At 37.2% G+C, this 72,089-nt stretch overlaps 1 protein-coding gene across 2 annotated transcripts; it reads left to right on the top strand.

Annotated features, from left to right (window-relative positions):
* Positions 1 to 23,658: 23,658 nt before the first annotated feature.
* On the top strand, positions 23,659 to 59,575 carry LOC131053731 (uncharacterized). 2 transcript variants are annotated; one of them, XM_057988357.2, is made up of 4 exons: positions 23,659 to 24,649; positions 56,832 to 57,263; positions 58,130 to 58,430; positions 58,739 to 59,575. In XM_057988357.2, the coding sequence occupies exons 1-4, from the start codon at positions 24,200 to 24,202 to the stop codon at positions 58,879 to 58,881; spliced, it is 1,326 nt and encodes a 441-aa protein (XP_057844340.2). In that variant the 5' UTR covers positions 23,659 to 24,199; the 3' UTR covers positions 58,882 to 59,575. The 2 variants fall into 2 exon arrangements, with proteins under 2 accessions (XP_057844340.2, XP_057844339.2); XM_057988356.2 differs by lacking the exon at positions 23,659 to 24,649 and adding an exon at positions 43,879 to 44,892.
* The last annotated feature ends 12,514 nt before the right edge of the window (positions 59,576 to 72,089 follow it).

Genomic DNA, 72,089 nt, shown 5'->3' on the forward strand with positions numbered 1-72,089 from the left:
AAGCGGGGAGGAGGTTCCTTGGTGGAAGTATGCTTGGAACAAATTCTCTTGGCCAAAGTGTAATTGCTTTGTGTGGACTCTTGCTTTGAATATGTGTTTTACTTGGGATAATATTCGTAAGTGTGGCTTTTATGGCCCTTCTATCTATTTCTTGTGTGGTGCTGGTGAGGAGGACTCCTCACACTTGTTCTTCCAATTTCCTTTCTCTTTGTAGCTCTGGCATTTTTGGTGGGGAGTTTGGAAACACCCTTGTGTTCATGCTTCATCCCTGGTGGAGTTCTGGAAGAGTTTGGGTAAGCCTCCCACTTTGTCTTCTTTTCTTCAGATTGTGTGGGTGTAGGTCCCACTTTTATATTATGGCAGATATGGTTTGAGCGAAACCATAGAATTTTCCAAGGTGAAAGGTTAGTTGTTTAGTAGATATGTCACAAAATAGTGGGGATGATCCAGGAGATGGTGGAAGCTAAATGTGAGGTGATGCTCCCTCTGGACAAAAGGGATGACGATATTGTGAGCAAACTTGGTATTCAGGGATTGTCTCTAGCCTTTTCCTGTATCAGAAGAGGTAGTTGTGGGAAGAGGAGGGTTCAAAGATTGGGTAGATGGTTACCTCCTCCTGAAATGTTTTTAAAGATTAATACTGATGGTTCCTCTCGTGGTAATCCTGGACATGCTGGGATTGGTGGGGTTGGTAGAGACTTCTTGGGGAAGGTTGTCTTCCTCTTTTCTATTTATAAAGGACAACAAGCTAATAATTTTATGGAAGGTCTTGCTTCGTTGTATGCTTTAGAGAGGGCTTATGCTTTGGGATGACGTAAGGTTATCTGTGAGTCGGACACAGATTATCATTAATTTGTTGATTAAGAAGAAGGCAACAAATGTTAATTGGTAGGTGGCTTTGATTGTTCACCAAATTTTACTAATTGGTTCAAAGATGGAGTCGGTGTCTTTTGCCCACATTCCGCGGGAGTGGAATAGGGCAGCTGATAGGTTGGCTAAATGGGCCTCGAAACATGCTGGTGATTGGAAGGTGGAGGGATGGGATCACCTTTCCTCTGAGTACTATCAGAATTTGGAGGAGATATTTGTTGCTGATATGGATGGTCAGGCTGGTGGATTTTGTTGATTATGTCTGTGTTGGGGTGATGATGTGTTTTCCGTTCGGAGACTTTGGATTCGGGCTTGCTTTGTAATTCTCTGTTTTGAGTTCTAATAAAGTTTGTTAAATTTTAAGTAAGTAAAATATTGTTTTATACTAATTCACCCCCCTTCTCAATATAAGTGAGTGCTTGTTTACTTTTTTTTACCCCTTTATTAAAAAAACAAAACTATTTTATCACTAGAGCGATTTTAGGAATTCTGAAAAAAAATTGACATTTTCGAGGAAGCACACCAATGCCATGTTATGTTTTTTTGAAAAATATAGGACCCCTTTGTGTGCTCCCCCTTTTTGAAACCCTTAATCTCCCACATTTAAAAAAAAATAGTAGTTTAGAGAGTAGATTCAGAGCACTACAACTCTTGTTATTGTTTCATCTTCAAATTTTGAGTGTAATTATCTTCAATTTCTCATTAAATTTTAGTGTTTGTTGACTTCAAAAAACAAGTGGCAACTGAAGATCCCTTTTCGTCCCCCATCTTAGTGCACTTACCCTACCACACCTTTGCACCATTGTAGAGTAGAATATGGCATATGACAGAGTGAAATTTGGAGTAGACAATGTTATTGTCTTTCCTCAGAGAATCGAGGATTTTGTGGATTCCTTCAACAACATAAGTTGCATTGTCATGTGGCTTGTTGTAATTCCAATGTTGAATATTTGAAACTAGTATCATGAAATGGATGGGAATCTAAACCCAACACCTAACATGGTGCAAAGTATGTCTTGATTAAGTAGTATTTGAATATGTCATAGTTGAATGGTTCAACATTAAGTTCTATGAATCTTCTTAACTCCTTGTTTAGGGTCTTAATATTCTTAACTCCTCATTTAGTGTCTTAGCCTTGAAATTTTGTAGCTATCTCACTCAATAGCTACCCTTTAACCTATCATACTCCCTTCTCAAATCTCTAAAATCCATGGGAACTTGGGTATTACAATTCAAATTGTAGACAATGCAATTATACTACATGCCTTGATGAGTGAGGTGTTCTCCTTTATTATTATAAATTTCCCTTCTATTTGGATCATATGCCTTTGCAACAAACCTAATTAGGTCTACATTGACAAATACATTAGAAACTACTAATCTACTTAGAGCTAGCCTCTACAGATTACAAATAAGTGCCTTGCAATTTTTGTATCGATATTGAAAGAAGGTAAAACCATGAATTGGGATACTAGGGTATCTTCAAGATGCATTTTTGTCAACTAGGTTATCTAAAAGAATTCCTAACCCTCGAGCACATCGGCTCCTTTTAGAAGATCTGGGCAATTGAGCAATTATGTCTTCATCTAAGCTTATTTTTACTCCCCTTGTTGGCCTGACCATGGTGTGTAGATTAGAATTTTTAAGCAATAAAAATGGGCTAGGGTTTCCTGATAAATTTAAAATTCTTCCTTAAAGAAGTCACAAACTAATAGGAGATCAAATACTTCTAATCTTACTATAGAGCCTTCAAAAACCAAGAACAATTCTTTTCAAGAGAGAATCAATGGATGCACAAGAGAATTAAACTTACTATTTTAACACTCTAGAAAACCCTAGGCGACACCAAAAAATCCTTATTCAACCTAAATTACACAAATGCTTGGCACATGAGAGTTCTTCATAGAGCTCAGGAAGTTGGAGTATTGAATTGAATGAAAACAACTGGCAAAATTAGATAGGGGAAGAGCACTAGTAGCCGTCATAGCTAACTTCGCACACTCACAGATCTTAAACGGTACATCGAATTTTGATTTTTGATTTTATTTGTTTTCGTATGTGACTTAACTGCTTATAACTATTGATCTGGCTTCTGGGTAGTAACGATGCACACTGTGGAATTAGTTATGCGGAAAAAGGTCAAAAAGTACACATTTCAAAGTGTCGCCTGATACCTAACTAAAGATGTTCCAGTAACCGTCAGCTCAAAATCGCTAGTACTTGTTGACAAATGTCCCAATAGTGATGCACAAATGTTCCAATAGTGGTACACAAATGGGATGAATGTTCCAATAGTTGTGAACAAATGGGCCAATTAATTACAAAAAATGATCGGCTATTGGTACAAAACAAATTTATTAATGGTGTTTTCACTATGACGGCTATTGGGGGGTCAACATGACAATAAGGTGACGGTTATTGGAACTATGTTATCTATTGGTGCTCTTCCCCTAGAAGATAGCTAACTTTTCCATTAATTCCATACGCGTGAAGCGAAGCTGGTGGTTGTATATAGTCGTTTCCCAACTTTAAAAGGTGACCATTCATCTAGTTGTTGTCATTAAAGCAAGTGATTGTATATATAGTTGTTTCCCAACTTTAAAAGGTGACTGTTCATCTTGCAAATTGAACAACTATCATGACATCCTTGTACCTTTTGATAATTTGCGTTTATCGGCAATAAGACAACGTTTCGATGAGTCAACTTGGTCCGTGATAGGTGTCACAATTTCACACATTCGTGAGCACCAGACTTTCTTTTATTTCTTCCTTATATACACAAGATTTGTGTGATATGCTACCATGTGGAAAGGCAAGAAGTGAGCCCCTAGGATGACATGAGACCACCATGTAGTTTATTGTAATATTGTTGTAAGTTTATCGTTGGTCTTGTGGACGTCATTAAAACTCATTCATTCATCGAGTTGCAATAGAAGAATTTCCTTCGATACAAATGAAAAGATGCAACTTGGATGCCAATAGGATCAAAATAGTGTATCACCCTTTTGAAGCTTTATGAATGGCCCACCAAAGGAACCTACGATAGTATAGATAGCTGTAACAATGAGATCGGGAAACAATTGCAAAGTTACCACATTGGGCTTTCACAACTTTAAGACAAGGCAAGAGATCATACTTTGTGATAGAGGAGCTAAATGCAATAAACAATACTTAGGATGTGTGGATGACACATGTCATCTTTTCGCATACTTGTAACTTCAACGGTTACTGAATGAATGAATGAAGGAATTTATTGATGTCCACGAGACCCGACGGTCTAAGGGCCCAAGATGCACCAAATTACTAGCTTTTTGAATTTGCGATAGGTGAGCTTCATGCAATATAACGACATCAATGCAACAAAATCTTATTAGGTGCATGACTTGGTAGATGGTAGATAATATCACATGATTGTAAGATGGAGACTCTTTTAAGGAAAGGAACCATGATAATAGAAGTTTATGCAATGCAATTAGAGGGTGCCAAATAAGCAAAGGTGGGGACCACTTTGACTTAGTTCGACAACAAATGACTTAAGTTGTAAAAACATTTATACTCTAACATGGAAAACTAGGACACTAAGGGAGAAGGGGCCAATTAATGCATGATTTAAAGACTTCCACAACACAACTTAAGTTTACGATGACCAATGAAGCAAGTCAATACATAAATAGAATAAAAGACACATAGCCATGCCAAGGTCTATGGTTTAAGACAAAGAGGATAAACAAAATCCTAGGACAAGCATAGGAACCCAAAAATTTTGAGATAGAACTACCACTCTCTATTAGTAAATGCCCCAATTTGTCTAAGATCAAATCTCTAGGTATGGATCAATTCAATAATCATGCCTTCATCCTCTAATTGTAGATTCAACCCTACATAATGCAACTTTTTCTCTTTTATTCACGTAGTTGATCTTCATCTACTTCACTCATCTTTGATATATAAGGGTTAGTAATATTTAAAAGAACACATGTTCTCATAGGTTATCCCCTCCAAACGCGTATAAAGGTTTGAAGACAATTGGCAAGGGCCTTAAAATGATGTGTGCAAATTTGTTACTCCTTTTAGTGCATTAGATTCAATTTTTTGTTGGTGATTGCTCCTTTAATGTTTTGGAATGTGAAAGGACTTATGTATTCTAATGATACGTGGTTGCTAGTGAATATTTTTAAATACTAGCATGGAACATCACATTTCACAAAATTATACAGACGCATTTAGTTAGCTCAAAGCAATAAATAAAATGGGGGCTAGTTAACTAGATTTTGAGTTTAAATTTTAGAAAGTTAATGGTCAAGTTTGTGGTTGCAAGGTCAATCCTACAACCAGAAAAATTACCTTGGGTGTGTAATGGTGTGGGTAACAATTATTTCTAGATAAGTGTACATATGTATGTGATAATACTTAAACAATATGAATATATCATAATAAATATACACAAACTAAGAATTATGTGAATGAAAATATACAAATATAACAATAACTAAAAATTAGACAAATATATCCAACTTCTCATACAATTGTACCACTTCTTAATATAAAGATATATCTCAAAATAGTTACCTCTTCTAGACAATCTAAGCATTAGTCATAGATACCTCTCCACAAGACAACGAGTAACTATTATAAAATCTTTTGTTCTTCTTCAACTTAGTTTCAAGTAATTAACAAGTGGGGCACATTCCGTTATTAACAAAATCCCCAGTCTCTTCACAGAGTAAACAGTATGACATCCATGACTACCTAAACAATTTTCAGAGTAATTAGTTGGCAGGCAGGAATGAGATGCTAAATCACTAGCAAAATTTTTATGCATTTTCATAACGGGTTCTTTGTCGCCTTGTTAAAAAGAATTGCAGAATCTTGTAAACGTCACTAATAGGTGATGAGTGCATGACACATAAAATATATAGAAAAGCAACATTGCATACAGGTGCATGTACAATAATCATAAATAAAATAGATTCAGCTAGGTCACATGCCCTAGCTTTACATGAATAATACAGTTTTGTTTGATATTGATGTGGAAGTTTTTGATTGGTAGTGAGTGTAATTTTGACATATTTATAATATAGCACTTACAAAACTATAAATGGTCCCTAATCCAACCACACAATATAACTATACATAACATGGCATGAAAGTATCACCATTTCTCTTCAAAACAAAAATAACACATCTTATAAGAAATTGATCACAAAAAAATTAAAATCACTTAGGATTGAAAACTAATAGATAAAACACAATTCCCTACACCAAGCATTGCGTAATGCAATAATCAAAATAAGAAGGCATGCAAAAAAACAAATCCTACACTATCAAGAACATCGACAAACTCAAGATCCCCCAAACACATACTGCAACCTAATCATTATGACTACTAGGAGGAGTTTCCTCCATCATATTGCAACATGAACATACACCTAATTATCACGTGTTGGCACCAGGTCTCAAGTAAATGTGCAAAAGCTCCCAAATTTTGAACAATGCCTTGATGCCATTGATTACAAACAATTTCCACACAAGCCTAGTTAGCATACAATTTTCTAACAAAGACATTATGAATCCTTTGGATAACTCAAACATCTCATTGAAATTATTATTATTATTATTATTATTATAATAATATACAACACAATCATATACAAGTCCTTGTAAAACTTCTCCAAGGTTCGCATGATGGTTGCTTCTATCTCTATCCTTAAAGGTTGATGCCTTCACTTTTTTGACACATATCATGTTCCACTATAAAGATGTCACCTCCCACTCCACCATCTTTCTTTTTAACCTTGACCAATAGGGCAAAAGTACAAGCCGTAATATTTGCATCCACAACTATCTTAATTGACCTCTCCTTAAATTCCTCAAGTATACTTTCACGAGTCCTAAAGTTCCTAGTATCTCAGACCTTTTTACATAGGATAACCTTAACTAGTTTCATATTGGTCTTTTCTTCATAATGAAAAATTTGATTGAACCTTGCCAAAACAGATTCCCACCTTAACCTCTCGTCATGTTAAAAGAAACAAAGTATCCCTACAATGTAATGTCAACACCCTATCACCTAAACCATAAACACTTCCAATTTCAGGCTTCTCAAAATCTTGAAATTTCAAATCACTCCCAATATTTTACAAAAACTTACTTGGCAAGCCCCTTGCTTATAACTAAGGTTTCCGGGCCACATTATCAAATGTGATGCAAATGAGAATGCTTTTTGCCAAGGTGTCCAAAACAACCCAAAAGTAAGACCATTACTTGTGCGTTGATGTGGCATCACATGAATAGTTACTGTTTATGGTGAAAATGGAAAACAATAATAACAAGATTGAAAGGCTAAATGAATTCAACCACCAAACCCTAGCCTAACAACAACAAAGATCCACCATAACATATGAAGATTACCTAAGACAACGCAAATCAAATGAAATCACAAAGATTATACCATCACATGTCCAATAGGGTTTTGATCTCCATTCTTCCTATCTCCATTGATCTTGCTTGATATATTTGCTCTCAGACTTTATGTGCACAAGAGCTTAACAAAGAACGGAATGTGGTTGCAAGTAGGATCGTAGTGTAGTCAAGTCCTTAAGATCAGCGATTAGGATGATTGATTAGGGTTTGATAATGAAGGAAGCATCTCCTTAAATAGAAGACACAATATGAAATGGAGGGATAAGATTGAGAGGTGTAAAAAGGAGGTCGACTATGATTAGAGGGTAGGTAGAAGAAATAATAAAATAATGAAAGGGGTAGGTAATGTAGGAATTAAGAGATGAATGACATGTGTCATGAGTAGAAAAGGCTAATGAATTAATTAAATAAATAAAGATTCATTTAATTAATAGAAGAAATGGGATCAATTAAATAAATAAATATTTATTTAATTTAGGAAAAGGATAATTTAAATAAATAAATGTATTTATTTAAATGAGAAATAAGGCTAGAAGAGGATAAATGAATTAATTAAATAAATAAAGATTTATTTAATTAATAGAAGAATTTGGCTTAGATAATTAAATAAATAAAATATTTATTTAATTAGACATGACAATTTTGGGTGTCTACATTTTGCCCCTCTTTGAGACAATGCGGCTTGTCGCGTTGTTTCAAAGAAGATAATATGAACTGATACAAAGCTGCCCCAATATGGGAATGATATGCCCCCTCGAGAGATTGGATGGAAATGTCTGAAAAGATTGCAGACAATCTCTCGATAAGAAGGAGAGGTTAGAATGGACTGACCGGATAAAGTGACAGAGTCACGGGATAATGAAGACTGACTCGAGAAACGAGGGCGAGGGCTAGGGTAGGCTATAAGATAGACTACGGGCAAAAGATATCCTCATTGTCATCCACACATCCACGAGAGCAGAGTGCAAAGCGAGAAAAGAGCAGCAACAGTCAGCAACGATGGCTTTCGTTCACAGATTCGACCGCGTTCGTCGATTCCAGAGGCCAGCAGAGGCAGGAGAGCCGGTAAGTACCACCAAACCTCCTCGTACTTCGATGCATTTATTATTGTCATTAATGCATGCTAGGTAGGGCAATAAATGCGCTTAGAATAGGGTCTCAAAAAATGTCAAAAATGTTTAGGCGCGTCTGCGTTGGTGCTAGGCGCATCTGTGTCTGCTAGGCGTGTCTGTGTGGGTGCCAGCCGCGTTTGTGTTTAGAAACACGTTTATGTCAAATGCAGACGCATTTGTGTAATGTAGGGGCGTCTGTGCCAAGAAGGCATGTCTGTGTTGCCCAGGCGCATCTGTGCAGAGCATAGGCACATCTGTGTCTTTCAGGCATGTTTGTGTTTTTCAGGCGCGTTTGTGCAGTCTTTAAGCACGTTTGTGTCAGGAAAGCGCGTTTATGTCCAAAAAAAATGCAAATTTTCATCTTCTAGGTCAAATCGGCAGTTCTGTGATGAACATACGCTGTTGATTGGATAAGCTGCTGAGAGGATACACTCAAGCAAGTCCTCTAGAGAAGACTAGGATAGATCAAGGCACTTTGTGATGAACAGTGAGTACCAAGATAGAGTACTTTGTGATGAACAGGGAGTACTTAAAGTATGAGCAACACTTTGTGATGAACAGGGAGTGCAAATGTGAGGAGCACTTTGTGATGAACAGGGAGTGCAAAACACGTAGTACTTTATGATGAATAGGGAGTACCACTAGGATAGATAACAACACTTTGTGATGAACAGTGAGTGTCACTAGGATAGAATGCCATATGCATTTAGATAAAAAGTAGCATTTTGTGATAAACAGTGAATGCCACTATGACTGACACGATTGATTTGCTTGACTGCAGGAGTATTTGCTGATGCTAGAGTCACGGGAGAGATTCCCGTCGACACAGAGATTGCGACCTGAGTTGACACTTGGGGACTGAGGAGCGATCGAGGCGATGGGTTTGAGACATGTTCTATATGTGCCTGAGTTTCGGGCGAACATGGGACTGCTGACTGCTTTAGCTGAGAGATGGCATTCAGAGACATGTACATTTCATTTGCCGATGGGGGAGATGACAGTCACCCTGGAGGATGTCTACAGGATACTCAGGATACCGATCGACGGGGATCTGATTCCGTACGATCGAGATGGAGACAAGGAGGCACTGAGACGAGTGTTCTAGGACCTTGGATTGGAGATGAGGGTTGGGCATGTGGCTTGGGATACTATGACTGCTATAGGATTGGCGCTGCCAGCAGTGATAGGAGGAGCGATCAGTGGGTTCTTGTGTCCTGATAGAGCGACACGGGGGTTGCCTGTGGGCTGGGGAGGAGCATTGGAGACACTGGTGACATAGCACACCAGATATGAGTGGGGACCGTGTGTGCTGGCACACCTCTACTATGAGCTGCATTAGTTCGTATACCATGGATCAGTGGGATTGGGCTGCGGGGTGACACTGTTGCAGGTGTGGGCTTATGAGCATCTGCTAGTGACGAGGCCGATACACTTCAGAGGCAGGGGACATGGACGCAGTTTTGTGCACCTGTATGATATGATCACGTCGCAGCCACAGATTGGCAGGTTGGAGCACTGGCGACAGGTGATAGATGATATTGATGTGGTCATCTGGAGGCCATACCTGAGATGCGAGGAGTGGGAGGATGATGCGGTAGAGCTTCCCTACACCTTCTGGAGCAGGTACCTGATTGGGCGGACACCCTATGTGCTGGAGAGGCAGCTTGTGGACAGGGTTTGCAGGTAGTTTGGCAGGATCCAGAGGATGCCACGGGGCTCAGACATGTATGCATGGACAGTCAGGGATCAGGCACAATTTGGACCCTTGTTGTCATATGATCAGGCTGTGACGCAGCTAATAGAGATGGTACCCCTACCCTGGGATATGTGGCCAGAGGTCGACGATGCCGGCATGGATGCCGAGTATACAGCTTACTGGGCCGAGCACCCATTCCCACGCCTTATAGATCCAGGAGAGTTATTTGAGGGCGATGATGGCGGGGATGATGATGATGATGGAGCTGATGGGGGCAGAGGCCGACGGAGGAGGAGGGGGGTAGTTGGAGAGAGGAGAGTTGCACCACTGAGGGAGGGAGCAGAGGAGAGGCAGGCTCGGGTGGTGAGAGGTCGCGATGGATTGCCGATACAGGTGCTAGTAGCACAGGGTCCTAGACAAGTACAGAGACAGGTATAGGGATAGGGACAGGTACGAGGACCGGTACAGGGATAGGTACTAGTACAGGCACCAATACAGGTACAGGCACAGGGGGAGCCACAGGGGGCTGATGTAGAGGAGGATGAGCTAATTGAGCTCAAGGAGATCTGTCAGGGACAGGCAGATGAGATTCGGGATTTGGAGAGGGAGAGGGATCGACTTAGGAGGAGGCTCAGAGATACTGAGTGGGAGCAAGACTAGGCCATTCAGTGCTATAAAGAGGCTGAGACAACACTGAGGGTGGGGAGATAGGCAGCGGAGGACATAGGGGCAGGATATGCTTATGTCCTACGGGCAGGGGAGGAGATTGCCTACTGGCGGGATCTCTATTATGGTGCAGTGCCAGCGGATCAGCGGGCGAGGAGCTTCCATAGACCATCGCGGACAGCGACAGCTACGGGAGGGAACCGAAGGAAACAGGCATCTAGTGGTGGGGTCATGGGTCCTCCACCACCACCAGATAGAGGGGACAAGAGGGATGATCTTGGGGCAGGTCCTTCAGGGGCTCAAATTCTGTCGAGGCCAGGCGGCTTCGAGGGAGGGAGTTCATCATAGCCTTAGAGGGCTCCCTTTGTATCAGTATTGTACCATTTTTGTATGATGATGTAGACACCTTTGGGTGATTGTAGCCATATGATTTTTTTGACATCATTGTATCATGACACTTTATATATATATATATATATATGAGATGATTCATCTTTGCGGCAGCTATATGCATGCGTACCTATGTGATGAGATGTTCTTATGTGATGCTTATGATATGGATGCAAATATGTATATGATGCAATGCAATATTTTTGTTCTTTTATGTTTTATATGTGTATGCCTGATGCAAATGTGAATGTATGTAATGCAGATGAATATGATAATGCAAATGTAAATTGTGCTAATAGGTGTTGTGTGCAGGATGTGATGCAGTTGTGATATCTATATGTATGTATGAAATTCTTATATGTGGTAATGCAGGTGCAAACTACATGAAATGCAAATATTTTTGGTGTGTCATTATACTCAGTCATGTGACAGCAGGCTATGTGGACTCAAGAAGGACGATGGAAGTCAATCAAGAAAGGGGGATGAAAGATAGAAGATATGAACGTGAAAGAGCTTCTTGTGCGTTATCATCATTGAGCTTTATTATGGCAAGTAGGTTATGACAATTGAGGCATATGTTCGACCCAGAAAGTCATTGTACCTGTTTGCATGGAGATAAGACAGTCTCAAACAAGGAATGCCCCAGTTCACACTAGACTCACAGTGTCCTCATATCCATGGACAAGTCATAGCATTACTAAAAGACAATCCACAGACAACAAATACAAATAGGTGACAATACCCCATCCTCGCCTTTCTAGTCAAAGACATCCTAGAGATATAATCTCTAGTCAGAGACATCTTGAAAAAGCTAAAAGACATGTCACCTAAAGATAAAATCAAAAGAAAACCAAGACTCGACATCAACATCCACTGTAGTCCTCAAGTTTAGTGTCTCTTGTCACTTGTATAAGTCTTATTTGATTGTGGTCACAATGTTTACTTTCACAAAAAGGATAGATAACACAGAACCATATGTTGTCTAAGTCTGTTGAAAGATTTGATTTTGTTAAAGCCCATTGTTGCTGCTGTGTCTCATCTGAAACTGATTGAATCCATGAAACTAATACTTTATTGCGAAGAAGATGAAACTTTATTACGGACTGGCGATGCAAATGTTGCTTTATTGCGGATTGTGCGCGAATAGACTGAAGGAAGCTGGAAGAAACTGTACTCCTCGAAACATATGATGTTTTTAGTTCCACACCCATCACTAAACGTAGGATTCACCGTAGCCACAGATAGGATTTGATTTATTATGGATGGAAAGGGAGTGAAAAGGGAGGTTTATTATGAATGGCTAACCAATCTTGGGTAGATAAATAACAAGCCATGATGGGAATGGGTAAGTTTATTATGGATGAATTGGTCGTGAGTGTGTGCAAAGTGAAAGGATGAAAGTGGATCCTGAAGGAGGGAGGAGCAATGTCTCTACGCATGGCGCTAGTGACCCAGTTTTCACCATGGTACTTGTCCAGGGCACCACCGAAGTGGTTTTCACTGTTGGACGAAACTATTTCTCTTTACTTTTTTCGATTTTTCAATGTTTTTTGTTTTTTTTGTTGTTACAAGGCGCCTGTTTGCCAGGTTTTCACCAAGTAACGATTTTTTTTGTTTTTATAATTTTTTTTGTATTTTTGAAATTTTTGATTTTTTTTTGTATTTTTAAAATTTTTTGATTTTTTTGTATTTTTGAATTAGGATATTCCGAAGAGCTATGTGTAGAACCTGTGAAGGTGCATGCTGTTGATAGGATCCTCCAAAGGTTCACCTTCTGTAGTTGAGAGCTTATATGCCCCAGATCCATATGCTGCTGTAATGATGTAAGGACCAAGCCAATTTGGTTCGAACTTGCCCTTCTTCTCTCTGTCTTGCTAATTCTTGGGGTTTTCTCTGAGAACCAAGTCACCTACCTCAAATGTATGAGGCTTGACTTTGTGATTGTAGCTATGACTCATTCATTGTTAGTAAGCCTTGAGATGATTAAAAGCAGTTTGTCTCTGTTCATCCAGCAGTTCAAGTTCTTGTAAGCGAGAGACCCTATAGTCTTCATCACTGATGATGTTTTGCAAAGAGACTCATAAAGAGGGTAACTTGTCCTCAATAGGCAAGACGGATTCATTTCCATAGACAAGTGAATAGGGTGTAGCTCCTGTAGGTGTGTGAACACTTGTGCGATAGGCTCAAAGTGCAGGATTAAGTCGGATATGCCAATTACGGCCAGCGTCGTCGACTATCTTCTTAAGGATTTTAAGGATTGTTTTATTAGATGCCTCAGCTTGGCCATTACCTTGGGGGTAATATGGTGTGGAGAAATGATGGGAAATATGGAAGCGGTCACAGAGTTCACGAACATCCTGATTTTTTAAGGGACGCCCGTTATCAGTGATAATGGAAACAGGAATACCATATTGGCAAATGATATAGTTGAGGATGAACGTAGCAATCTATTTTCCAGTGACTTGTGTGAGAGGCACGACTTCAATCCATTTGGTGAAATACTATGTGGCAGTGATAATGAATTTATGACCATTAGAAGAAGGAGGGTGAATCTTGCCTATGAGATCGAGTCCCCACTGACAAAAGGGCCAAGGACACGCAAGTGGTTGTAGTTCTTGTGCTGACACATGTATGAGGTCTCCATGAATTTGACATTGCTTACATTTCTTGACAAACTGATATGAGTCTTTTTCCATATTTGGCCAGTAATATCTAGTCCTAATGAATTTTTTGGCCAAGGTAGGACCACTAGCATGTGGAACACATACCCCTTCATGAACTTCACGTAACACAATCTGAGCTTCGTCGCTTTCTAAACATCTAAGAAGAGTGCCATCTAGACCTCACCGGTATAGGATATCGGCTAAAATGACATATCGAGAGGATTGGCAAATGAAGGTGCGATGTTGGTTATTTGATAAATTAGGAGGTAGGGTATTGTCGTGAAGGTATGTGAAGATGGAACCATATAACTGGGACTCGGGACCGACAACACATATCATCTCAGTAGGAGTGATCTCATATGAAGGAACCAAAAGGTTATCCACCAAGAACTCATAGCAGGTCTCATTTGGAGGTAGATCGATCAGTGAAGCAATTGTAGCCACGACATCTGCGGCGCGATTTTGCTCTCTTGGTATCTACTCAAAATCTATCTTTGTGAAGTGTTGTTTCAGGTCATCCACCATTTGTTTGTAAGACATTAATTTTTCATCTTTTGTTTGGTAATCATCAGTTGCTTGATGGATGACAAGTTGAGAATCCCCAAAAACACGAAGTTCCTGGATCTTCCACTGAACTGCAATCCGTAATCCAGTTGTTAATGCCTCATATTTCACTATATTGTTAGTGCAAGGAAATGATAAGCGGTATGATTTTGGTATAGAGTCTCCTTGAGGAGTTATAAAGAGGATGCCAGCTCCTACCCCATGCTGTGTGTATGAGCCGTCAAAGTATAGTTGCCATGGCTTTGCATGTGACATTGTTAAAATGGATTCATCTGAAAATTCTGAACTTAGAGGAACATCATCAATTATGGGGGCATCTACTAATTGATCTGCGATGGCTTGTCCTTTTATTGCTTTTCTATCCACATACTCGATGTTGAATTTACTCAAGATCATTACCCATTTGGCTAGTCGCCCAGTAAGTGTTGCTTTATTGAGAAGGTGTTTCAACGGATCTATCCTTGCAATCAACTTAGTCTTATGAGTAAGCATGTAATGTTGTAATTTCTGTGAAGCAAAGACCACGGTGAGACATGCATGCTCGATTGGTGTGTAGTTTAGCTCATATCCCACCAATGTGCGACTGATATAGTATACTGCCTTTTCCTTGCCCTCAGCCATTTGTTGTGCTAAGAGTGCCCCCAGTGCTATTGGAGTAGCTGAGATGTATAGTAACAGAGGCTGATCTGGAACTGGTGGCATCAAAACTGGCGGATTCAAAAGATAATCTTTGAGCGTCTGAAAAGCCTGTTGACAGTTATCATCCCATTTGAATTTGATGTTTTTATGTAGCAAGTGCTGAAAAGGATTGCACTTATCTGCAAGTTGTGCTTTGAATCGCCTTATAGACTGGAGTCTCCCTTGTAAGGATCGAAGTTGACTGATATTTCTAGGCGGTTGCATCTCCAAGATGGCCTTGACTTTTGTTGGATCGGCTTCGATTCCTCTTTTGGACAATGAATCCTAGGAGCTTCCCAGAGGTTACTCCAAAGACACATTTCTTGGGGTTTAATCTTACTTTGTACTTTTCTAACTAATCAAAGATGACTAAAAGTATGTCCAAATGTGTATCTATGTCTATTGATTTACCCAAGAGATCATCAACATAATCTTCTACCGTTATGTGCATGAGATCATGAAAGATAGTAGTTATGGCTCTTTGATATGTAGCACCTACATTTTTTAGCCCAAAGGGCATGACATTCTAGCAGAAAGTTCCCCAAGGACAAGTGAATGATGTTTTGTATTGATCTTCGGGTGCGATCCTTATTTGATTATAACCAGAAAATCCATCCATCAATGATAACATTTCATGACCTGCTGTGAGATCAACAATCAAGTCAATATTTGGTAATGGGAACTCATCCTTTGGACAAGATTTGTTGATGTCTCTGAAATCTATACATATTTTGATACTGCGATCTGGTTTACTGATAGGTACTAGATTAGAGATCCATTCAGGATAATCAATTGGGCGTATGAATCCGACATCCAATAATTTCTCAAGTTTTGCTTTGACTACTAAGGCTACTTGTGGATGCATTTTTCTTAATTTCTATTTCACTGGCTTTGCCCCCGGTTTGACTGTCAAATGATGCATTACCAAATCCGGATCTAGTCCAGGCATATCAGCGTATGACCATGCAAAGTTGATTTGTCGTTCTTTGAAGAAACTTATGAATTTTGACCTTTCAGACTCTGTCAATGATTGAGCCAGAAATATGTTGTGTGGAACCTCTTCTGTACCAATGTTTGTTTTGATAGTCTCCTCTACCAACATGGATGACTTTTCTTCATATGATGCTGGGAGAATGTCGAGCCTTCCATCTTTGGGTGCCTCAGAGAGGTTTTCACCCTCAGATATGTCCTTTCTTTTTACTTTTTTGGGGTCAGACAGCGCCACAGTGTGGTTTTCGCCATAAGACCCTTGGTTTGTTTTTATTTTCACATTTTTGCGACTGGAAGGTTCGACACCCTCACCAAAATATGCCATGTTGTTGAGTTCTATAGTGTATCCTGGTTTATGGTCCCCAGGGGGGAAGATCATCCCGTATGCCAAGATAGTCAATAACAACTTCATCATTTTGGAATGTGTCAAATTGTGCTGGTCCTTCATGATCCCAATCAATGAGTTGATGGTGAACAAGGGGAAGGCCTTTAATGTCTTCAAAGTTTGTGGGGCTAAGAGTGAAGATGCAGTTATATTCGAGTATGTCAAGGTAATTATCGAGGTCATCGATGGCACTCTCCTCATCAGTTTCGATCGCGAGCGAATCCAAATTGTCATCACTAGTAGCGCATTCTGGGACAGGTGTTCTCATCCTATGTGATTTCAACCTAGAACCTTGAGACAAAGACTGTGTGGAATCCTCGCGGGTTGTTCCTTGACCAACTCTAAACTTTTTATAAAATTCCTCTTCTTCTCTGGGTTCATCTAGCTCTCTGAATGTCTCGGTGAGCTCGTAGTCACTGGAGGATTTGTTTGAACCCCATTCCCATTCGTTAGAGTCTGTGGAATAGTGATCCTCTTGTTGAATTTTGGCAGCTTTGATTTGTAATGCTTCTTCTGTCCTTTTAGTCTGGATCTTGGAAGTCAGGAAACCAAGTCCCTTCGAGCATTCCTTTTTGAAAGTCAATTCAGGTTGTAAAGGTTCAATGATACCTTCCTTTCATAACCCAAGAGGGCTTTTTCCATCATACCCGAATTTTTGTAGAATCTTGAAGCCTTTGCCATATTTGTCACAGGGTATATTGATGTGATCTTGTATGTCATTTTCAATATCTTTGTAGAGCATTTTGTATAAGTTTTCCTCTTCCAGTTTGCCCCATCTTTGAAAGGTAGTAGGGTCCCATTTGAGTACCATGATGGCTACTTGCTTGTTAGGATGTGGTCTTCCATATTCTTTTGGGGAACTCATGACTTGTCGTAAGTACATGATCTGATTTAAAGTGTATTCTCCCATGCCTTTGTCTTGAAATTTTCCTTTAAGCTCACCTTGCTTTGATGTCGAAGGTTTCAATGACTCAGGATCAATGTATGCCGAAGAAGGAACAACTTCACGATTACTGGGAATTATGGTCTCAGTTTGCGATCTCAGGTTATTGCAATATATGAACGGATTAGGGTCACCGTTAACCGTTACTTCTACTCCATTGTGAGGAAACTTAATGCATTGGTGATATGTCAATGGGAATGCCCTCATTTCATGAATCCAAGGACGTCCTAGCAATATATTATAAGTGAGATCTAGATCCAAGACTTGACAAACCACATCCTTTGTAACTGGCCCAACTCTGAGAGGCAAGGTGACTGTGCCCTTGGATGAGCATTCTTCATCATCATATGCCTTGACGGTGATTTGATTTGTTGAATTCACAGCTTTATCAGAATATTCCAATTGTTTAATCGTGCTCAATGTACAAATGTTTAGACCAGCTCCTCCATCTATCAGGACTCGCTTTATTCGATGTTTGTGTAGGAAGGCTTCGATGTGTAAAGGTGCATTATGTGGCTGACTTACGGAGGCATCATCAGCTTCTATGAATGTAAGGGAGTGTGGAATGGATAGGTATCCCACCATGGCTTGAAACTGGTCCATGTTCAGATCAGTAGGAACAATAGTGTCTCTCAAGATTTTGTCAAGAATAGCTTTATGAGCGGGGGATATGCGTAAGAGCTCAAGTATGGAGATGAGCGCGGGTGTCTTCCCTAACTGTTCTACAAGGTCATACTCAGGTTTGGTTGATGAAGAAGCGGTGTTTTTAGTTGAAGCACCTGGAAAAGTAATTTTACCTCGACGGGTTGTAACATGACATTCAGAAGTAGGTTCGGAAGAAGATCCAACACCTTTTAGGACAATCTTGGGTCTTTGAGTAGGATTCTCAAGGTTTTTGTCCTTGATGATAATAGTAGAGACATAATTGTCCATCGAGATGTGATTGATGGTTGAATCATAGTTGTAAGGTGCTCTAGTATAGTTGGTTTGATCATCTGTGGCTTTAGCTTTTCCCTTGTCATGCTTTGGGAACGGTTCCTTAAACATCTCATGTTCTTGATTGGATGAGTGCCCTTCAATCTCAATGTCACCTCTATCAATGAGATCTTGTATGATGTTCTTCAGTCGATGATAATTTCCTGTCTTATGACCCTTGCTCTTATGAAATTCACAATACTCATCATCATTCCACCAATTTGGTTTAACCTTTGGTTCATATGGAGGAAAATCTGGAACTGTGATTACCTTGTTTGCCACTAACTTTTTGAAGACTGACTCAAGTGGTTCTCCCAATGGAGTGTACTTCCTTTGTGATCTAGAAGTTGTTTGAGTATTCACTTAATTGTTTGTAGAACTTGATCTCGAAAAGATGAATTTGGGTCGCACTATATTGGCATCAACAACACCATCATTGACTGTGTTCTTATTTTTATTCCAAAATCTTGGCTTGTCTTTTCCTTTAAAGTCGTCTTTGTTCTCCTTAAATATCTTAATGACTCCTTGCTCAATTAGGACCTTTTCAGTTGCTAAGCCTTTTTCAATAATGTCCCTAAAGGTGGACAAACAAGCTTTCCTTAGATCATAGCCAATGTCTTTGTTAACGTTTTGTGTGAACATCTCTACCATTTGTTTTTGTGGAATTTCACAAGAGCATCTGCTAGCTAGATTCCTCCATCTTTGTAAAAATGATGCAAAAGAATCTCCCTCTTTTTGCTTGGTGTTGCATAAAGTAGTGACTGATATGTCTGTCTCTATATTGTATGAGAAATGTTGAATAAATGCCTCTGCTAAGTCCCCCCATGACTTAATACCAGGTGGGAGTTGGGAGAACCATTCCATAGCTTGATCACCTAAGCTTTGTGGGAATAATCTCATCAAATATGTCTCTTCTGAAGCTACTTCAATGCAAACTGTGAAAAACCGTCTTATGTGTGCCTTAGAATCCCCTTTTCCTCTATACTTATCAAATTTAGGCGTCACAAAGTGTGTAGGAAATGGAGGCATTGGAATGCTCTTGTCGAATGGATAAGGACATATGTCTCTCATTGTGTATGTTGGCTTTGGTGCATTTATGTCCTCCATTTTCTTTTGTAAGTCCCTGATTTGTTGCTCCAAATTGCTCTTAGGTGGAGATCGACTTCTTGGAGCATACCCCATGTTTGAGGCACCAATTTGAGGAGGAGCTTGTTGCATATATGGATGATATTGATCATACACATGTTCATATGGAGGAGTTCTATAGTGATGCTGCATATATGGACCACTTGGTATAGATTCATGTTGAGGAACACCATATCTATTTTGTGCATGTATACCATACTCTATAGGCATGTCATGTTCTAATGTGTTGCCCCCAAATTTGACACGGGGTTTCCTTGTGTCCAAATTTTGAGCGTGCCTTTGAATATCCAATTGCTTTGGTGGTTGCTCCTTAGCATTTGTATGTGATTGAGCATATCTTTCTGCATAAGACTTCCATAATGGTCTGCGAAGGTGAGTATCATATGCTTGACCATGTGTATGTGGGACCTCTGGTTTTTGAAGCAAAGATGATGGTGATTCAGGCACCGTATATGGTCCTCTATTTCTTCCACTATTAGGCCTCCTTTGATCCATGTTGGAGTGAGTTTGTTGCAAAGGTCGATTTTCCATTATTTGAGACATGTCAAAATCATGAGGTATCTTGGCTCCACTTTGTGCCATCATTTGTAAGAAGTACTGTCTATCCCTCCTCATTATTTCCTCAACCAATCAATTGAAATGGGGATTCATAATGGATTCTTCCACATCTATTGAATGTATTGAAAAGTTGTCCATATGGTCATTGTGTGTATCATTGTTGTTTGTAGTGTCCGTGTTCTCAACATTTGGAATGTTTCTATAGACATCCATGTCAGGTAATGTGTTATGATCAGTATTGAAGAAGACATCATTGTCATACTCATAGGAACTCATGTTTGCAGACTCTTGAGCCTCTTTAGTTTCTCTCCTAGATTTTTGAAGACGAGTTTCATCCATGAACTAGGTATTGACCAAGATGTGTGACACTAGATGAAAATGGAAAAAGTATGGAAGACCAAGAGTTGGATGGAATGTAAATGAATCTAAGGTGTACTTGCAATGTCCAAAGTGTAAGACCAAGTATGTGTGTAGTAGAGTAGGTGTGACTTCCAAAGAGAGGATAGTTTCTCTTGATGAGGTAAGTTGACCTTGACTCTAAGTAAGACCAAATGAGACCCAAAGGTAAGAAACCTTGATGAGGGACCACTTAGCAAAGTGTTGTTGTATGTAGTGTGTTGACAAAGTATGATGAGGACAAGCAAGTGACCTTTTGACTCAAGTTTAGACAAGTGTGAATGTAAAGCAAGATGTGAAGCAATGATGGACTATGTGAGACCCAAAGACAGGTTGAATGCTAGATGAAACTTGGAGAAACAACCTAGGAAGCTCAAGAATTTCGAAACTGATTGCTTTTGTTTGCTGGATTGTAAAATTTTTGCAATTATGAACACAGATGTGGTTTCCTGACACAGACGTGGCTCTGTTCAACACAGACGCGTTTCTAAGATTTTGATGAATGCACTGTTGATTCCGGGAACATAGACGCGTTTTTGCCCTACACAGACATGGTTAGATAGCACAGACGCGATTATGACAGACACAGACGCGTTTCTGTAAAATTTGTGCAATTTTTTCCAATCTGTGAAGTCATTTTGTTGTGACCAAATTTGACTGTTTGACTATTTTTTGTGACAAGAGGACACAGTGTTGATGAAGACTCAATGTTTGTAAGTGTCTAGACTCAAAAATGACTCCAATAAAAAGTGTGTTGTTTGATGTAAAAATGTTTTGCATACACTTGAAGACACAAAAGACACAATGTTTTGCTGTTTGATCTTGAATGTTAGAATGTTTAAAATAAGTCAAGTACAATTCTTATGGCTGGCCAAGACAATAGTTGTTGATCCCACATAGGGTTTTACCCTTGAGGCTACGCTATTCAGAGCGGATACTTAGATGCTTGACCTCATTGGCTCCACCCTCGACACTCACTTCTCAGGTCAGCCAAGCATCAGTCCCCACGAAAACTCCCCGTGGCAAACTTTGTATCTCTACTAAGAACCGTATGTGTGTGGGCCGCTACCAGAGGTCCGACCTCCTGCCCCAACAAGTAGAAGGATTTGGGCTTCTAAAACAAAAAGGTGCTAGTAAGGGCATCCGCTCGTGTGACCATACATGTGGCACTTTCAGCTCTGTAAATATAGAAGGCTCCCAGCCGGTAGGGGTTACGCCCTACAACTGATCAAATAAATTTGATCAAACGAGTTTATGGGGAGACATAGTGTCGGTATGAACTAATCAACACACGTTATCCATAGTTTTCACCATGAATACATTTGTTTATAGTGGTTCGGAAGAGGTGGGTTTTCCTCGCTACCACTTGGGTCGTTCTCTTCTCACTAGTAGTCCTAATGACCACACGGGAAGATAGGCCCTCTAAAGATTAAACAAAAAGAGCCTATTGCTCAAGACACAAAAGACAATGATTCAATTTTAGTGCACCAATTGAAGTGTTTGCTAGTCTATGAAAACAAGGCACACAATAAAAATCCAAAAACCCTTGCCAAGGACCTGCAACAAAAGGTTGTTAGTAGTTTGGATTGTTTTAAATAATCACCCCTTCCTGCAAGCACACAAGTTAGGTAAATTTTAAACCCAAAAGACTTTGTGAAAATAGGGGCCTTCAACCAAACGTTTTGCTTTCAAGACAAGCTGCACCAATTTCGTTAGCTAGATCTGAAAATGTTAACACAAAATAAACCAGATCTGAAACCCTAAATGCAAAAAAAAAAACTCAAAACTGAATCATTTAAACTTCAAAATTTTGAAACTGGTGAACACAGACGCACTTACCCTCAACACAGATGCGACTTATCGACGCAGATGCGGTTCTGTGGCGCAAACACGGTTCTGTGAGACACAGACGCGGCTATAAATCACAGACGTGGCTATAAAACATAGACGTGGCTATACAACACAAACACGGCTTAAACAAGCACAGACGCGACTTCAGGACATAAACGCAAGTTCCGAAGCCTGCAAAACAAAATATTGCCGATAACACAGACGCGATTTAAGTTGTCGCAGACGCGTCAGAAAATCAAAAACGCGATCCGAAAGTACGCAGATGCGGAAATACCAAAAATGCTGTCGAAAACGTCTGATCTGCAACAAAGATGTTAAATATAAAAGGGACAAGAGTCCCACCAGGCGTGCCAAAATGTGTATGGTGAAAATGGAAAACAATAATAACAAGATTGAAAGGCTAAATGAATTCAACCACCGAACCCTAGCCTAACAACAACAAAGATCCACCATAACATATGAAGATTACCTAAGACAATGTAAATCAAATGAAATCACAAAGATTATACCATCACATGTCCAATAGGGTTTTGATCTCCATTCTTCCTATCTCCATTGATCTTGCTTGATATATTTGCTCTCAGGTTTTATGTGCACAAGAGCTTAACAAAGAACGGAATGTGGTTGCAAGTAGGATCGTAGTGTAGTCAAGTCCTTAAGATCAACGATTAGGATGATTGATTAGGGTTTGATAATGAAGGAAGCATCTCCTTAAATAAAAGACACAATATGAAATGGAGGGATAAGATTGAGAGGTGTAAAAAGGAGGTCGACTATGATTAGAGGGTAGGTAGAAGAAATAATAAAATAATGAAAGGGGTAGGTAATGTAGGAATTAAGAGATGAATGACATGTGTCATGAGTAGAAAAGGCTAATGAATTAAATAAATAAATAAAGATTCATTTAATTAATAGAAGAAATGGGATCAATTAAATAAATAAATATTTATTTAATTTAGGAAAAGGATAATTTAAATAAATAAATGTATTTATTTAAATGAGAAATAAGGTTAGAAGAAGATAAATGAATTAATTAAATAAATAAAAATTTATTTAATTAATAGAAAAATTAGGCTTAGATAATTAAATAAATAAAATTAGACATAACAATTTTGGGTGTCTACAGTTACTTTTTAGTGTTTAGATAGGTAATCACACCTATTGATATGGTGTTGTCAAAAATATTAGACATTAAATCAATAAACAACCATTAGAAAGTGCTAAAATACCAAAAAAAACATCATATACAACAATGACACCTTCCATCATAATTAATTATTCACATAAATCCTTTGAATTCATCCAAACAAAAAACAATATATAAAGCCATTTAACTCCCAAAATATTTGAGTAGTCCCTGTAACCGACTGCAAATGACCCTGCTGTACAGACAGCTGTTCATTAAGGAAAAAAATATTCTTCGGCTAGGGATTCGAACCAGTAACGTCTCAACACAGATCCATCCACCAAAAATGGCGTGAACTTGGGCCACTGTGTAAAACTCCTGCATGTTCTCAACATTATTTCAAGCAAATAATTTGGGGTTTAACGCGTAGCACACCACATGGACAACCAGAATATTCTCTCAGATGAAAATGCAGATTCATCGACTAAACGTATCAATGGAAGAAAAAATAGTCATTTTATTCTTTTCAATGACGACTAATTTAAAACCTCGTATGCGATTTGAAGGCCACGCGTTATTCAAATCTATTTTCTCTGGAACATGTTACGGAAGTTGTCTTGACAGCTGACGTGAATTTTATAATATCGTTTTCAGACAGACACTATTTGACCTCACAGCAACAGCTTCCAAATGCCCTAAATCTGTAATCTGTAATATTGTAGCATATTCTTCTTCTCCTTCTTCGATTTTCAGCTTGTAAATCTTTAATGGCGAACGGAACAGCAGATCTGGAAATAGATGTGCAGTCTCCGAGAAAGGAAAACGAAAAGCCCCTTCTGTGGAGTCTGACTCCGCCGACTCCCCGCTCGGAAGAGGCGGACATCGATCCTGCGCTTGCGCGGCTGGGCAAACTGCTGCTCTTCCTGGGAATCGACCAGTCGACCTCGTGTAGGACACTTTATGGCTTTTCCCTCTTCTTTGTCTTAGGGATCGCCGTGCCTGCTGTTACAATTTGGGCGACCGCCTGTACAAACTGTCGAAAGATCGTGGTTACCAAATTCGAAGTGATGGTAGAAATATCGTGCTCCTGTTTAGCTGCGGTGTCGATGCTGTGTATGGCTCGCAATCTGAAGAAATATGGCCTAAGGAAATTAATCTTCGTTGAGATTCATCATCCTCTTGTGCGCTTTCGTTACGATTTCAAGACTCAAATCCGGGTAATGACATAGCAACTCACTCATTTTTTTTCGTCCAACGCGTAGAATTATTTCCGTATTTTTTAAGATTTCGTAGACATTGTGTTTGCACAGCCCATTTAGCATAAATTGAAATGCTTCCGAAGAAACTGTAAATTTATGTTATTTTAGAAGCATTTGAATGGAAGATTTTTAAAAAAATTAAAAATCTGTAGAATTGTTTCTGCATTTTTCAAGATTTAATAGACATTGTGTTTGCACAGTCCATTTATCATAGATTGAAATGCTTCTGAAGAAACTGTAAATTTTAGTTTTTTCAGAAGCATTTGACTAGAAGATATCTGAAGAATTTTTTCTGTATTTTTCAAGATTTCATAGACATTGTGTTTGCACAGTCCATTTATCATAGATTGAAATGCTTCTGAAAAATCTGTAAATTTTTGTTTTTTCAGAAGCATTTGAATGCATTTTGAAGATTTTTCACTTTATTTTTGAAACTTTTTACTTTACGTTAGCTATTGAATTTAGGAAAAATACTGGTGCATTAATTTTATTAATTTCCACTTTCAGATCAGAGAACAATCATTTTAGAATGCTTAAACACATCTATGCCAGACACACATAAAATAAGTAATTATTTTTTTCTATTTTTTAAACGAAGGTGTGAGATAATTTCATGGTGATGGTCCCCAGTGATTAATTATAAATTCCTAGACAGGTATATTTAAATGTAAGTCTTTGCAACATCATTCAACAACTTTGGTACACAAGTTGACCGGTAGGAATATTTCATAAGAGTAAACCTTAGAGCAAGAACTTAACGCTTTAGTTTGAGCCCCTCTTATGGACTGTCCCATCTGGTTGGTGGATTAATTTTATTAATTTCCACTTTCAGATCAGAGAACAATCATTTTAGAATGCTTAAAAACAGCTATGCCAGACACACATAAAGAAGTAATTATTTTTTTCTATTTTTTAAACGAAGGTGTGAGATAATTTCATGGTGATGGTCCCCACTGATTAATTATAAATTCCTAGACAGATATATTTAAATGTAAGTCTTTGGCACATCATTCAACAACTTTGTTACACAAGTTGACCGGTAGGAATATTTCATGAGAGTAAACCTTAGAGCAAGAACTTAACGCTTTAGTTTGAGCCCCTCTTATGGACTGTCCCATCTAGTTGGCATGAGAAGGTATTTTTTTAGTAGGCACCTAGAGAAGGTTTTATTTTATAACTGTAAGTGGTTGCTTATAGTATTTTAATTCATGATTTGATGGTTTTTAGGACTTCTCTGATTCATATTGATATCCACACTAACTTTTTTAAGAATCCATTTTTTCCCTTCTTCCAACTTTTTTATCCACATTTAACTAAACAAATTAGATGATAATGAATTAGAATAAGTAATAAAAAAAGGTTGTGGGATTAAAGTTCAGAGAATATGGTTACAAGTAATATAATAAATAGTAGCAATAAAATAATTATAATAAATATAATAATAGGAGATTATTAGTCTAGCAAGTAAATACAATTATAAAAAAAAATATTAAGATGAGATGATAATCAAAGTAATATATTAGGAAAGCAAAGTGAACAAAATTAGTAAACAACCATCATAATATATGATGACAAACTTTGTCGTAATTGTAAATCCAAAACAACTTAAACAACAACAAAATGTATCATTGGCAACAAGGTAACTATATAGTAATTATAACTAAAGAAGCTTAACAAGATTTTATATCATTAATTAAAAATTGATATAATGATATTAATGAGCACAAACACAAATAAGCATTAAAGATAAAGTATATGAGAAAAAAAACCATATCCTTCAATGTCTCAAAAGTCTCAACACATGAGATATCTAAAAACATGTCATGAAGTTGCTTTAGGTACTCAATCTAAAATAAGAAACAAATATGAATGAAATAAGCAATCTTCCAAGTACAAATCATTGTGGAATTAAAGTCTTTAGCCAAGTGCTAGCGAAGTTTAGACCTATCTTGAAAGAAAAGAGCCAAGAATCTTTGGTTGTTATAAGCCATGAAGGTCTAGAAAGTGCTCTATGAGTTTTTAAAGAGGCAAAATAATCACCCCTAATCTCATAGTAAGCAGAGCATTTAAGAATAAAAGATTCTTGATTTTAAGATTTCATTAAACATTTTTAACATATACTATGGTCTTGAGGAATATGGCGATTTTTCTCAAAGTAGAGGGGTGTGAACGAGCTTAGAAGTATGCTAAAGGACTCCAAAACTATAGTGCAATCCAAACTTAGCATACTCTAGAGGTTGTATGATCTTTTCCTCAAAGTGAAGATATGCACTGAAGTAATGCTAAAGCTTTGAGGAAAGAGATTATTTGGCTCTAGCCAATTGGATTCTAGGTAATCTCCAAAGGTATTATATCTAATACCCTTATCTATTTTTCTTGTAAAAATATTTAGTGCATCAATTAAAAATTATGCTCACTTAATACCCAAAATGCATGACAATTAGAAATAGACACAACTTTAGACATTTTTCTTTTTATTTTAATGGCAAAGGTGTAGAATCTATATATCTTTTCAATATAACCAGTGGATTCAATAGTGCTTGATTCTAGCTAAAACATAGTGCCCACACAAATTCCCTTAGTGATCACCATATCTCCTTGTATCATATTACACTCTCCACTAAAGAAAAAAACTTGCAACACTCTCACATTATCATGCTTACTTACTTAGAACAAGTTTCATGCCAAATCAAAGATATGTAGAACACCATCAATTCACTTTTTTATCAAGGAATTTAATTGGGTTTGTGTCATAGCTAGTAATTCTCAAATGAGAGTAATCACTAAGGTGCACCTTCCCATCATTATATTCATCATATTTCTTAAACCACTCTCAATGGGAGGTCACATGGAAGGAAGGCCAAAGTCTATCAAGCACACACCTTTTGATGTATGCATTGCAAAGGCCACATGTGGCAAAGACATCTACATCTTATTAAGAAGATTTTTAGATTAATCATTTAAATCATTTTTAATTTTTGTCCAAGCTTTGTAATTTCTTTTGTAGTGCTCAATTTTACTGTAGTTCCAACATTTAGCCTTCAAATTTCTATGGCATTTGGATCTAAGTCTTCTTTCTTCTTATCCTTCTTTCAATTTTTTTTTGTATCTTTCATGAATGGATAATTCATTCTTATTAAATTCAAAAGATTTCCATCATATCTCATCCCAAGAGTAAAACAACCACTACTTCATCCATCTAAAGCTTTAAGGTGGTGCTTTTGATTGCACTAACCGAGTGACCCACAATTTTGGAAAAAGACCATAGATGTGTCAAATGACGATTCTCCTCCATCTTTACTCTAACAAAGTGTAACTAGGCTATAATCATATTAAATTTATTTTAAAAGTGCTTAGCCATATAATCTGATATCCAAATTGTTAAGATATACAACTTCTTTAGGGATTTTTCCTCATATAGATCTCCTAACTTTTTCTAAAGAGATTTTTATTTGGGTTCTTCATGTACATTAAACAAAATTGAATATGCCAAGTAGAGCTTGAAGAGGCCCTTTGCCCTTTTTCCTAATATATATCAATTAGCTTGAGACATTATTGTAGTTTGGATTTGGACATGTAGCAAGCCATAGATCTATATCTAAAACAATATCCTCCATCTTGAGAATCCACAACTCAAAGTTAGTGTCATTAATCCTCTCCATTTCTATCCTTGACATGTTTTCCATTTTCTTGCAACAAGATCCCTTTTGTGCAAGTTGTCACTCAAACCAAGATTAGACTAAAAAAAACCTTGGTTGTAATGCTTAGGACTGTAGGTGATCAACCTCCAATACCAAATGAAAGGAAGTAATGATATATACTACACTTCTTACAATTTAATTTAATCTATTAAAGTGAGATCCTCTCTTTTCCCATGTGAGGAAAAAATAACAATTTATTTTTTATAAAAAAATACAAACATTAGGGTGCAAGGTTAAAACATCTTTCCAACATAGTGCACCATATGTGTTTGACAATTTTCAACATGTCTTTGGAGCTAGCTAACATCCTACTTGTATAAATATATAGCTTGTACATTTGGTAAAGTAGAAGAGGCATAATATAATCTCATCTTACCTCTTTTTTTACATTTCCCCTATTTAATCTAAATAGAAATGGTATATCTTCTATATGTCTTCTACATTTGAATGTTTAAGTTTGCATATCTATTTTCCTTTATACATTCTGTGATCTTGTTGCATTATTACTTGCTAATATACAAGATTGCCCCTCATATCACTTGAGGAATTAGATAATTGTATATGAGCTAAAACTTTACCAACATGGGAAGCCTTTGTTAACACTCTCTATAAGGAGTTATACCTCCTCAAAAACTTTGGGGATGAATCTATGAAGTTCCACCAACTATAGCAACAAACGAAGCAGTCTATGGAATAATACAACAATGAGTACCATGAATTCTCCACATACTTGCATGAGAACATTTTTTAGTGGCACATATTTCTCATATATACTATTGGATTATTTCTTTCTAGATTGATGCTAAAATTGTGCTTTTAACATTTTGGAACATGCATTCTAAAGTGCATCTAATATTAAGGCCAAGGAAAACATTAGAAAACAAGTTATTGATGCACAAGAACAAGTTCATTTAGGATACAAGCCACACACCTTTTTTACACATGTACATCATTCTTTCAAGTAGAAGCAACAACAATACCCCAAATTGGCCACACAATCCCTAGGATGTTTCTACTAGCTTCTCTAGGCCAAGATAAGGGGTAAGAAGCCACAAGAAGTTGATATATCATGCCATCACCACTGACCAAGCTCTCACAATGATGTTGAATGTCACATGAATAGTCCACGTTCATGCAAGAAACACTAGGTTTTGACTCTATTAAGGGGGTAAAAGTACAAACTTGTGTCTCACTTTTATAAAGGAAAATGCTAACAACAACAAAACAGTTCAACTTCGATGACACAAAAGTGATATTTCTATTTGGTATTTGAAGATGATGTAAATTGATGAAATGTGTAAAACTAGATGAAGTTTATGCCTATTATTTAAAAAATAAAATTGGAACAAGAATCGATATGTTTTTTTAATTATTAAAGTCATTTTTTCAATTATTGAAAAATACTGCAAATCAGGGGTTTCACCTCCCACCACAAAACTATATGTAAATAATCTTGTTTTCCTTTGATTTTGAAATATGTTTTAGATGACATCCATGGCCAGTGCAGAAAAAATAAATCTGATTTCGATGTATATTTTCACCGTTATAACAATTCAAAGTCGAAGTTTCCCGAAATCGATAGTTTTCGTCTCCCACCAAATTTCCTCTATCAAAACTATAGAAATTTCCCAAAAAATTATATATTCTTGAAGAGGACTCTCTCCTCTAGTGTTATATATAATTTTTAAATTTTTCTGATATGATTTACTATTTTTTTGTTTTTCCGAATCAGAGTCTTCTCGAATGTTAATATACCTACCTGTAATATTTTGTAATTTTAATATACTAATTCTAATTGAAATTCTATAAAAAAATATGTCAACGTTCCTCACTCCGAGCTCTCGGAAAGGATATTTTTAGTTTTAAAAAAAATAAAAAATTGATTGTCTAATTCTTAGCAGAACTTGAAAGTTATGAAAATTAGGGGGGTTTTGCTGAGTAGGCTGCCATGTGGGATGCCACATAGCCAACCTTGGTCAAGTGGGACTCGGCCAAGTAGGGCTCAACCGAGTCCCCCAAGCGACGGGAGCATCTGTGAGCACCCTTTCCCTCATATTTTAATGCGACACAACACTATGGGGGGCTAAGTGCAGTCGCTGGGACTCGGCCAAGTAGGACTCGATCGAGCCCTACTCAACCGAATATACCTTGCCACCCATCCTCCACGTAGGCGCCATGTGGCGCCACACAGACTCGGCCAATCATGATTTTTTTTCCCTCTCACTTAGCCTAAAGTGCGACACAACACTATACTTTCACCCAAGGATTCTAATCAAGTGATACAAAGCCTCAATTCCAAAACCATGACCCTTAATGCTTTAGAGGAACATGTGTATCTCTTCCACATGAAATGTTGGATAAATGGAAAACCTATCCACATAATCATTGACAATGATAGTCAAAAGAACATCATTACAAATGATACATTATGAATCCTAGGTCATTTTGTTCCTACACATCCAAACCCCTACACTCTATTATACTTGCATGTGATAAATACATTTTATGTAACCAAACAATGCACTTTCAAGTATGAAGTCATACCTATGTAGGACACTAGATCACCTACAAGGTCACACCTCTAGAAGTTTGTGGCATATTTTATTGGAAAATATATCCAATGATTAGGATGGCATCTACCATTCCAAACCACAATGGTGGCTAATAAATACATTGGTAGATGGCATTTCATCCTCTACAAGTATAAATAACAAGCCAAACTAGCTTTGACCTTTTTTATTTACAATGTCAAAAGATCATTTCTCGCATGTAAAAAATTATGCTTCTCATGGTTCACCCATAGACACCTACATAGACAAACTCATGAGCATTCATTATGTACACTCACACATCACTTCATTGTAGCAATAGCTGTTTGTCAAGGTATTGCACCAATATGATGCCATCTCCATAAATTATGAAGGTCTACCAACACATTGCACAATGCAACTAAATTGACTTACTTCTTGAATGCCTTCTCCCAAATAGCTCACTACATTACATAGGTTTACTTGCAAGAAAGACAAGGTTTAATGCTAGATCTAAGAATTACTCGATCAAGACAAGATTTGATCTAGCTCTTTGCCATGTGGAAATTTCATAGTTCTTGAACCTAAGAAGGACAATACATGACACTTATGCATTGGCTATTACACACTCAATACTTGATCATATAATTGGGTAAAAGCATAATGTTGTGTCACACTTTTATAAAGGAAGTGGCCAACACAACTAAAACTGTTTAACTTCGACCGCATAAAAGTGACATTTCTAAATTGAATTTCAAAATGATGTAAATTGATCAAATATAGAAATGTTAATGAAATTTATGTTTGTTATATATATATTTTTTAAAAATTTGACATTTATTTTATATATTCAAAGAGATTTTTTATTGTTGAAAAATGCTAAAAATGAGGGGTTCTAGTTGGCGTCACCAAACAAAATGAAAATGAACTTTTTATTTATTTATTTTAATTTTCCAAATAGAGGACATAAATATGCAGTGTTAAATAAAAAATTTAAATTTTGATGTATATTTTTCTTGTAATAAAATTTAAAGTCCAACATAGCTAAATTTGGTAGTTTTCATTCGGCATCACCTTTTGTCTACTAAATTTATGATTATAAAAAAAATAAAATTATACACTTTTGGAGAAGATTCTCTCATCTAGTGAAATATATATATATATATATATATATATATATATATATATATATATATATATATATATATATATATATATATATATATATATATATATATATATATATATATATCATTTAATATTTTTTTGTTTTTAAATTTTTAATTAGCTTCTTTTAAAACTTAAAAAACTTACTCGCAATGTTTAATTAATAAAAAAATATTAAATTTAATCAAAATACTAAAAAAATTATATGTCTAGCTTCATGACTTCGAGCTCTACAAAAGGGTATTTTTTGATTTTTGTAAACAAATATTTTGCTTGAAGAAAAATTGAGCAGAAGTGAAAAGTTTTAGAAATATAGACAAAATAGGTGATTTGACTGCCACATCATATGCCACATAGGTGAGTCCGACCAAACTCAGTCTGGCCGGACTAAGTCCGACCGAAATGAGTTCAGCCGAACTATTTTGAATTTGTTTAAAAAATTCTAAGCTTAAGAGCACACAAAAAAGGGATAATATAGCCAATAGTTTGGTCGAACTGAGTTCAACCAAACTCTTAGTGCCATTTAGGTGCCGTGCCAACGACACGAGGCACAACATGGTTGGGTGGTAGTCTGGCCGAACTGAGTCCAACTGGACTATCCCCAGTTAGCCCCAAGTGCAACACAACTTCATGCTTTTGCCCAATTTAATCTAGATATCCTTCGCTACATATCTATGATTTGCTTGACTAGTTTAAAGGTGCATGATACTCCTCCAAGATCAACCTTAAGTTAGGATATCATCAAGAACCAATTCAAAAAAATGAAGAATGGCATTAATGCAGATATATATGTTTGATCTTGGAGATGTATATATATATGAAATAATCATTATTACTTCATATGTATATTAATATATATTGATATATCATTTCTATATGCATGATTTATAATATATCAAACCCCTTCATAATTATCAATTGCACTTAATAATGATGCCACCGATATATTATCGGATGTTATTAGTAATACCCCAATTAGTTATTGGGTATGTTTTGTTTATTTATTGCCACCGATTGATATAGTTATCGGGCCTGTTTAACTGCCATCGATTGGGAATCGGTTAAGGATATCATAGTTACCGATATATATTATTGGGTTATGCATTGACATCGATACACATATCGGTTAATATGAAACATGTAATAGCACCAATTTATATCGGGTTAGTTAGCAATGTGTTGTTTAGGTAATCAAAAGGTGCGATCAAGGGTTATCTTGATCGGTTATGTCCAAAGGACATAACCGACCAAGGTAACACTTGGTCTCCCCTCATTGCCATATATAACCCGATTCATTTGCTTGGAGAAGGGCATCAAAATCAATTAATGTTCTCTCTCCATCTACAGCAAAGAAAAAAAATCAGACATATTATATTGTGAATCAAAGAAATAATAAGCACACTACATTGTATATATAAATATATATATACAATGTAGTGTGCTTATTATTTCTTTGATTCACAATATAATATGTCTGATTTTTTTTCTTTGCTGTAGATGGAGAGAGAACATTAATTGATTTTGATGCCCTTCTCCAAGCAAATGAATCGGGTTATATATGGCAATGAGGGGAGACCAAGTGTTACCTTGGTCGGTTATGTCCTTTCAAGATAACCCTTGATATATATATATATATATATATATATATATATATATATATATATATATATATATATATATATATATATATATATATATATATATATATATATATATATATATATATATATATATATATATATATATATATATATATATATAACTTGTTCTTCAAATTGAAAATTGCATATACATTTACATGGTATCAGAGCTATAGTTGATCGAACCTAAGGCTATTCGATTTTGTGAATAATTTAAGAACAAGGTTATATACTACATCACATTTCTCAAATGGCCAGTGCTATCAGATTCGAAGACAAACTCGGAGGTGGGGATGATTTTTCACAGAATCAAGATGATCTTAAAGGAGAACAAAGTGGATTCATTTGTTCAAACTGAAAACGCACAACCTGAAAATGAACCTAACAAAGCAGCATGGATTGAGGGAAATGAAAAGGCCATTAAAATAATAGTTGATGGGGTGAGAAACAACATAATGCCCATCATAAGGAAACATCAGAGGCCTATAAACTATTCAAAGCACTTGAAAGCACATTTGAGATATCAAATGCAAGTCGAACTCTGACATTAAAACGAGAGATAAATTATATCACCATGAACAAAGGGGAGACAATCAACGCGTACTTTATGCGGATATCAACCCTAAGAGATGAACTAGCAACTCTTGATTACGAGATCCAAAGCAAAGAGTTAACACTCATTGCTCAAGATGGGTTACCTAGTGGATGAAGTACATTCGTCCAAGGCATCAGTGCAAGGTCCAAATATCTAAGTTTGAAAGATTAAGAGATGATTGTCTCCAAGAAGAATCAAGATTGAACAAGATGGGAATAAAACAAAAGAACATAGACGAAGACCTTCAAGTCCTAAATACTATCACAAATAAGAAAACCAAGAAGAAACAATTTAGGAAGAGGAAAGGTCATCAAGGCAAGAACAATTCAAAGAAAGACCTATCACATATTCAATGCTATAGGTGTGACAAATTCGGGCACTATGTTGCAAAATGTCCGGAGAGAGCCAAACATCAAGCCACATTTGCCAAAGCAGGAAAATCTAAAAGAGAAGATGACTCTGAGAACTATGTCCTCTACTCAACACTTACAAGCCATGCAACAAACAAGTCTAACTCCTGGGTGATTGACCGTGGCTCATCCAGACACATTACAGGGTTTAGAGAAGTGTTAGACACCATGATAGAGGAGAATGATGAGGAAGTGACTATCGGAGATGATTCCTCACATCCAGACAGAGGAATTTGATCCTGCACCATCAAATTGAAGACAAACATATCATTGCAACTCGAAGGAGTACTATATGTCCCCGACATCAAGAGAAATCTAGTCTCCATACCAGCACTAGAAGATAACGGATACAGAGTAACCTTCATGGAAAACAAGGTGTTGGCTTGGCCAAGGAATTCTTCCATCAAGAAAGCTAAAGTCATTGGTCAAAGACGAGGCTATTTGTATGAGCTATGCATAGAGCCCAACCTAGCCCTAATTCATGAAGCGACAAATGCAAATGAAGTTTGACATAGAAGACTAGGCCACCTGAATTATAGAGCTTTATCATCTATGGGAAACCGTGTCACAGGTCTACCTAAGTTGAAGCAATATCATTCAGAGGCATGCAAGGGATGTGCCCTAGGTAAAAATACCAAGGGTGCCTTCCAAAATAGTACTAGGAAGACAAACAAAGTTTTAGAGTTAGTTCATTCCGATGTATGTGGACCTGTGTCCGTACCCTCTCTAGGGGGATTTTTGTATTATGTAATATTTGTTGATGACTACTCTAGGAAAACTTGGATCTACTTTCTGAAGTGTAAAGAATCAGAAGAGATCCTCAATAGGTTTAAAGAGCTTAAATCACTAACAGAGAACTACTCAGGAAATAAAATTAAAACCCTAAGAACTGATAATGGGGGGGAATACACATCAGAATTATTTAAATATTTTTGTAAAAATTTAGGGATTAAGAGGGAGTTAACAATACCTTATAATCCTCAACAAAATGGGGTAGCTGAGAGGAAAAATAGGACAATTGTAGAAGCTGCCAAAGCCATGATTCTTGATTAGAATCTAAATATCAATCTTTGGGCAGAAGTAACTAGCACTGCTGTGTATATACAAAACAGATGTCCTCACTCCCATCTTGAAGATAAAACTCCTGAGGAAGTCTTTACCAAAATAAAGCCACATATCAGCCACTTTAGGATATTTGGGTGTCCTGTCTATATACATGTACCTAAAGAGAAAAGACTGAAACTAGAACCTTCTGGAAAAAAAGGGAATACTTGTAGGATATAGTGAAACATCCAAGGTCTATAGAATCTATATACAAGGTTAGAGAAATATTGAACTTAGTAGGGATGTAATCTTTGAGGAAGACTTAGCCTTCAAAAGAGCCCAAAGTACAATAGAGCCTGAAATATATATCCCTACTCCTAACATAGAAGAAGATCCTACTCCTGAGCTTCAAAGGGAGAATCTTGAGGAAACTATAGGTGAAACTCAAAACCCACCTAGAGAAAACCTCAAGAAAAGACCACTACGGGCCACCAAGACTGTAGCAGAAGCTCAAAAGTTTGTTGATCCTTCAGGAACCTTCAGGGAAAGCAAAAGACCTAATAAATTCACTAGCTATGTTGCCCTTATGAATGATCTCTCTAAAGCTGAACCAAACAATGTATCAGATGCACTTATACATCAAGTATGGAAGGATGCCATGTCTAAAGAGTATCAGTCCATTATGAAGAATGATGTTTGGGAGATTGTTCTTAGGCTTACTAAGAAATCTGTTGTCTCATCTAAATGGCTTTTCAAGATCAAACATGCTGCAGATGGCAGTATTGAAAAGCACAAGGCCATATTTGTAGCTAGAAGGTTCTCTCAAAGGGAAGGGATAGTTTATGAAGAAACCTTTGCACATGTAGCCAGATATACCTCAGTAAGAGCAGTACTAGCCATTGCAACAACAAAAGGGTGGAAGGTGCACCAGATGGATGTTAAGACAACATTTCTTAATGGTGAGATCTCAGAAGAAGTCTACCTAGAGCAACCTAAAGGATTTGAAATTCATGATGCAGAGTCTCATGTGTGTAGACTCAAGAAAGCTCTTTATGGGCTTAAACAGACTCCCAAAGCCTGGTATGAAAGAATTGACACCTATCTCTCAGAATTAGGCTTCTCTAAAAACGATGCAGATCCTAATCTCTACTACAAACAAAATAAAGGTGATATGCTAATATTGATTCTATATGTTGATGACTTATTAATCACAAGAGAAGATCACCTTATAGATCAATGCAAGAAAGATCTATCTAAAGAATTTGATATGAAGGACTTGGGACTCCTTCATTACTTCCTAGGTTTGGAAATATGGCAAAATTCTGATAACATTATACTAAACCAAGGTAAGTATACCTTGGACATTTTGAAGAGATTCAGAATACTAAACTGCAGACCTATGACCTCTCCCATGGAGACAAATTTACATAAACTTAAGGAAGCAACAACAGAGTCACAATCCACTGATCCTACTCAATACAAGCAGGTGATTGGGTCCTTGATGTACTTGGTAAATGCAAGGCCAGATATCTGTTATGCAGTCAATGCCTTAAGTCAGTTTATGTGTGAGCCTAAGAAGATCCACCTGATTGCAGTGAAACACATTATGAGATACTTACAAGGTACTCTAAACCTTGGTCTCAAATATGAGAAAGTTGATCTAGACCTACACGGATTTACAGACTCAGATTGGGTTGGAAGTGTGACTGACAGGAAAAGCACTTCAGGGTGTTGCTTCAGTTTAGGTTCAACCATGATATCTTGGATCAACAAAAAACAGTCTTCTGTAGCTCAGAGTTCCACCGAGGCCGAGTACATTGCAGCTTCCATGGTTGCCCGAGAGGTAGTATGGCTTAGGAAGTTGCTTGTGGGATTGTTTGGTGAACCTATGAAACCCACTGTCATCCATTGTGACAACCAGAGCTGCATAAAACTTTCAGTAAATCCAGTATTCCATGACAGATCCAAGCATATTGAGATTCCATACCATTATGTGCGAGACATGGTAGACAAAAATGTGATCAAATTGGAATATGTTAGTACAGGAGATCAGACTGTAGATATTCTGACCAAACCACTTTCCAGAGTGAAGGTTGATCACTTCAGAAAAGGTTTAGGTATGATAGAAAGGTAATTTGCTTTATAATATGCACTTGCATATCAATAAGATGCTTAATGTGTAAACGTCTTTGTCATGTTAGGACTTTTATGGGTTTAACCCCCTGTGTTCATGTCCAAGAGGTGACGATCTCTCAGATAATGAACACTTGTATGTAGACATTGTAAGGTGATGATCTTATGATGTTCAAACCAGTTATCATGTTGGATCTCTTGTATGTCATGGATGTGCCAAGATTGTGTTGTGGTATAACATTTGAATAAAATGTTAGTGCACATACCACAACTTGGATAAGTTGAAGATTTAACTATTTTCATATGTTTATCCTTAAGTATTGCGTGTTTAGGCAGTACTGATATCACGTGGTCAGGTGATATCATGTCATCACAAGATGATGAACTTCTTGTATCACGTGTTTAGGTGATACTTCATGTTTGTATGGTATGATCCTATGTAGAGTGAGATTATGAGACTCCATAAGGAATCCTGACCATCATGAGAAATGAGATGCTAGACATGATGACTTTATCTTCCCTAGCTAAGAGGGAGTATTAATGCAAATAGCACCGGTCAGATAAAATTTAATACAGATCCATTTACATCATATGAAGAATGGCATTAATGCAGATATATATGTTCGATCTTGGAGATGTATAAATATATATGAAGTAATTATTATTACTTCATATGTATATTAATATATATTGATATATCATTTCTATATGCATGATTTATAATATATCGAACCCCTTCATAATTATTAATTGCACTTAATAATGATGCCACCAATATATTATCGGATGTTATTAGTAATACCCCGATTAGTTATTGGGTATGTTTTGTTTATTTATTGCCACCGATTGATATAGTTATCGGGCCTGTTTAACTGCCACCGATTGGGAATCAGTTAAGGATATCATAGTTACCGATATATATTATCGGGTTATACATTGACATCGATACACATATCGGTTAATATGAAACATATAATGGCACCAATTTATATCGGGTTAATTAGCAATGTGTTGTTTGGGTAATCAAAAGGTGCGATCAAGGGTTATCTTGATCGGTTATGTCCAAAGGACATAACCGACCAAGGTAACACTTGGTCTCCCCTCATTGCCATATATAACCCGATTCATTTGCTTGGAGAAGGGCACCGAAATCAATTAATGTTCTCTCTCCATCTGTAGCAAAGAAAAAAAATCAGACATATTATATTGTGAATCAAAAAAATAATAAGTACACTACATTTTATATATATATATATATATATATATATATATATATAAAACTTGTTCTTCAAATTGAAAATTGCATATACATTTACAAAAGCTACCATATTTCCAAGAATGATTATACATTATTGAATGCATTACCAAGTTATTATGCCTAATTAATTCTACATTTCATAATTCATAACCTTCTATATTATGATCTAACCTTGTTACTACCATACCCTAAGGGAGAAATGGGTGATTATGTTGTCAGGGCACTAAGAAACCAAACTACAATACGCTCTCTCAAGGTTTATGAATGCAGACCCTTACCCCATCACGAGATTATGCCCTCAAGGTTTACAAAATCTAATCCTTACCTTGTCTCGGAACTACCTAATTGGTTGGAATTAGCCCGCCTTTCCTTACACACAAATCATTTCCATCCTCCATAGGTACTAGCAGAAGTCTAAGGACTAAGAGTCTTTCATGTACTATGAATGTTTATGAAATTAAGTATGACTATCATACATATTGTAGTCTATATTAATATTACTACTAAATTCGACATAAGAATATTATTAGGCTTCATATATTAAGCACACATATTTAGCACATCCCCATGCATACCACCAAGAACAAGGATGTTATTGCATGTAACTTAATAACAATTTTGATATGATCTGATTGATGGTGATGATACTGAATGCTTTTGATTCCTTTCCTTTATATCTCTCAATGTGAGGGAGAGGTCACACTTCTTCATCATGTATGCTCTTTTGCAAGAGGCATACCCTTTCACCATTAGCACCCTTTGAAAGAGTGCAACTCGTCATTATTTCTGCCCTTTGAAAGGGACACAACCTTCCACAATCAAATCTGTACTTCTTATTTATATTGGATCTGGATTTCTGATTCCCAAATTATCACCCTCTCAAATGAGGCTCTCTTCTCCTTTTTATATCTCATGTTTGAGGGAGTCACAACTTTTCATTCCTTGTCTTTTGACCATTCATTAACTTAATTAAATTTTAATCATATTTAATTATATTAGATTTTATATTTTAATTTTATTTTTATTTTTATTCTGATGAATTTTAATTTAATAATTATTATTTACCATTAAATTCTATTTCAAAGTGGGGACATTACATTATGCCAAAACAAATTGCAAGACAACCTTGGTAAATGCGCTTTCGACACCACATAGGTCTAGTACATGGACTACATAATTGACCAATCTAGTATACATGTAGACCTTAACAAGATCTAAACAATCCAAGATTAGTTGGAATACTATGTACTATTATTGACTTGCACAACTTCTTCAAACAAACTAATTTCTACCATAGGTTCATACTTAGCTTCTCACATGTTACATAGTCCTATGAGCTCATGCATGTCATTCTCATGGACACTAGCAAAATAATGTGCAATTGAGGAGTTCAAGCATTGGCTCTATGAAATGCCTATCTTTGTAATGCTAGACATTGCACATCAATCTGAAATCTAGGCTAATGTATTTAATTATGTACTTGCTACTATACTAATAACATGGACATCCTATTGCATGTCAATTAGATACTTTCAAGGAAATAGTCTTATGCTACTCCACCTATAAAAAGGAGTTGCATGTCATCATGCAAGCCATCAATAAAATACATAACTATATCTTGGGAAAGGAGAAAATCATCCATCTTGATCATAAGTTAAGTTCTTGAACACTCAAAGAAAACTAGAAAACTTGCAACACATGAAGTAGATAGCATACCTATAGTATTTCCATCTAGTCACGAAACATAAGAAGGGAAAAGATAACAAGGCATTCAACTACCTTATCCAACCACCAATCAAATTGTTCATCATAGTGTTGCATTCATGTGACCACATCTTCTCTAACTTGGAGTCACTCTACCCCATACATGTGTACTTTGCACAAATCTACTTTGAGCTTTTGCAAGACAAATGAGTTGGTGAATTCTACCTATTTGACAAGTTGTGCATAGTTTCTAGTTTGGACATCTCTATGTTCTAAATGGTGTGATGTATGTTACTTATCTAGGAAGTGCACTATACCAAAACAGCTAAGCATGTTGACATTACCAAGAGCCTAGAAATAGTTCGACAACACTTTTACTAGCACTATGTGCATTTAGGCATTAAACACCATATCAATTCTTTTGTCTTTACACCCCTCTTGATTCTAACATTGCCTTGAGAATCCATCAACATGGATTATGGAGTCGACTACCTACAACAAAGCACTAACATGATGTTGTACTTGTCGTGGTAAATTACTTTCCAAGATAGCTATCATGATCACATGCAAGAAAAGCCACACCATGTTAGATTTGTTCCTTTTCTTCAACCATGTTTGGTTCCATTTTAGCCTACCAACATGCACTATGTTTGATCACAATTGATAGTTTGTTAGCCACTTCTAGAAGACTTTGTGAACCATGTTAGATATATAACTATATTAATCTACAACCTTCCATCTACATAAAGATGACCAAATAGAGGTGTTCAACCACTCTTGTTCTACAATAGTGTACATCCACACATCCGATAGGCCTATAATGGAGTTATTTATAGTTCTATGGGGCATAGTCATTTCCATACATGACTTGGGATCTGACCCATCTTTGATACATCTTATTGCACACCATCCACATCAAAGTTGTTCTCATAAGAATAATAAGTGGACAAGGTGTAATTTTTTTTTTAGCACATTCAAAATGTGGTTTAATAAATTCAATAGATACTTATGCACTAGAACAATATAAATACAAGGAGCACCACAACACTCACCGCACAACTCACCAAGTTTGGCTGTATCTTTAGAAGGAATGCTTTAAGGGTTCACCTCAAAAGATGAAATCTTTGTGCTATATTTCTTATAACATTCCTCAAATAGTTGATGAGAAGTCGTTCATTCTCAAAGTTCCACAATGTGTTCCTAAACTTGGTATTTAATATGAACTCCTTAAGCCATATTTCCCCACTCTATAGCCCATGATTGTCCAACATCCTATAGAATTGGACATATCACATTCTCAACTAACAATGACGGATATTATCATTAACTCCGCTACCACTTGTATCACCATTTTACTCAACAACTCTTTCTAATAGTCCAAATTAGGTAGTTTATAGATCACGCTAAGTGGGTAAACTCTTCAACAATAGTGAGCATAATTTCCTTTGCTTAGTGTTGATGCAATTGAAACCACTACTCCTTAAGGGGTTTGAATGTTCCAAGTGCAAACTTGCATGTTCTCTTTAGTGGTGCTATCCATGCACTTAACTTCACTAAATGCGTGCAACAAATTGCTCTCACAACATTGGCCTCATACCTCTACATATAATTTTTACATTTAACAGTGCAAAACTTTTCACATGCATCTTATGACCTTACTCATGGTTAACATACCAATGTGGTCTAGACATTACACAACAAGGTTGCACAACTGGCACTATACAAGTTTGGCATCTACCATCCCCATGTTCACACCACGTCACTATAATACAATTGGTACTATATAGGTTTGACATTTTCCATCACCTTGTCTACACAGTCTATACATCATACACTTGCTAGTTTATATGTGGAGCTTAGTTGACATCTTACTGGTATAAATACCTGCTTTGTACATTCTACAAACTAGAAAAGGCATGGCATATTCTCATTCCATCTCTTTGTACATTTCTTATGTTCAATCAAACTAGAAAAGGCATGGCATATTCTCATTCCATCTCTTTGTACATTTCTTGTGTTCAATCTAAATAGAATTGACGTATCTACTCGAAACCTTCCACATTTGAATATATATTGATTTACATATATATTTTTCTGTAATTTTATTACATTACTAACTAATCAATAAGATCATTTCTACATTAACCTTAATAATTCAATCACTAAAACCTTACGACTTGACTTCATTCTCTTTCTTGCATATAACGCTTATTTACAAGCTACTTAGAACCTCCATTTCCAAATGAAAAAAAAACACTCAGTTCCTAAAACCATTGTCCATCCTCTTCCCATCAATCCTTTAATTGGTTCCAAAAAAATGTATCATAAACGTAATTTTAATACGCATATTTTTAAAACATTTTTAAGTTGAAGGGACACCTTTTTTGAGTTTATTAGAGAATTACATAAAATAGTCACCAAGATGAAAGATCATTCGACTGGTTATTTGAAAGTCCTTCAAATATAAACTTTTCGATGATGATTATATATTGAATTAGATTTATCAAGATAATATTTCTTGTTTCTCTTTAATATATTTTTTATATAAATTAATAAAATTTATCACAACAAATATTCTTATTTCTTTACTCTAGTATTGAACATACATTAAATTGACCATATATTCATCCATTTAAGATTGATTATATTTCATCAAAATCTTTTTCTTACATTCAAAAACTTCTGCAACGACAAACCATCTGTTTGATATTGTTCTCACTAGTGAGGGAGGTATGACAGGGACACTATTACGAAGAATAGGTGGATAATGGTTGGACGTTCTGTTCCATGACTGGAAAGCCCACCAGAGCCTTTTCTGAAATCGTGAAGATTTAATGATCAATGATCAAATAAAGCACAATTAAACCTGCCAAAAACTGAAGTCGGTTACGATGATTTGTACTGGTCGATTAGGACACATCTCCATCAGGGGGACCAGGGAGCCCCTTTAAATTTGATGAATTGTCTTGTCAGCGCCTCCTCTTTCCACCTATTCTCTAGCGAGTATTTTACGAATTTATAACCGCCCAAATAAAGCTTGAGTCCTCAAGATAGGCCCAACTTGCGACAATATAACAATCTGTTTTCCGAAGGCAGTGCCTACAAGCAACAATCATTTCCATTAACTTAATTGCGCTCATCTGTGGGACAGATGAATCGGAAGTGCTTCACGAAACCCTGAAGTGACTTGAGAAGGATTTATATTTAGCACTTGGCCTCCAGCTTTGATTCCAAGTCAAAATCAGCTTGACTGGCAGCTCGGCTTATACATCAACCCAATGGAGAGGTCTTCCTTTACATCAAGGAAAACCACTAACGCAAATACCATTCAAAATTCCATTTTTTTCTCTGACCTAAATAATTCACACATACAGTGCAGGCGGAGAACATACTCATTCTATCCTAATTGACGTGAGTTATATAATATTTGTAGGCCCGTCAACATTTTATAATATTCTGGGAAACAATATAAGTTGGTCGAGCTATAAACTGAATTTCTCCATACAAAACCCATATGGCAGAATCTCATTTTTCTCTCATTGCTTCCATGCCCATCGTGTAATCTGTAATGGCGAATGGAAGCGGAGAAATGGAGATCCGGGTGGATTCTCCGGAGCAAGAAATTGAAAAGCCCCTCCTGTCGAAACATAACACGCCGAGTCCAGGCTCTGAGGAGGACGCCGAGATCGATCCCGGGCTTAGACGACTGGGAAAGATGCTGCTTTTCCTGGGAATCGACCACTCGACTACGCTTAAAACAGTATTTGGTTACTTGCTCTTTGTTGCATTGGGGATTGCTGTGCCGGCGGCTACTCTGTGGGCGAATGCCTACAAAGACTGTTTAAAAATTGAGGTGACTAAGTTCGAAGTGATGATACAGATATCTGGGTCGTGCTTAGGTGCAGTGTCAATGGCGTGCATGGCGCATAATATTAGAAAATATGGGCTCCGGAGGTTTTTGTTCGTGGAGGTTCACCACCCACTTGTGCGGTTTCGTTACAATTTCAAGAGCCAAGTTAGGGTAATAGCTATGGTCCTAAATTATTACTGATTTGAGATGAAATTCTAGATTTTTAACTCAGTTATATTGGAGAATAAATTACAAGACGATAGGACATATAAAACAAACAAACACTCCAAGCAATTGTCTGCCAAAAATCCACTGCTTCTGTCTTTAACGCTTTAAGCTCACTTTGGCTCCCAATTATTATCGTTGTAAAATATTCTATATCGAAACACATTGTTGATAAGGAAGCTCCCATTAACTATATCGTGGATTCCCCCAGTTGGACCACTCCTAATGATACTTAGGTTGATACTTTTGGATTCCCCTAGTGAATTAGCATAGTTGGACCACTCCTAATGATACTTAGGTTGATGCTTTTGGATTCCCCTAGTGAATTAGCATCTAAAAGCTTACAACTACGCTAATTCGTCCTAAAGTTAAGAGATACTACACTCTCCCGTTGTTTCTTCTAAATGACTGCTATGTCAGTGAAAATGGTTTGCTCCAGAGTACACTGTTGGGAGGAACACATCGCAAATTCACAAGTCGAAGAGCTCTCGTGAGCTGGGTTTTCTAACTGGTGCTCTTCTTGTCTCCTTTTTTATGGTCTTTTGTTAGCCTTGTGCAGTCTCTTTAACTTTCAAAATTTTATCTGAAGTCTTATAGTGTGGCCGTTGTTCCTTCTTTAAACATTTTTGGAGTGTAACATACAAGATACTAAGATGCCTGACCTACTATGATGTTATGATTCCCTTCATCATGATATGTTATTGCCACAGTTCGATTTGTTCAACTGTTTTAAATCGTTTTTAGTACAACCTTGTAATTGGTGTACTTGTTCGATTTTTTCAACTGTAAAAAATATTGGACATTGCAGCTAAAACTTGATTGAAAATACATGTGTTTTTATTTTTAACCATGATTTTACAAGGCCTCTGATTAGGAGAATCCAATCATGGCCTAGTTGCAGCTAAGTCTAATAAAAATTTCAAAAGTAGCTAGTAGACAGGTGTGATGTGTTCAATTCATGCTATGATTGCTATCAAATTGGTAACCTAGCTATAACCATACAATAATCTTAAAAAGACCTCGTTGTTTGAGATTCAATCTTAAGACCTTTTTTGGACACACAAATGCTTAGTCAGTACACTGGCCTAATACCTTGATAGCAACTTGGTGTCTCACAATCCCTTACAAGCAAGATTAGTCAAAGGCCAATAAGCCCATACTATTTTCTATTCAATACGTCCCAAATACTTATCCACACCTTTCTAGGTTCTTGCCACATAAGGCAGACCCTCATATTTTCATAACCATGCAGCCCCAACTGAAACCAAGCAAGGGGTCGCTTCAAGAATAAATCAGAAGAAACGTAATCAAAGCTCTAACCTTTACAAATTCCACAATTTAAAGTGGCCAGACCATATCAAATATTAGTTTGTTAATTTAGAATTGTTTATAAAGCTGTTTCAAACGTGTTTTTAAGAACTTATTAATTGTAGTTTGTCATCTTCTGATGTAGCATATCCATATATAATGAATACTGTTTTGGTATCTTCAATACATATTACTGGTTATTGTTTCAAACTGAATGATTTGATAGATAAGGATGTTATGGAATGTGCACCGGTTCAGACTACATTGTTGGTTGCATGCTTGAAGCCCTAAAGACGGTAGTGCAATTGACAAAAATATTTTGAGTATGAAATGACATGAACGAGGGACATACTGGTCCTTGTAAGAAATGAGGCGAGAGTGCATACGAATGTAAGTCAGAACTGTGTGCTTGAGTACAAGATGGCAATACGAGGGCATATGTTTTATGCAGGCTACCACATTCATCTCGATGGTTATTATTTGATTAGTTATTCATTATTTTATTGAAGATTAAAAAATTATTGATTTATCATGGTTATGCAGTGTTTGCAAATCAAAATATACCAATTGGAGAAATCAGCCACACCCAAATTGTAAGAGGACTGGTCACAAAATGGGTGAGCATCCCAAAAGGAAGAAAATGAGCTACACTTGAATCAAAGTTGGACCAAAGACTGAGAGCGCCAGGAGCATAGTGGTAGAGCACCCTAGTAATAAATGGGAGATCTTAGGTTCCACTTCTCAATGTTGGGAATTAGTGTTCACATGGTTGTTTAGGTTAGCATGATATTAAGTTGTTGAGAAACATTTTAATATTATATTATAGTGTGTTTGGCTGTGAGTTAAAACAACTCGTATATTTAGGAGTTGTTATAGAGGTTTTTAATAATATAGGATATGGAAATCTTATATTTATGTAATTTATGATTGAACAAATCAAGGATTGGAACATAGAAATGTATTATTATGTAAATTTTTCTCTAATCTCTCCTCTAATCCCTAATACTAACTAGTCCATGAAAAGTATAACATGGTGTCAAAGCCCAGGTCAACAAAGCTAGGCCAAGCTAGATCCCTCAGCACTTGTAGTGTGGCTCAAAGAGGGTATTGGAAAATGAACCATACCCAAATCAAAGATGGAACAATCACCAAGAGGGCTGGTAGCTCAATGGTAGAGCACCCTAACAGAAAATCGGAGGTCTTAGATTCAATTCCTAGTTGGCCCATGAAAATTTTAACACCTAGGCTTGAATTCTAGTTGGTCCATGGAAAATTCACATGGTATCAGAGCTAAAGGCCAGGAGCCTAGAGAATCCATAATGTGGCTCAAAAGGGGATGTTGGAGAAATGAGGCATGCCCAAACTGTAAAAGGATGGGTCACAAAATGGGCTGGTAGCTCAGTGATAGAACCCCGGCAGCAAATGAGAGGTCCCATATTTGAGTCCTAGCTGGTCCATGGAAAATTTCAATCACTATATTCAAGTTTTGCTTCTGAGAATTTCTACACATCTGAACCAGTGAGCATTGAATTCTTTTGTAGAACTAGTGGATTGACAGTGCTCAAAATATGTAGAACTATTTGAATCGGGAACTTACTAAGACATCTGTTTTATTACATCTGCAGTAAGTATTTATTTTTCAAATACTTTCTGATTAATTAAATTGAATTGATTTTTATTAAGTTGTCTCATTCTTAATAAACTAAGTTAAAGGTAAACTCCCCATACTGCAAATAAGTATGGTCCATCATGTGGATAAGACATTCTGAAGGATTGGTAGGAAAATAGCAATTATTTTATTTAATATCATAGCAGAGTTATTCTTTATTTTACCTGATAAATTGTTGTAGGTAAGATTGTGAAGAGAGACAGTGGTAGCTTCACATGTGTTCTCAAAGATTGCTATTTCGTTTGTATCAAATGTTTGTAGCAAAGCAAAGAGCCTGAATAGAGATTGTGGTAGCTTCATATTACTTCTCAAAGATTGCTATCTCTTTTCTATCAATCAGAAAGTGATGCAGAGCTAGGCAACAAACTAGGTGAAAGCCTTCTCTCACCCACAACTACTATGTCCAAAAAATGTTCTTTTGTTTGTTCAAGGTGTGAACAACACACCTACCGAATACTCAACTCACACAACAATTTGTGTGACCGGATCCCTACTGGTTTTGTATCTTCCGGTACCGGTATGATAAAAACACTCTACCCTTGTGTGGATGGCAGACAATCTTCCGTTACTAGTGGGATGGAAACCTATTGGATTTTGTCTATTGGTGGTCCAACCAACACAGAACACCCATAAGATCTGGTTATCAGATGTGTTAGGGAATACTTGTCTCACAACTGTCCTATTGTCTAGTAGCCCTACCGGTAGCAGGCTAGTAGCCCTATTGGTTGAGTTCTCCAAACACAACTTAACAAATTTCCAAAGGACAAGACAAACTAAAGGTAGATTCAGATACCCTTTATCTAGTTACACAATTATCCAAAGGCTTAGACTCTAACCACAAGATGAAAGGTCTGTACACTTATTTTCCTTTCAAACCTAATTAAGCCAATTAGGCCTAATTTACAAAGCAAGTACCCCTTGTATTAGTCCCCCGACTAAACCAACACTTTTGCAAGGTGGGGTAAGGTGTCAAACCATCAAATCCAAGGTTTCAAGACTTGATCCTATCTTCTTTATCTTCTGCAAGTGATTTCCACTTCTACAATTCAGGCAGTCACATAGAGATGCCCGCCTAGGGTCAATTTAACCTCTTCGGGCTTGGAGCCTCCCTGCAAACCAACACCAAAATCTTATGATTCAATGGCCCTTCTAACATTTCCCACAGGTTGTTTGGTCCTCTGGTGGAAATGTCAGATTAAGGGCATCTTTACAGTGAAACCCTAGGTGTCGGCAGGGTTTGTGATTAGTTTGGTTAGATTTGGATGAATCCCTACAACCCGATTGTTACAAAACCTCAAACTTGATTTAAATGAAAGGTAAGAGACTTCCCTAACTCATCCAATTGGTTTTAGACATCCACCAATCCGTACTGATCAGAAATGAACAACAAAAACACAGAATTTCAGAAAACTCCAAGTATATTGTATTGCTCCAAACTCCAAAACATCATCAATTTTCATCAACTTCAACAACTATGCCAACAACCACCTGGAATCGATCCAAGTGGGCATAATATAGCCTCCCTAACGGTTTCCAACCACTTTTCAAACTTTGGAACTGTTGGAGGATTAGTTATCCCTTTTTACAACATTTTGCAATGACAACAAAAGTTGTCAACTTGCATTTTTCAAATTTGGTGACTCCAAGGTGTATTCGACCTATTCCAAGAATTGGTCTGATGTTTCTAAGACCAATATTTATTTGCCCGACTCATGCCTAGACTCCTACTGACCGACGTGGTCATTTATCCATGGTGGCTTATAAAATGCAACCATGACAATGCCTTACATCAATTGGGTCTTATCGACTCACAAAACTATCAACCTATTACATATGATCATTTTCACCTCATGGGTAATATTAGGCTCTTTTAGACTTCATTTTTCTCTTTGGGTGCTCCTGCACCATACTCCCTGGGTGATTGAATCTCAAGTCCACTTGAGATGAGTTCCTGCAATGTAGTCCCATGTTTCTTCATCTGGTCTTCATCCATCCATACTGCATCTGCCTCAGGGAGTCCTTGCCACTTGACAAGGTATTGTTTGTAGACCTTATTCCTAGTTTTCTTCACAATCTTGGTGTCCAATATCCTTTCAAGTTTGGGTGGCCCTTGACTTGGAAAGTCTTTTAGTATGTCTGCAACATCCTCCACCGAAAATGTACCATCTTCCTGCACTGTACCTTTGAATGGCGTCAAATTTGCAACATTAAAGATTGGGGATATACCTATATCTGAAGGTAATTGGATTTCATATGCATTGTTCCCAAACTTCTTGAGTATTGGACAAGGTCCAACCTTTCTCATCATGAGCTTTGTGTGTTTCTCTTTTGGCAATCTCTCCTTTTTTAGATTTGCCCATACCATGTCTCCAACTTGGAACTGCACATCTCTCTTTCTTTCGTCAGCCTGCTCCTTGTACTTCTCTGTACTTCTCTGCAATTGCATCCTGACTTGGTCATGAATCTCCTTTATCCCTTCAACAAATTCTTCTCCACAAGCACTGATATGTTCAGTTGAGGGTAGATTTCTCAATTCTAGCACACCTCTTGGATTCAGTCCGTAGACAATTTGGAAAGGGCTCCTTCCGGTACTCCTATTGACAGAATCATTATAGGCATATTCTGCTTGGGAGATGATGGAATCCCACTTTTCACCATGCTGCTTGGTGAGGCACCTTAACAAATTTCCGAGTGACCTATTGACCACTTCTGTTTGGCCATCCGTTTGGGGATGATAAGCTGAACTAAAAGACAAGTTTGTGCCTAACTTCCTCCATAAAGTCCTCCAAAAATGTCTTACAAATTTCACATCTTTGTCCAATGCAATGTTCAAGGGTAAACCATGTATTCTCACAACTTCATTAAAGAAAAGGCTTGCAACATATGTAGCATCATTTGTGCTCTTGCATGGCAAAAAATGTGCCATCTTGCTAAACCTGTCAACAACCACAAAAACACTGTCAAAACCTTTTTGAGTTCTTGGCAAACCCATCACAAATTCCATGCTCACACTTTCCCAAGGTCTTGAAGGAATGGGCAATGGCTGGTATAGTCCTGCATTTGTTGTTGTCCCTTTGGCCTTTTGACACACCACACATGAATCCACAAATTTTCTGACATTTGTCTGCAATTTAGGCCAGTGATAAAATCTTCTCACCAACTCAAGAGTTTTGTCTAATCCAAAGTGTCCCCCCATACAACCACTATGTTTCTCCTTAATTATGTTATCCCTCATTGAACATTTAGGAATGCATAACTAGCATCCTTTGAAAAGAAGACCATCTTGAATCAAATAATCAAAATACTCTAAATGATACCGGATACCAAACTCAGTGCATACCTTGTAGATGTCTTTGAAATCTTCATCTGCAGCATACATACCCTTGAGGGAATCAACTCCTTCACTCTCCAACTGGATTTCTGAAACTGTTAGTGCCCTTCTGCTAAGAGCATCTGTAACTTTGTTTGAGACACCTTTCTTGTGTTTGATTGTAAAGGTGTAGGCCTGAATGGACTCAACCCACTTCATATGCCTATGGCTCAATTTCTCCTGACTATTTAGGAAGCTTAGTGCCTGATTATCTGTATACACAACAAACTCTTTGGGAAGCAAATAATGCCTCCACTTTTTTAGTGTCTGAACTAGTGCATACATCTCCAAATCATAGGAAGAATATTTCTTTTTAGCATCATTCAATTTTTCACTAAAAAATGCAACTGGCCTACCTTCCTGACTAAGTACTGCACCTATTGCCAAATGAATTGCATCACATTCAATCTGAAAGATTTTGTCAAAATCAGGTAAGGTAAGAACCAGTTGCTATGATACCTTTTTCTTCAACATTTCAAATGCTTCATCCGCCTCCTTGGTCCATGAAAATTTGCACTTTTGTCCACCCCTGATGGTCTCTAACATGGGAGCACAAATTTGGCTAAAATTCCTGATAAACTTCCTATAAAAGGTAGCTAGGCCATGAAAACTCCATACATCACCAATTGTTCTAGGAGTTGGCCATGTGAGAATGGCATTCACTTTATCAGCATCCATTTTCAGATTTCCTCTAGAAATCACAAACCCAAGGTAAGTCAGTTTTTCCTACAAAAACACACACTTTTCCATGTTTATCATTAGTTTCTCTTCATTCAACCTTCTCAAGACCATATCCAAATGTTTTAGGTGCTCCTCCTTTGTCTTGCTAAACACTAGGATGCCATCTAGATACACTATGACAACTTACCAATGAACTCCTTCAACACCTCATTCATGAGTCTCATGAAAGTGCTAGGGGCATTTGACAACCCAAATGGCATCACCCTCCATTCATACAATCCTTCGTTTGTTTTAAAAGCAATTTTCCATTCATCACCGGCTCTAATCCTTATTTGGTGATAACCACTTTTTAAATCAATCTTGGAATAATACCTTGCACCTCCTAAACAATCAAGCAAATCTTCTATTCTAGGCATAGGGAATCTATACCTGATGGTTATCTTGTTAATGGCCTGGGAATCGGTGCACAATCTCCATGTTCCCTCCTTCTTTGGTGCTAAGACAGCCAGGATTGCACAAGGGCTCAAGCTCTTCCCTATCAAACCTTTATCAAGCAACTCTTGGATCTACCTTGCAACTTCCTCATTTTGTTGGGGAGTCATTTTGTAGGCTGGCTTGTTTGGTAAGATGGCACCGGGAATGAAATCAATGCAATAGCTTTTCTCCCTTATTGGTGGTAGGGTTCTTGGCAACTCTTCTGCAACTATGTCCTTGTATTTGCTCAACATTTCCTCCACCTCCTCAGGGATTGTCACCCTTTTTTTTTCTACCTTTCCATCTGAAATGGGCTCTTCTTCTTGCCTTGGTACTAACATCACTGCAAAACAAGGTGTTCCCTCTTCCTTGATTGCCTTGAGGAACTCTTTTCCTTCCATGGTCATGATCTTGGCCTCCTTCTCCTTCTGATCCCCACTGTTATCAGGCAGGGGTATCAATTCAATCACCTTTTCATCTTTGGTGATGGAGTAGGTGTTCTTGTGTCCATCATGATGGGCCTTGAGGTCATATTGCCATGGTCTCCCAAAAAGAAGATGACAGGCATCCATCTCAACAATATCAAACATAATTTTGTCTTTGTATGCTCCTATTTGAACTTCAACCCATGATTGCTCCTCTACCAAGGTCTGTTTTCCTTTAGTAAGCCAAGAAACTTTATATGGAAATGGATGAGGAATTCTTCTTAGTTTTAGTTTCTCTACCATTTCTAAGGATACTAAATTTTCAGTTGAACTTGAATCTATTATAACCTTACATACCTTGCCTCCTGCTTTGCATGTGGTCCGGAAGAGTGTCTTCCTTTGTGGAGGTTCAGTATTGCTTGGTACCTTCAACAATGTTCTCCTCATCATCAAGGCTTCTCCTTTCTTTGGAAGTCCGTAGGAATCAGGTGAATTGACACTCTGACAATCGGTGTCTTGAACCAATTGTGTTCTCCTCTCTCCTTGGGAGCTTGATCCGGTCTTCTTAGGGCACTTAACTACGGTATGACCTACTTGATTGCAGTTGTAGCATCTGAAAGGCTCCGAGTTTCTTCCACCAAATCTACCTCTATGGCTGGGTCTTCTTCCTCTGAAACCCCCTCTTGTGTTACCATCTCCATGCTGACTTTCTTGATTAGCCTCTCCTTGTGGCCTAGGACTCTGTCCTCTACGATTCATAGGGCCTCTGCCTCTGAAGTTTCTGCCCCCTCTACCTCTATTATTTTGATCATTCCTTCTCTTTAGCTTCTCCTCTGCTCTCAGTGCTAGTTGAAAACACTTGTTCACTGTCTCAGGTGCTAGTATGCTGGTCTCATAATGGATATTATATTTCAATCAACTAAGATATCTTGCCACTTTCTCCGGTTCCTCCTCATGGTGTTTGGTCCTTAGACTCAACCTATGGAACTCCTTGATAAATGTACTCACATCAAGGTCTTTTTGCCTCAAACCTTGCAACTTCTTGTAGACTTGGACTTCATAGTCTACCGGGATGAATTGTGCCTTCACTTTCACCAACATTCTATCCCATGAGGTTATCATACCTCTACCTTCCTTCACCCTCTCGCCTTGGAGGTAATTCCACCAAGTCAGCGTTGCTCCTTTCATCTTGGACTTACCAAAGATAACCTTCTTATTCTCAGGGGTCTCTTTGCATTCAAAATGGTTGTTCAATGCCTCAATCCAATGCATCACTTCTTCTGCATTCACTTTCCCACTAAACATAGGGATGTCATCTTTACCTGATAAGGATTCTCTGCCAATTGACTTTAGGACCTCAACAAATGCCCTCTGATTTGCAAGTAACTCAACTTCCTGCCTTGGGGTCTCTTCTTCTCCCCCTTGTTCTTCTTCTTCATCAGAGTCAAATTCACCCTCCTTTCCTTTGCCTTTGGCCTTCTCTAACTCCCTCACTCTGTTTTCAAACATCTCCTCAAACAACTTCTTGATGGCATCTTGGGACATACTCTTAGGAAGAATGTTGCTAGCCTCTCCCTCACTTCCCTCCGTGAACATACACCACAAATCACTTTCCTCAAGCCATCCAACTCGCGTTCTGATACCAATATGATGCAGAGCCAGGCAACAAACTAGGTGAAAACCTTCTCTCACCCACAACTACTATGTCCAAAACAAGTTCTTTTGTTTGTTCAAGGTGTGAACAACACACCTACCAAATACTCAACTCACACAACAATTTGTGTGACCGGATCCCTACCGGTTTAATATCTTCCGGTACCGGTATGATGAAAACACTCTACCCTTGTGTGGATGGCAGACAATCTTCCGGTACTGGTGGGATGGAAACCTATTGGATTTTGTTTATTGGTGGTCCAACCAACACAAAACACCCATAAGATCTGGCTATCAGATGTGTTAAGGAATACTTGTCTCACAACTGTCCTATTGTCTAGTAGCCCTACCGGTAGCCTAGTAGACCTACCGGTTGAGTTCTCCAAACACAACTTAACAAAATTCCAAAGGACAAGACAAACTAAAGGTAGATTCAGATACCCTTTATCTAGTTACACAATTCCCCAAAGGCTTAGACTCTAATCGCAAGTTGAAAGGTCTGTACCCTTATTGTCCTTCCAAACCTAATTAAGCCAATTAAGCCTAATTTACAAAGCAAGTACCCCTTGTATTAGTCCCGCGACTAAACCAACACTTCTGCAAGGTGGGGTAAGGTGTCAAACCACCAAATCCAAGGTTTCAAGACTGGATCCCATCTTCTTTATCGTCTGCAAGTGATTTTCACTTCTATAGTTCAGGCGGTCACATAGAGATGCCTGCCTAGGGTCAATTCAACCTCTTCGGGCTTGGAGCCTCCTTGCAAACCAACACCAAAATCTTATGATACAATGGCCCTTCTAACATTTTTCCACAAGTTGTTTGGTCCTCTGGTGAAAATGTCAGATTAAGGGCATCTTTATAGTGAAACCCTAGGTGCCGGCAAGGTTTGTGACCAGTCTGGTTAGATTTGGATGGATCCCTACAACCTGATTGTTACAAAACCTCAAACTTGATTCAAATGAATGGTAAGAGACTTCCCTAACTCATCCAATTAGTTTCAGACATCCACCAATCCGTACTGATCAGAAATGAACAACAAAAACGTAGAATTCCAGAAAACTCCAAGTATATTGTATTGCTCCAAACTCCAAAACATCATCAATTTTCATCAACTTCAACAACTATGCCAACAACAACCTGGAATCGATCCAAGTGGGGCATGATATAGCCTCCCTAACGGTTTCCAACCACTTTTCAAACTTTGGAACCGTTGGAGGATTAGTTATCCCTTTTTACAACATTTTGCAATGACAACAAAAGTTGTCAACTTGCACTTTTCAAATTTGGCGACTCCAAGTGTATTCGACCTATTCCAAGGATTGGTCTGATGTTTCTAAGACCAATATTTATTTGCTTGACTCATGCCTAGACTCCTACTGACCCACATGGTCATTTATCCATGGTGGCTTATAAAATGCAACCATGACAATACCTTACATCAATTGGGTCTTATTGACTCACAAAACTATCAACCTATTACAAATGATCATTTTCACCTCATGGGTGATATTAGGCTCTTTTAGACTTCATTTGTGTCTTCATTTGTGTCTTTGGGTGCTCCTGCACCAGAAAGTTTCATGGCTTCACAGTTCTTCTCAAGCATTAAAATTAGCAATCAAGATTCAATATTACAAATTAAAATAAATAATCTGCAGTAAGTATTTATTTTTCAAATACTTTGTGATTAATTAAATTGAATTGATTTTTATTAAGTTGTCTCATTCTTAATAAACTAAGTTAAAGGTAAACTCCCCATACTTACTGCAAATAGGTATGGTCCATCATGTGGATAATACATTCTGATTATATCAATCAATTAATATAGTGCTATGGGTGTTTCAAAAAGACATTCTGAAGGATTGGTAGGAAAATTAAAGACATTTTTCTGATTTTGGCTAAACATAATAATGGATATAATGGAGTTAATAATATGATGGAACTCAAAGGCTATCATATGCTATAAATATTAAGACATGCTACTCGAAATACATGAATCAGAAAAACAATGCAAAAAATACTGATAGAATAATGAATATACCTCATATATTAAATAATTAATATAACATAAAACATTTGGGAAAAAAATTAAATCTCTCTCTCTCCTCTCATGGTATATACATATTCGAAGCGTGGTATGTTATTTGTCAAATATGTGGGAACCATATGTGATCAAATATTTGCCAAAAAGGTAGCTCTGCAAAAGTATATTCTCTTAAATGGATAGTCAGATGCTTTAAATATTTGTGTATGATCATGGATCATTGGTGCTCGGACAAGTCTGACTGCTGGATATTTCTTTTGACAGGAAAGCTTTAGTCTTCTTAAATGGATCATCTTTCCATGCTTTGTGGTGAAGGTGATTCGAGAAGTTCTGCGGATCATACATCTCCATGAAGGATCCTGGTGGAACACTGCGGCAATTCTTATAGCCATCCTTATATCATGGCTTTATTTGACAACTGTTTTCCTCTCTGGGTGTGTTCTATTCAACTTGGTGTGCAAACTTCAAATTGTTCATGTTGAAGATTTTGCAAAGCTTTTAGAAGGAACATCTGATGTGTCTATTTTCTTAAAGGAGCACATGTACCTACGCTTCCAGCTTTATAAAATAAGTCACAGATTTCGTATGTATCTTCTTCTTGCCTTCTTGGTGGTAACTGCTAGCCAGTTTATGACTCTTTTTGAGACAACATATTACAGTGGAACCATCACTTTTATCAATGCAGGTGATTTTCTGGTAATTCTAAACAACACCCGACTTCTTATTACTCTTTTTTGTGTTCACTTACTTCTTCTATCATTTAACAGTGTGCATATCATACTCTTAAGTAAACTAGGGGTCTAGTAATGCTTTCTTCATGAATGATCTAGTTTTGTATTTGTTTTTCCTTGCATTAGGTTTTTGGTGATCTAATCATCATGTGTCATTTTGATTATAATATACTTGTGGCTGGCTACTCCTAGTTTTGCCACTTGGAAAAACTAATGAGACCAAAACCCTTTTATAGAATCAAATTAGACTAAATTGTGCCATCCTGTTCTTCATTCTTGGGCCCTTTTCATATGTGGCCTTTACTTTCTAGTCTTCTAAATAATATTTCTTTTACAGCCTTTGTAAGAGGCTGTTAACAGCGTTTCAAAAAAGTTGCCAAATCGTGCTTCCAAATAGTTCAAGCTGAGAGCTGTGTAATAATATACCTCTAATTATCAGCTTTTTTGCCTTTTGTTCCCTTTGAATGATAAAGATGATGATTTAACTAGTGCTTATTGGACTACAGAATGGTAGAAAGCATTATTGACCTTTACTCAATGGTCCTATTTGTTTTGATATCTATGGCTTGTGGTTAGCTTTAATGTGAGGAATATAAATCTGTGTAAACGACAATTGCAAATGTGGTATACAGTATACAATTCTGTTTTGATGTGTTCTCTTCTCGAATGCAGGCAATTTGTATACATCTTGTGTCTTTATATACATGTCTGCATTATACATGTTATCATTTTAAAAGTTCCGAAGCTGAAATCAAGCAAGTCCAATTGAATCAATTTTAGCTTGGTTTGATTATCTGTGCACGGTGGAATAACATGATGTATAATTTGCAGGTATCCTCCGCTGTGCAGCTTGTTGGTACTGTGCTTTGTTTACGTGCAGCAGCGAAAACTACACATAGAGCCCAAAGAATAGCTTCAATTGCAAGTCAATGGCATGCTTTGGCAACGTGCAATACATATGAATCAAAGGATGAGGCTAATGGGAATGGTCCTGTACGAGATGAAAGCCCAATCTATTCTCTGTTGGTGGCTGACTATGAAAGTGATTTTGATTCTTCAGAAGACTTGACATTGGCAGCTGATTCTCATTTTGCTTCTGATGTGGCATCCTACCACAAGCGACAAGCCCTTGGTAAATTCTATATTTGCTAACTCTGGTGCTGGTGAACTCCCGACATAAATTGCAAAACTACTATCTTGATGACTTTGAAAAACGTTAATTGTCATAGATTAGGGGATAAAAAATCATTCTTTAGCTGCTTCACACTTTAGCATATTTTGAATAATTAATTTGTGAAGGCATATTTTATAAAGGTTAGAGCATCTTTGTCATGCAATTAACTTCACATATAACTGTTGTACTTTGTTGTTTGAAAGTTTCTTCAACCACCATCTGTTTTTGTTCCTTATCACGCTCTTTGATGGTTGATGATTTTGCAGTGATGTACTTTCAGTTCAATCAAGCTGGGATCACCATTTTTGGATTGGCAGTGGACCGTGCCTTGATGATTACCCTGCTTTTTATAGAGATGTCCTTGATACTTTGGGTTTTGGGAAAAACTATAGTTGCAAATACAAAGTGATGTATCAGAGAGCATCTAGATTTGCTTCAGTTAATGATATTGCTGAAAAACTTCAAAAAATTAATCGGCATTTGCCAAGTACAAAATGTTCTCAAAGTACCAGTGGAGGAGAGATTTGCAACGAAGATAAGTTGGCTTGGGAATTATGATACAGGAAACCAGTACAGCTTGGCTGGCATGCCTTATATGCATTTGATTAGCATTTGGCTTATGTTAAGAATGGCGATTTGGTGTTGTAATTTGGTTGAGTCAAAGTGAGCAAGTTCAGTGAAAATAGGGATGCTTGTAGGTGTTGAGTCTGAAGTATTAGTCTTAATTGACATGCCATATATGTATTTGGTTGATATCAGGCATGTGGCCTATGTTAAGATCAATGATTTGGTCTGTGCCTTTTTTGTGGGGTCTGAAGTGGAAGTGAGCAAGATCTGAGTGAAAATAGGGATGTTTAATGGGGCTGACTCTCAAGTCTTACTACCTCGAGGTTCCACCTATTTATACAAGATGGAACCACGACAACGGAGCAAATGAGGATGTTATCAAGCAAGTTTGTACTATGCATTATCAGGGCTATCCTTTTTTCTTTAGCGTTCTGTTGGCGTTTTGATGGTTATTCTTGGTTTAAGCATTGTAACTAAGCGTGACGGTGACACCGTGAAATGAACCTCTATAATAGAACACTTTGTTCGTCTTTCAAGATGGTCTACTCTATTCCTTTATTTTTACCAGTCTCATAAAACAGAAGTTGATATTACCGGACAACGTTGGAAGAGGATAAAATATAATTGGTCTATATGTGGACATCGAATTCCTTGGGAATTCCCGAGGTGATTATATTTCTCAAGAGGAATTCAGGGCATTTGAACCCCAGATTGTTGGAAAAATATTGAAGAGATCCAAATGAGATAGAAATGCAAGGATTTCTTTTGGAATACTTTACGTATATATAGGGAATACCAAATGCATTCAGCTTATCCTGAGTTGGCGATCTAATTTAGTTGTGTCAGAATTCAAGCAACTTGTAGATAGTCCGATTATAGTTTTTAAAAGGAGTTGTGGTTACTGGTTCCACATCTTCGATTTCAAAACCTCACACCACACTGACAGTTAGATACAATCACAAGTACAACCAGTGCTATAACAACAAACTCCTCAAAGACTCTTACACTAGAAGAGACTGAATAACTACAGGAACTCAGTGTTCAAAGCATTCTAAAGAAGCAAAAGATTATGGCAGCTCAAAGTCCAACTGCCTTTGATTCCACCGCAAAGGAATTATTTCAACAGGTAACCCCTTCAGTTTTTAGTGTGACAAAGACAGCGATAGCTAATCCCCAGCCTCCAATAATTACAAATGCCCCCAACATTGCAAGTACCCTTTCTTCATTCAAGCATTTGATTGTGTCAGCAATCTAAGGTTTTGATTACAAACAATACAAAGCTGAATTTAAAATGAAAACAGAAATGTGTAAAGAACACAAGAAGAAGTTGGTAGAGAATATTATTGTAACTTCAGAGCTTGCAACAACCAGGGCATTTCCTACATATGACCCAAATAAAGAAACCATGGAATACACTATTCTTGTGTCCAAAGTTAACAATAAACTAGCATCATTAGATCGCTCTAAATATGAGGTGAGTATTGTCCAAATGTACTTTTTTGGAATGAAATATTCTAACAAAATCAATGTATAACAAATAAACAAGCAAGTGGTGTACACATCATTGCTAAAGAAAGACTAGCACATGAGAAGGCACACAGGAAAGTAGCAAATAACAAGAGGAAGGATTTAGAGAATAGGATAACAAAATTTGGCTCTACATCTACAAGTTAAGAATGATTAGGCACAAGTGGATTTGAGTAAACTCAAGCAAAGTTAGATGAAAGAATAAAGAAATATGAAAATGAAAGAGCCAAATCAAAAAAATTAGAACAAAACCTTTGCGCAACCCAATGAACCAAGTGGAGCGAACAACACATCAAATAGAAATTGACAGAGAATGAGAGATGCCAATGATAAATTGACCATAGCCTTGCAAAAGAGGAAACAAGTCTTCTAGAAACAAACTATTTGAAGTAGGTAGAAAAATAATAAGGCATGTAAAACAAAAGATTTGGTAGGAAATAATGTAATTTTTTAATTCTTCATTGATATATTACAACATGTTGTAAAGCTCAATCAATTGTTAAGGACAACGAAAAACTTGAAATCAAGAGAGAAAATAGAAAATCAAATTTTCAAAAACTCTACAAAGCTATTGATAGTGAATTGGCATCTAGAGAAATTCAAAACCGTATTGATGCCTCAATAAAGGTATCAAATATGATTTAAAAATATTCCAATCTAGGTGAAGTTGAGTAATTTTTGGTTCAACATTGATAAAACAATTAAGGGACTTGCATGAAAAAGTTGGCTTATTCACAAACCTTAGTTTGTCGTTGCCTTTTGACACAAATGAGCTATACATTGGTAAAATTTCTTTAAGAGAACAATATGGAGGACAAGATGAGGATTAATTTGGACTAAATTCCTCTTAAGATAGATGAGGCAAAATTTTTGCATTCTATCAAACCATTGATATCCTTGGATGCATCACTGATTGGTACATTTAAGTTAAGTTTCACTTTCAATTATGAATTGTCAATAGATTTGCAAGTCACATATAATAAGTTAGAACAACTTGCAACTCCATCAAATGAATAGTGGAGCATGCTACAAAAGCTAATAGGATGATCGAAGACTTGTAGAAGTTGATGATCAACCATAGGAGTCAAGATTCATCTACAAGAAAAACACCTATCACACAAAAGAGATCAAACAAATACTGTATGCTCTATAACAACCAAAGAATTATGTATTATGCACAAAGAATGATTGAAGATACAATATTGAAGGTACAATTACAATGAATGAATCCTTATAAAGGATGAATGAAACCCTAGGTCCAAACCCTAATGCTAAAATTAGGAGAACTAAAGCAATGCAAAGTAGGAGCTAAATTAAGCTCAACTACATCTAGAACTAGAGCTAGAAAAACAAACTCTAGATTAAGAAAAAACACCTAAGTTTAGCTTAAGTGAAAAATTAATTAAAAGACCTAATTAATAAATAATCAGGTAATTGTCTTAAAATTACTCCAACACTCCCCCTTAAGATTAACTTAGGGATAGCAAAAGAGCTAATGATGAATGCAAAATGCATGCATGAATGAGTCCCGACAACTAGGTCTGATTAGGTACTCATGTACAAACAAGTGCAAAGCAATGCAACTCACATCAATAAGGTCTCTCTAAATGGAGAAAAGGGGAAACCACATGGGAAAAAAAAACCTTCTCCAAAAGTGAGAGATGCAATGAAATGAAAAAGGTACTACATGTGATTAAGATGAAAGACTCCAAGTGCCCCCCCAAGTACTGAATCAATCATAGAAGTACAATGAATATCCCCCAATAAGAGAGAGAAGAAGAGATGATGTATTAAGAAATGTTGCAATATCTGGCAAGTACTCATCCCACTCTATTGAAACTAGAAGGGAACAATCAACCCGCTAAACTGAATTGTTCTCTAAATAAGTAGGAAGTGGGGGATCAAGACAAGTCTCAAGAACCACTATGGATGATTGAAGCACAGATAGGTTCAGGTGATTAAACCTCTCCTTAGATTTTCGATTCACTCTTGATGCATGAGATATAGGACTAGATGTATGCTCAATTGGAGCAAAATGAGAGAACTCATACAATCATGTTGCATGATCAACACTACAAATGGCAGCAAGCTCTCTACTATGTAGATATCTAATGAGCATTAGGGGTGAACTCAATTGTCTTACCTGCCCCACTATAAGTAATTTGGTACATGGAAAGAAGGTTGGAAGATAATGCAGGAAAGAACGTTATTAAATTGGCCACCATCAACCTCAATAGAACCACTCCTATTAACACTCCTGTAAGTGTTATTACCCATCAAAATCTATGGAAATGCATGATGCTCAAAAGAAGAGAACATACCCTCTGATGATGTCATATGATGTGAAGCTCCTGAATCAAGAAGCCACTTGGAGGACTAATATGTGTGGATGTACAGAGAGCATGGCCTTTCATCTCGTCTTCACCATATGTCATATATGAAGACCCAGAATGTCCAAATTGTGAAGTGGTGGAAAAGGACGCACTAGATGAAGGCGGTTGAATATTATTCTTTCGAATAAGTTCTTTTAACTCATCAATCTGTTTTGCATAACATCGATGCTCCCCATGCCCCGACTTGGTGCAATAAGCACACTTAGGCTTGTCCTTCTTGGATGAAGACCTCTTAGAAGAGGTGGAAGAATCCAAATCATGTGCATGAGACTCTAAAGTTGGAGGTGGCTGAGTAGATTATGTACCTCTGTTCTTCTACTTCTTCTCTTGTTTCTCTGTAGATGTATGAGTCTGAGCAACCAAGGCTTGGGATTTGGAACTAAAAACTGAATCAAGTTGTGATAGCTTGGCCTACTCCTGTGTCAAGCACTCACAAAACACCTCAAATGAAGGCATAGTGAATGCAATACCCAAAACGAATCCATGATGGAATAGAATGATGAAGCAAATAACTAAAATAGGCCTTGAAGCTTCGATAGAATCAGAAAAATGGACTCCTTGTCAGTCTTTTTTGTTTGCCACAACCTTGTAATTATGATCTGATGGATTTCAACTTCTCTAGAGTGCTCAATGGAAGGAAATGAATCAAGAGTTAATGATGTCAAATCTATCTCAAGATGAAGTGCACAAAAATCATTAATACCCCCAAAAATTTGCTCAAACTTGAGCCACATAGCCCTAGGAATGGTGCAAGAATCAATATGGAACTAGATATTGTTTGAAACATGTAGGGAAATCAAACCCATAGCCTGATTTGTCTTGTCCCTATGTTGAATGATCTCAAAATCACTAGTCGAGTTGGGCTGGGTTTGATCTAAACAAGACCATAAACCCTTAGACCGAAGTAATCTAATCATTGTAGTTTTCCAACTATGATAGTTATGAGGGGCGATTTTCTCAATAGATGGATTTGTCATTACGATAGGGTTAGAGTAATATAGGAATTTGAAAGATGATGATTCTATCCCTTTGTTGATGTTTATAGCGGCAGGAGATATTTTTCACTCAAGTTAAATTAAATAAATAAATAAACTACCTTGTCCGACTTGGTTGAGAGAGTTGCATCCCTTGGGTGTGTTGGCATTTGCATGAAGATTGCATTGATGAACTATTATGTTGTCATTGATGTCAATTGTAATTGGTAATGATGTTGTTTTGCAATCAATAGGTGAGCTAGTGAAGGAAACCGATATTACTTGAGAAGAAGTGAGATCAACCGGTTACCCTATCTGTTGATGTGCCAAACCCTAACCGAGGGAGCTTGGTGAATCAGTTGTATTGGTTTATGATCAAATGATGAACGGTAATGATTATGCCACGTATGCATCTTGTATGAGAAGAGTTTCAAATGGCTTTTGGCACGTAGAGATAATGATTTTATCTTGGGAGTGAGCGAGTACATTGCATGAAGTGGAAACCGCGTGATGAGTTACAGGGATCGATAAAGCGGTGATCAAGGAGCGGTCGAGATTGTCTTGAATGATGTGCAATGATTGCTATGTAATCCAACGGTCATACTTGAACTGATTTGTTTGTAATCTCTATGAGATATTAGGTTTGTGATGTGTTACCGACTTGTTGTTTTGCTTATAAGGTCGATCAGTTGTTTTGTTGTAGTGTTGGCAATTTTGGTTAAGTGTAAGAGTGATTGGTTACCGAACCAGAAGGTGTATCTGTAGTATGTGTAAAGGCAGATAGGAGCATGAAAAGGATCTGATCAAGCAGAGTAGTGCTATTCACCAGATCAACAAACCCATGTTGTTCTCTAACAATTACAACAGTCAAATCCCTTAACCGGGTAAGCTTTAACATGCTTAAGTACTATCTAAATCTTCTAACTAGGTGATCCATTAGCGTGGATTTCAAATCCTCTACCGAGGTTACTCCTAACAGGGTATTGCTTCTAATAGGGCATTATAGTCAATCCCTTAACCTGGTGGTCCCTAACAGGATCTGTTCTTAACAAGACTTTTGTAAAAGATGTAACAGGCTTGGCTCATAACAAGCCGAACTTCAGAAGAGTTTAGAATACTTGTGGGTATTCATCCCCACCGTGGTTTTTCCCATTTGGGTTTCCACGTCAAAATCATTGTGTCAAGTGGTGAATGTTTTTGTGGTTATCTTTGCTATGGTTAATTTGCTTAACTGCTAAATCCACTTAGATATGATATGATGATCGACAACAATTTGAAATGTTCTTTTACTTTTGTCAGTAAAGTATTTGGATGTTTTGGTTAAAATGTTTTGAGAGTTTCAGAGTTGTTTTATTGTTATTATGTTATGACAGTCAACCAGTGTACTTGACAGTGATATTGCATTTGTTAGTTCAATGTTTGAATCAGTCAGTTCTGAGTTTGACTTGAGAGGCTATTTTTTAGTTTGGTGAAAGTCTAGTCAGTTTTCTAACTATTGATTAACCCCCCCTCTCAGTAGTTGACTGGATCCTTATTGATTCATCACACCATCAATTGGTATCAGAGCATTTCAGGTCCTCTAGGGTTTGAGCCTAACAACTTGAGGTTAAGATATTGAAGACTATGATGAAGAAAGAAGGTCCGAAGTTTAATAGGGAAAACTACAAAATATGGAGTGATAGAATAAAAATCTATATCAAGAGTCTAGGAAGTCAATACTGGGAACATGTTGTTATTCAATATGTTGCACCTAGTGGGACTATGTCTGATGATCAAAAGAAAGAGAAACAAGAAAATAATCAAGCATTGGAGGTCATTATCAGTTCTTTGTTTGATTCAAAGTATGTTGATGTCCATTCTGGAGACTGCTTATGAGGTGTGGAAAAAACTTGAGGAAATCTATAACGGCGATGAGCATGTAAAGATTGCCAAAGAAGAGAGTCTGAGAGGTAAATTTGATGACATGCAGATGGTTGAAGGTGAGAATATTCAACAGTATGGTCAGAGGATCAAGGAGACAGTTGGTGAGATCAAGAGTGCTGGTGGTAAAGTGGAGGATGCCACAATGGTTAGTAAGGCGTTGAGAACCCTTCTATCGGTCTACGCTATCCGAGTTGTAGCCATTCAGGAGCTAAATTCTATTGATAAAACTAAGGTAACTCTTGACTCCATCATTGGTAAGCTTACTGCATTTGAATTAAATGGTTATGATGGTAGTGCTGAGAAATCCCAATCTTTTCTAACCCACCTATGAGGAAAAGTAGAGATGTTAGTCACAATTATGAATCTAGATCCAGTAGAGAAGTTGATGATGAAAACAATCTGATTGAGCTTGAAGCATTGTTGGCCAAGCGGTTACCCAGAGGTATCGGTAAGTACAGAGGTAAATTAATTTTGAAGTGTTTTGCATGTAACAAAATTGGACACATTGCAGCTAACTGTCCTAATGGTGACAATGAGCACAAGCGTGAGAAATACAAGAAGTACAAAGGAAAAGGCAAAAGATGTTGTCTCATTGTAGTTGATGGTGGTATCACTGATGAGGAATCTGAGGGAGATGCTAATGAAGAAATTATCTTTGTTGCCATTAAAGAGGAGACATCTGATCAGAAGGCATTAGTTTCTCGCATGGTTAGCTCTAATGATTGGATCATAGATAGTGGTTGTTCACACCACAGGACCGGTGACCCAAGTAAATTTCTTACTTTGAAAGAATTTGATGGAGGAGTTGTGAGATTTGGAAATGACTCACCCTGCATGGTAAAAGGAAAGGGAACCATTTCTCTTAATGGAAAGAGAAGTGCAGATGATGTCTATAGGGTTGAAGGATTAAAGCACAATATTTTGAGTGTAGCTCAACTCAATGACAAAGGTTATCCATTGGAATTTAAGAATGGAATGTGCAAAATCTATGGGAACAAAGGTGAACTGATTGCAACCGGCAAGCAGACAAAAGGTAACCTATTTCACCTAAATCCTAAAGTCAACAATTGTTTAAGTGCTAAAGTAGATGATAGTTGGCTTTGGCATCGAAGATTTTGTCATATAAATTTTGATAACATTGTCAAAGTTAGTAAGTCCAAGTCGGTAAGAGGTTTGCCTCAGTTGGACAAACTGGTGAATGCTCTGTGTAAGGAATGACAGTTGGGAAAGATGACATCCTCAACTTTTAAGAGCTAATCTTTTTCAACAGAACATTTGTTAGATTTGGTTCATATAGATCTCTATGGACCCATAAGGACTAAAAGTATTCAAGGTGACAGATATTTTATGATCTTCACTGATGATTGCTCATGAATGATATGGGTCACATTGTTGAAGGACAAAACATAAGCCTTTAGTAAGTTCAAGGAATTCAGAGCCTTAGATGAAAAGGAAAGTGGTAAGAAGATAAAGTGTCTGAGGACTAATCAAGGTTGTGAATTTACTTCAGAGGAATTCACTAGATATTATGAAGGTGTTAGGACTCTACTTGCATTTGCAACATATAAGGGATTCAAAGTATATCAGATGGATGTGAAGTCAACATTTCTGAATGGAATACTGGAAGAAGAAGTATACATTGAGCAGCCAGATGGTTATGATTTGACTGATGCAAAGGATATGGTGTGTAAATTGCACAAGGCACTATATGGTTTGCAACAAGCATCGAGAGCATGGTATGAAAGGCTACATTCACACCTGATGAAGATAGGTTTTCAGAGAACCAATGAAGACAACAATATATATCTCAAATCTGAAGGTGATAAGATACTGATGAGTGAAGTGTTTGTAGATGATATCATATTTGGAGGCAATGATGACATGAGTGATGACTTTGCAAATGAGATGAAAAGTGAATTTGAAATGTCTCTAGTAGGAGAGATAAAATTCTTCATAGGTTTGCAAATTCAATAGATGAAGAGTGGTATTTTTATCACATAGTCTAAATATGTGAAAGATGTATTGAAGACATTTGGAATGAGTGACTGTAAACCAATTGGGACACCAATGGTTACAAGTTGTAAACTCTCCAAGGAGGATGAAGCCACATCTGTTGATGAAAAGGAGTACAGGTCAATGATAGGGAAACTGCATTATGTTGTTCACAACAGATCGGATATTGCTCATGCAGTTGGTTTAGTTGTCAGATTTCAGAAGAATCCAAAGGAAACACACTTGATAGAAACCAAAAAGATATTCAGACATTTGAAAGGTACTATTGACTATGGATTATGGCATCCATATGCAGGTAACTTTGATTTGAAGGTTTCTACAGATGCAGACTGGGCAGGTAATGTTGATGATAGAAAGAGCACAATGGTGGTACATTCTTTCTTGGAGGAAGACTTGTATCTTGGAGCATTAAGAATCAGAGTTGTGTATCACAGTCCACTGCTGAAGCTAAATATGTTGCAACATATATGAATTGTGCCCAAGCAATCTGGATGAAACACATTCTGGAAGGTTTCAAACTGAAGATTACATATCCAGTAAAGATTTATGTGACAATACCAATGCAATAAATATTTCAAAGAGCCCGATGTTGCATGCTAGAACCAAGCATATTGAGATGAAATATCATTTCTTGAGAGAGAAAGTCTAGAGTAAAGATGTGCTATTGGAGCATGTATCTACTAAGGAGCAGCGTGCCAATATCTTTACTAAACCTTTGCCTAAGACTACGTTTGAGTATCTTAGAGGTCAGCTAGGGGTTGCACCCCTACATGAGGTCAATTGAGAAGATGTGGAATACATCAGTCCCATAGCTAATTGAAGAATATTGAAGCGAGATTGGTGTAGAGTGGAGTTATTCCACAAGGGGAGCATCAAGTTGTAGATTGACAGTGCATGTTTTACTTTCACTTTGGCATTGTTGTCAAAGGGGGAGAAGAACTATATGATTGATAGAGAGAAGATCCAACTAGTTACCAGCTAAAGACTTGGTGACTCAGTTGAAGGAGAGTACATGGTAAAATGTAAACTGGGATTCCTATACACAATCATCACAATCAAGGTTATTGGTACTTGTATTGCCATCAATGCCAAAGGGGGAGATTGTTGGCATTTGCATGAAGATTGCATTGATGAACTATTATGTTGTCATTGATGTCAATTGCGACCGGTAATGATGTTGTTTTGCAACTAGTAGGTGAGCTAGTGAAGGAAACTGATATTACTTGAAAAGAAGTGCGATGAACCGATAACCCTATCTGTTGATGTGCCAAACCCTAACCAAGGGAGCTTGGTGAATCGGTTGTATTGGTTTATGATCAAATGATGAACAATAATGATTAATGCACGTATGCATGTTGTATGAGAAGAATTTCAAATGGCTTTTGGCACGTAGAGATAACGATTTTATCTTGGGAGTGACCAAGTACATTGCATGAAGTGGAAATGGCATGATGAGTTACATGGATCAATGAAGCGATGATCAAGGAGAGGTCAAGATTGTCTTGAATGATGTGCAATGATTGCTATGTAATCCAACGGTCATACTTGAACTGATTTGTTTGTAATCTCTATGAGATATTAGGTTTGTGATGTGTTACCAACATGTTGTTTTGCTTATAAGGTCGATGAGTTGTTTTATTGTAGTGTTACCAATTTTGGTTAAGTGTAAGAGTGATTGGTTGCCGAACCAGAAGGTGTATCTGCAGTATGTGTAAAGACATATAGGAGCATGAAAAGGATCTGGTCAAGCAGAGTAGTGCTATTCACCAGATCAACAAACCCCTGTTGTTCTCTAACAATTACAACAGTCAAATCCCTTAACCGGCTAAGGTTTAATAGGCTTAAGTACTATCTAAATCCTCTAACCAGGTGATCCATTAGCTTGGATTTCAAATCCTCTACTGCGGTTATTCCTAACAGGGTATTGCTTCCAATAGGGCATTATAGTCAATCCCTTAACCAGGTGGTCCCTAACAGGATCTGTTCTTAACATGACTTTTGTAAAAGCTTTAACAGGCTTGGCTCCTAACAGGGCGAACTTCACAAGAGTTCAAAATACTTGTGGGTATTCATCCCCACCATAGTTTTTCCCATTTCGGTTTCCATGTCAAAATCATTGTGTCAAGTGGTGAATGTTTTTGTGATTATGTTTTCTATGGTTAATTTGCTTAACTACTAAATCCACTTAGATATGATATGATGGCCAACAACAATCTAAATTGTGCTTTTACTTTTGTTAGTAAAGTATTTGGATGTTTTTTTTAAAGGTTTTGAGAGTTTCAGAGTTGTTTTACTGTTATTTAGTTATGACAATCAACCAGTGTACTTGATAGTGATATTGCATTTGTTAGTTCAGTGTTTGAATTAGTCAGTTCTGAGTTTGACTTGAGAGGCTATTTTTTAGTTTGGTGAAAGTCTAGTCAGTTTTCTAACTACTGATTAACCCCCCTCTCAGTAGTTGACCGGATCCTTATTGATTCATCATACCATCAATTGGTATCAGAGCATTTCAAGTTCTCTAGGGAATGAGCCTAACAACTCGAGGTTAATATCTTTAAGAACATGATCAAGAAATAAGGTTCGAAGTTTAATAGGGAAAACTACAGAATATGGAGTGATATAATGAAAATCTATATCAAAAGTCTAGGAAGTCAATACTGGGAACATGTTGTTACTCAATATGTTGCACCTAGTGGGACTATGTCCGATGATCAAAAGAAAGAGCAACAAGAAAATAATCAAGCATTGGAGGCCATTATCAGTTCTTTGTTTGATTCAGAGTATGGTGATGTCCATGGTCTCGAGACTGCTTATGAGGTGTGGAAGAAACTTGAGGAAATCCATAGCGGTGATGAGCATGTAAAGATTGCCAAAGAAGAGAGTCTGAGAGCTAAATTTGATGACATTCTGATGGCTAAAGGTGAGAATATTCAACTGTATGGTTAGAGGATCAAGGAGATAGTTGGTCAGATCAAGAGTGTTGGTGGTAAAGTGGAGGATGCCACAATGGTTAGTAAGGTGTTGAGAACCCTTCTACCAGTCTATGCTATCCGAGTTGCAGCCATTCAAGAGCTAAAGTCTATTGATAAAACTAAGGTAACTCTTGACTCCATCATTGGTAAGCTTACGGCATTTGAATTAAATGGTTATGATGGTAGTGTTCAGAAATCCGAATATGCATTTAGAGCTTTAGTTTCTAACCCACCTATGAGGAAAAGTAAAGATGTCAGTGAATATTATGAATCTAGATCCAGTAGAGAAGTTGATGATGAAGACAGTCTGATTGAGCTTTAGGCATTGTTGGCCAAACGGTTACCCAGAGGTACCGGTAAGTACATAGGTAAATTAATTTTGAAGTGTTTTGATTTAACAAGATTGGACACATTGCAGCTAACTGTCCTAATGGTGACAATGAGCACAAATAAAATAAGTACAAAGGAAAAGGCAAAATAGATTGTCTCATTGCAGTTGATGGTGGTATCACTTATGAGGAATCTGAGGGAGATGCTAATGAAGAAATTATCTTTGTTGCCATTAAAGAGGAGACATCTGATCAGAAGGCATTAGTTTCTCGCATGGATAGCTCTGATGATTGGATCATAGATAGTGGTTGTTCACACTACATGACTGGTGACCGGAGTAAATTTATTACTTTGAAGGAATTTGATGGAGGAGTTGTGAGATTTGGAAATGACTCACCTTGCATGGTAAAAGGAAAGGGAACCATTTCTCTTAATGTAAAGAGAAGTGCAGATGATGTCTACTAGGTTGAAGGATTAAAGCACAATCTTTTGAGTGTAGCCCAACTCAATGACAGAGGTTATCCGTTGGAATCTAAGAATGGAGTGTGCAAAATCTATGGGAACAAAGGTGAACTGATTGCAACTGGCAAGCAAACAAAAGGTAACCTATTTCACCTAAATCCTAAAGTCAACAACTATTTAATTGCAAAAGTAGATGATAGTTGGCTTTGGCATTAGAGATTTTGTCATATAAATTTTGATAATATTGTCAAAGTTAGTAAGTCCAAGTTGGTAAGAGGTTTGCCTCGGTTGGACAAACTAGTGAATGCTCTGAGTAAGGAATGTCAGTTGGGAAAGATGACATCCTCAAATTTTAAGAGAAAATCTTTTTCAGCAAAACATTTGTTAGATTTGGTTCATACAGATCTCTGTAGACCCATAAGGACTAAAAGTATTCAAGGTGACAAATATTTTATG

This window comes from Cryptomeria japonica, chromosome 6 (assembly GCF_030272615.1).
Source record: "Cryptomeria japonica chromosome 6, Sugi_1.0, whole genome shotgun sequence".
Classification (NCBI taxonomy): Eukaryota; Viridiplantae; Streptophyta; class Pinopsida; order Cupressales; family Cupressaceae; genus Cryptomeria; species Cryptomeria japonica.

Coding starts and splice junctions, on each gene's coding strand:
- LOC131053731 (XM_057988356.2), top strand. CDS start 44,440: ATGGCGAATGGAAGCGGAGAAATGGAGATCCGGGTGGATTCTCCGGAG. Junction 44,893..56,831: donor ATTTCAAGAGCCAAGTTAGG/GTAATAGCTATG, acceptor TTCTTTTGACAG/GAAAGCTTTAGTCTTCTTAA. Junction 57,264..58,129: donor TCAATGCAGGTGATTTTCTG/GTAATTCTAAAC, acceptor TATAATTTGCAG/GTATCCTCCGCTGTGCAGCT.